At 45.4% G+C, this 71,107-nt stretch overlaps 5 protein-coding genes, 1 long non-coding RNA gene and 1 other non-coding gene across 8 annotated transcripts in view; 2 read left to right on the plus strand and 5 right to left on the minus strand.

Moving 5' to 3' along the window:
* The window catches only part of LOC120653519, a 2,371-nt gene extending 2,332 nt beyond the window's left edge, over nt 1-39 (plus strand). The window contains exon 6 of the mRNA XM_039931247.1: nt 1-39. This exon is cut by the window's left edge and continues 172 nt beyond it. Coding sequence (XP_039787181.1) covers nt 1-39 — 39 coding nt within the window.
* A 365-nt stretch (nt 40-404) lies between these two features.
* LOC120655820 lies at nt 405-1,159 on the minus strand. Its single transcript, XM_039933784.1, has 2 exons — nt 841-1,159; nt 405-749 (listed from the first exon to the last, which is right to left on the minus strand). The coding sequence occupies exons 1-2, from the start codon at nt 1,036-1,038 to the stop codon at nt 477-479; spliced, it is 471 nt and encodes a 156-aa protein (XP_039789718.1). The 5' UTR covers nt 1,039-1,159; the 3' UTR covers nt 405-476.
* Nucleotides 1,160-11,590: 10,431 nt separating this feature from the next.
* Nucleotides 11,591-11,697, minus strand: LOC120657808. Its single transcript, XR_005668344.1, has one exon. It is a non-coding gene; the product is annotated as a small nucleolar RNA R71 (small nucleolar RNA).
* Nucleotides 11,698-15,551: 3,854 nt separating this feature from the next.
* On the plus strand, nt 15,552-21,766 carry LOC120655821. Of its 2 annotated transcripts, none has more exons than XR_005667743.1 (3): nt 15,552-16,279; nt 21,058-21,100; nt 21,510-21,766. XR_005667743.1 is itself a non-coding variant. In XM_039933785.1 (3 exons), exons 1-3 carry the CDS (start codon nt 15,887-15,889, stop codon nt 21,684-21,686), a joined length of 720 nt encoding a protein of 239 aa, XP_039789719.1. In that variant the 5' UTR covers nt 15,552-15,886; the 3' UTR covers nt 21,687-21,739. The 2 variants fall into 2 exon arrangements, 1 of the variants encoding a protein (XP_039789719.1); XM_039933785.1 differs by having other exon boundaries at nt 20,951-21,100; nt 21,510-21,739.
* Nucleotides 21,767-26,893: 5,127 nt separating this feature from the next.
* LOC120653522 lies at nt 26,894-28,337 on the minus strand. Its single transcript, XM_039931248.1, has 4 exons — nt 28,262-28,337; nt 27,863-27,880; nt 27,697-27,774; nt 26,894-27,606 (listed from the first exon to the last, which is right to left on the minus strand). Exons 1-4 carry the CDS (start codon nt 28,335-28,337, stop codon nt 26,894-26,896), a joined length of 885 nt encoding a protein of 294 aa, XP_039787182.1.
* A 397-nt stretch (nt 28,338-28,734) lies between these two features.
* Nucleotides 28,735-30,605, minus strand: LOC120655822. Its single transcript, XR_005667744.1, has 4 exons — nt 29,736-30,605; nt 29,496-29,649; nt 29,239-29,310; nt 28,735-29,149 (listed from the first exon to the last, which is right to left on the minus strand). It is a non-coding gene; the product is annotated as an uncharacterized LOC120655822 (long non-coding RNA).
* Nucleotides 30,606-37,968: 7,363 nt separating this feature from the next.
* On the minus strand, nt 37,969-38,709 carry LOC120653523 (NDR1/HIN1-like protein 6). The gene is made up of 2 exons (XM_039931249.1): nt 38,589-38,709; nt 37,969-38,528 (listed from the first exon to the last, which is right to left on the minus strand). The coding sequence occupies exons 1-2, from the start codon at nt 38,707-38,709 to the stop codon at nt 37,969-37,971; spliced, it is 681 nt and encodes a 226-aa protein (XP_039787183.1).
* Nucleotides 38,710-71,107: the final 32,398 nt, after the last annotated feature.

Consider the following 71,107-nt stretch of genomic DNA (forward strand, 5'->3'; position numbering starts at 1 on the left):
ACAACAGTTAGAAGCCTGAGAGATTGGCTCGGCATGTGATGCATCATCCAGGCTATTGAGATCCAGAATCTTTTGTGAGCTTGTATTGTGAACTTGTAATGCAACATCCAGCCTGAGAGATAGGCTCCTAAGATTGGTGTGAACTTCTTATGTTAAGTGTGAACTTCTTATATTAAGTGTGAACTTGCTGTGATCTTTGTTCTGCTACCTGTGAACCTTGTTATTGGAACAAGTCTGAACCTGTTTGTTATGACAATCTAAACTTGTTATTGTGACTGTGTCAACATTGTTATTGGCCCAATGTCTGGATGCCAACCAGTTATGTGAGCCTTGCTTATATCAGTTATCTGAATTTTTTCATTTTGCAAATTAAACATGGATGCCAACCAGGCAGCAGGAATTCGTTCACCATCACAGCATGGACAATTCATTCATGGAATCAACATTTAGGTTTCACTTGCAACAACATTCAAGTTTCACTTCCAAACCATACCCAAAATTAGGCCAAATACAACACCCACACATACAGATGCTAAGACTGCATTGCTCACTACAAAGGATTTTCCCTGGCACATTTGCTTCAGCTCCTCCATCTCATTCTTCAGTTCACAAAGCTGCTGTCTCATCTCCATCATCTTTTGCTCTCCAGTTTCATGTTCTTTGGCCATTTCAAGATCCTTCATTCTCCTCGTCCGCAAATACTTGACATAGGCACCTTCCCACCAGTAGTAGCCACAAGTGTCATCATCCTGATACAAAATACAGCAAAAGCCTTGTAGAAACTCAATCTGAAATTGAACTCATCCGAAACCGACATTAATTTGAATCAAAACCGCTCACCGGAAAGTTGTTTGGGCACTTGTAGAAGACCATCCCGTAAGATTCCCGTTTCTTGCTTCGCAGCTTGACCACAGGAATCTTGCATTGCGGGCAATCGATCAACGGAAGAGACTCACCTTCGTAGGCCGAAATCCTGCCCCTGCTCCTGCTAGCGGACGAGGCTTCGAACTGCATCGGACTACCATCAGGCCTGAACATGGCCACGCGCACCGGTCCGCCGCCGCCGCCGTCGATCTCGGCCTCACCGCCGGCGGCCGAATCCAGCGACTTGGGGTTCGGGATCTACTAGGGTTCGTGGGGAAGACGAGACGGATAGAGGAAGGACCGGGGCGAATGGCGGGCGCGGCGCGGCGCGGGTGGGGAGCGCTGGCTCAGCCTTGTATGCGACCGACCAGGGGCAGAGAGGGAAATACGGATATACAACGGCCTGCAGGTGGGCCCAGGGGCGTCGGAGGTGTACAAAATGGCAGGAATCGGTGTATTTAGGAGTTGTAATGGTACGATTGCAATTAGTTGAATTGTAATGGTAGAAGTCCAATCTTTGATATTTGCGATGGTTCAGAACCAATTAACCCTTAAAATAATAGTAATGCTCTAAGTTGTAATTTTTTAGAGTGGCCGATCGAAGACATGATTTGCAATGAAAATTAAATTGATCTTAATCGAAGAGGCACGAACCTGTGTGCATAAAGCTATTTCTTCAGCCCCCTGTCCAAAGAACTATATATAAGTATGACCGAAGCCGCATTATAATATGACCGAAGTCTGATCCTGGTTTAATTATGAGAATGCTACAAAGCCTGACTTCGAAGCCTCATTTTGAGAATTCCGAAGCTCAATAAATGCGGAGGCGGTGATATCGTGGGCTTGTGGCACACAGCTGCCGAAGCCTACATAACTGAGGCCTTCTTTGGGAGGGCTCCGGCTCTCCGGCTCCGGCTCCAAGACCGGCTCCTGCCGGAGCCCTCCCAAACGGTATTTTTGGCGACGGCTTCAACTTTAAAGCACCTTGGAGCCCCCGAAATGGCGCTCTCTGGAGCAGATTGGGCAAGGAGGAGCCACGATTTCGTGGCTCCGTCCGGCTCCTGCGGCTCCTCCTTGGTGTTTGCCATCCGTGCCTCCGGGTGGGGCCCGCCGAGGCGCTGTCCACAGGGAGGAGGTGGCCGGCCGCCGACGGTCGCAGGGCCCGCGGCCTGTGGTGGGGGGAGGGGGAGGGGGAGGTGGCCGGCCGCCGGTGTTTGCGGGGCGCGGCGCGGCCTGCGAGGCCCGGGAGGAGGTGGCCGGCCGCCGGTGCTTGGAGTGGCGCGGCGCGGCCTGCGAGGCCCGGGAGGAGGTGGCCGACCGCCGGCGCTCGCATGCAGGGGTGCGCGGCCCGTGGGGAGGAAGAGGGAGCTGCCGGCAGGAGAAGCCGCGGGGGGAGGGCGCAGGCGGCGGGAGCTGCCGGCGGGAGAAGCCGCGGGCACGCAGGCGCAGGAAGAGGAGGCGCCGCTGGCCTGGGAGGGGGCGCAGAGGAAGGCCGCGCTGGCCAGAGGAGGAAGAAAGCTCACGGGAGCACGGAGCAGCAACAGCAGTGTGGAACAAGAGGCTTGATCAGATAAGGAATGGGTGAAGATAAGGAAGAGAGAAGAAAATTAAAAAAAGAAGGGAGAAAAAAGATAAGGGTAGTATGGTCATTTAACCTTTTCTGTGTATATTAAACAATCAGGTGAAGCTGTTTTGCCAAACGTTTTTCAAAACGACTCCAACTCCACCAGAGAAGCCGCTCTACTGGAGGGGCCAGAGCTGGAGCTGTTTTCGGAGGAGCCAAAGCCCTGCCAAACAGACCCCGAAACTGAAGCCCATCTGCCGAAGCTCAATTATTTTTTGATGCTGAAGCTCAGTAAATATATGGGAAACGGAGACTAAATGACAGAGTGTGCAGTCGAAGCCCCATAGAAATAGACCGAAAGTATCTAGCCTGTAGCATTTGAAATCTTAATGAAACTGAGTGCCGAAGTCAACTACAATTTATGTAGACCGAAGACAACTAATAGTCTAATTGTAACCGAAGGTGAAATACTAGTTGCACGGAAGCTAGAAGTTTTGGTATCTCTGCATGGTTAGTCACAGTAATTATTAATAATAAAGATGCTTATATATATATATATATATATAGGAATGGCAAAATACAAGACGCTTCGGTTGGTTAGCTCCGATGGCAGGGACCGAAGCTAATCGAAGGTATCAAAACTACTATAGAATACATTATCGCCAACCATCACCGCCGGTTTGTTTCGAACCGGCGGTGATAGTCTATCACCGCCGGTTCCAAATGGACTCGGCGGTGATGTGTTCTCCATCTATTTTTTTCCATTCTCCCCTCCCTCTCTCTCCGGTATTTTTTTCCTCCTCCCCCTGGCGTCCGCCCACAGCCCTCCCTCCCTCGTGGCGCCGCCCTCCTCCCCATTCCCCTTCCTCCTCCCGAGCCCTCCCATGGCGGCGGCGCCGGCCCTCCGCCCCGTCCTTCTCCCTCGTCCCGTGCCCTCCCATGGCAGCAGCGGCTGGCCCTCCGCCCAATCCTCCCTCCTCCCACGCCCTCCCATGGCGTCAGCGCCCGGCCCTCCGCCCCCTCCTCCTCCCTCCATCCTCCTCCCGCCCCCTCCCATAGCGGTGGCGGTGGAGGAGGCCTGCGTGGCGGCCGGATCCGTGTAGGGCATGGCGGATCTGCCGCGGCCGGCCCTCCGCCCCCTCGTCCTCCCTCCTCCCATGCCCTCCCATGGTGGCAGTGGTGGCGGAGGCCTGCACGGCGGCCATGGCGGCCGGATCCGCGCAGGGCATGGTGGATCTGCAGCGGCCGGCCCTTTGCCCCCTCGTCCTCCCTCTTCCCGCGACCTCCCATGACGGCGGCGCCGGCCCTCCTCCCTCCCTCGCCGTGGCGCTCCGAGATCAGGCCGGCGCACTCCTCCCTCAGCTCAGGCCGGAGCCGCCTAGAAGCCAGGAGCCTTCCCCCGCCCGTTTCCTCCTCCACCATCACATCAGCCAATCTCGCTGCTCCATCCATCTGATTCAGATTCAGCTTCTTCTGCTGCAGGTGGCTCTACCGGATCAAGCCATCAGTGACCCACGAGCCCTTCCAGCCCCGCCCCGCCCACGTCTGCCTCGTCGGGGAGTTCAACCGCTGCACCGCCGCTGCCACACCCACGCAGCTGCGCTGGAGGCCGCTCGAGGTTCCCCTGGACTCGCCCCTCGACTTCATCGACGGCCTCTACACCGTCTACGGCGCCGGGAGCTCCTTCCTCCGACATGGGTACGCCATGCACATGTTTGTTTTGCTTGCGATTGCCCCCTCCCTGGGTTAATTTTACCCTGCTCCTTCATAATCACTGGTTCCTCATATCATGTACTGTACTCTACACTAGGTACCCAGCAAGGAAGTAAGTCGTCCTCTCGTCTGATTACCTTCCTTTAGTATGTAATGTTTTTTTTTGCAACTATTTTTCAGAAAAGGAAGACATTTCCAGATTTGGCTCCACTGATGTGGCACTATTTTGGCACAATGATTGTTCTGCTGTAGGTATGTAGCAAACCTTGTGCTCTTCTATGCATATTTATAGTATGATCAAGCTTAATAGGAGCTTTGAGTGTATTCTGTCATGTTCTGTTTCCATGATCAGTCTGTTATGTTATTCATTCCCGATTCAATCCTCAAGTTCATGGCTATATCAGTTTTCTTAATATATGTTTGTGAAGTTTAAACCAATCTCATAAGTCAGCCTTTTGGTCTTACTTAGTATGTCTGCCTACTTGAAAAAACAGGAAATTTTGTCATTCTACCCTGCACTTTGACCCCCTACGTTATCTGCAAGTGTATCGAATAGAGCCTGCAACGTTTTTGCACTTCATCCTTTGTTATTGCAGTAATAAAGCTTCTCTAAAATATTGGACAGCATACTGTTTGCAGTAATTAACCTACCAATAGATTAAGGTCCTTTGTCCTCTACATGCGTCTACCAGTAGTACAAAGCTTTATTTCAAAAGTGCACGAATTTCTTAAGGCTGGCTTTCTGATCAGGCTTTGCTTATCTCCTTTTTCTTTCTGTTATCTTTGGTGAGGGGCCTTGCCTGGTAATCTGCATGCAACTCTGATGCCCTACTCAATAGTCTATTTGGGTAAGTCCCACAATTCACTAAATATATCTAAGCTGTCCGACAATATTGATGAAACTATTTTAGCCAACATAGATTGTAACCTCCCATCATACTGAAGTGCAACCAATTCTTTATCTCACGCCATAAGGCTACTCATTTTATACGGACTGTATCATATGTAATGGATTATCAGTTCTTGTAGAAATATCTGCTTTCTGCTTTATTAAGATTTCTACAAATTTCTGCTTCAAGTTTTTTTGTTTGAATTTGGACTGCAAACATATATTGTGCTATTGAACCTAGCTAGCTTAGTAGTAGCTGATAGGTTGAATGCATATTTAAGTAATGAGATGAGATTACCTAATATAATTCAGTTAAGCTAATAACTGAATCTGCTTGTTCTTGAGCAAATGAGGTGTTCCACAATCAGATGACATATAGTATCATTGTTGTCATTGTGCCTTGCTTGCTTTTTTTTACTGCTTTGCCACTGATTGAGCTGAGTAGGACCACAGACACACTAAAAATAGGATAATGTTTTTTTACTGCACAAGCAATTAGGTGTCAGCAATACAACAATCTTGCATTGATATGGGTAAACTGGAAATAAGCGGACTGCCAGTGCAAAAGGAGGCCAGGGCATGACATCTTTTTGACTACATAATGGATGGATGGTATTAGGCTGTTTGAATACCTACAACCTGACAAAATGGATGGATGGTCTTAGGCTGATTGTATCAATTTGTGCAATACAGGTGATTGTTGAGAAGGCTGAGAGAAGTGATATTCCTGACATCGACAAGAAAAAGTCAGTTCTCAACTTCTCTACTAGATATCTGAAAATTATTTCTACTTAGGCTGAGAGAAGGCTGAGAGGTGATTGTATAGACTCTTTTGTTTAATCTCGATGTATGAGCTCATATGGTTGAATTTTGCTGCTATAATTATATATTATATATGTTGTACAAATGATGCAATTTTATTATATAAAAATATTTTTTAATGGGAAAAAGGTCTTCACCGCCGGTTCGTGTCTTCAACCAGCGGTGTTGATGTCCCCATCACCGACGGTTCTAAATACGAACCGGCAGTGATGGGTGCACATCACCAATGGTTGGCGCACGCATCACTGCCGGTTTATGAACCGGCGGTGATGAACCCCTGGCCATCACCGCCGGTTCCGCTATCACCATTGACTTAAATCCAACGGTACCCAAAACCCGTTGGTGATGCACTTTTAGAACCGGCGGTAATAGGGTGGCTGTAGTAGTGAAATTTTGCTTGTTACTGAACTTTGGATCACGAGCTAAAAGCGACCGCGCGAATGACCCAAAGGTCGCACAGGCTGATGGTGGTCTTCGGGTGCCACTTTGGTGATGACACTAAGACCATGAATTGGTGACGTGCTTGCCATGCAAGCCGAAGCCTCCATGCAAGGCTGGTGTCGATAATGATACGAAGACCATGAACCTCCCATTTTGGTTAGTAACCAGATATTAGAGACATAGTGAAAAATTAAGTCCGAAGGGGTAGGAGGCCACGAGGGTGTGCATGCGGTATGAAACAGTAGAAACTTTGTAGAAAACAAATGCTACGTGGAACCATAAGCGATATACAACCGAAGCTACTGAAAGCCAATAGGTCACGGCTAGCCAACGGGAAAGTGACCGATGCTTTTTGTACTAGTCTTTGTAAATAAACAAAGCATCATACAGCAAGATGATGATGAAGATGGGCTGCCCATGTATTTTTGCGAAAAGCGGAGATACCTTTGTGTTGCGCTCCCTAGCTGGAGCGGACCGAAGTTGCAGCCGAAGCCCATGCAGCCCATGCAGCCGATGCCTCCCTGGGCCGAAGAACGTGGAGCGAAGCCCATGTAGCCGAAGCCTCTCTGGGCCAAGTTGACCCAAACCCAGGCAGCTGAAGTTTAGCCTGTGGAACCGAAGCCGCTTTAATAAAGCCGCCGAAGCGAAGCCTAGCCGGTGGAGCCGGAGCCGAATACGCCAAAGCGATGCCTAGCCGGTGGAGCGGGAGCGGGAGCCGGAGCCGAAGTCGATCGGACGAAGCCGCCGAAGCGAAGTCTAGCCGGTGGAGCCGGAGCCAAAGCTGCTGGAGCGAAGCCTAGCCGGTGGAGCCGGAGCCGAAGTTGCTTGAACGAAGCCAGGCGTTGTACGACGAAGGGTGACAGAGCAAGAAGACTTCGTGTGGTATAATTATGCTCGAGAGAGAGAGCCACCTTGACCCCAGGGTCAGCTATATATATAGGAGGAGACGGGCTGTCAATTTTCTCCCGGCCTCCTGGCAAGTACAAGATTTACAAATAGACCATTGGGACGCCACATAAGGCCCATTACAACATGGGCTGGGCCATTCCCCCAACAGGTATTTCTCCATCATAATAACTTCAAATTTGATATTTATTCCTATTTTTTTCTAAGATCCGGATCTTTGAGTTAATGATGTTTGTTTGTATGTTAATTACTATTTCTTGGATCTTTTACATATGGCTTATTTTCTTTCACCAAATTGGAGAATAGAAAAATATGTTTTCACATAACAATTGGTAATGTAATTTCATATTTTCTAGTAAATTTGAGGTGTAAATGAGTTCAAAAATATTAGAGTAAAGTCTGTTATAGCCTCCAACCTCAGAAAGAGTTTCAAAGTTTGACTAGAGATATAAGAAACTATGTGAGAAATGTATCCTTTTATGAGCAATGTATGGTCCCAGTTTATTAAAAGCATTTAAAGTTTTTATAGTAAGCTTAAGTGCCAAAAATATGTTACCACATCAATTTGTAAAATTTTCTTACCAAATTTAGATATTATTGTAATTATTATGTGTTAATTTGAATATAGAAGTTTAAGTTGTTCCTAAAAGACAATTGAATTTTTCATCTATCTCCAAGATATGAGCCTAAATATAATATTTCTCCAATTTTGCAAATCTTATTGGAGGTAAACGTAGTTCAACTTGAAATTACTTTTGGTAAGCATGCAGAAATTTATTTAAATAATAGAAAATACCAGATCTGTTCAATAGTTGTTGAAACTCTTACATGGCAACTTAGATGTTAATTATTACATGTAAAAAATATATTGGGATATATAATATAATTACTTTGTGCAAGTTACTTTATAAGGGTTCCTTACTTAGATATTTAAAAATAGAAAACGACTTTTTACATAATAGGCGGCAATATAAATCAACAAATGTTAATAGGAGGGTTAAGTTAAGGCTATGTCCAAATTTCAAGTGTATATGAGCAAGAAAAGAATTTAGGGTGAATAAACTTCAAAGTTTAACTTAGGTTGCCTTCTCAAAATATTAGTTTTATTGTTATATTCTGCTAGCTTGTGCTCATGATCAAGCTGATGTTGCTCTACCTATGGTAGTCATTTTGACTAGAGTCAGCTTACTCTTAGTTAAAATCTAATGCTTCTTGCCAATATGCACATATTTTGTATGGATGGGAATGGGTCGGGTCGACCCATTGGGTAGTTGACCCGACCCACAAAAATAGGGCCAGTGGGTTCTAGGGGCCGACCCTAAATTTCAAAATAGGTCAATAAGGCCGGAACCTATTGACCCGATGGGTATTATGGGTCAACCCACTTGTCATATTAATGGTTTTTTTATTTATTGATTTTCTTCATTCTATTGAATAAATACAACTGGTCATAAGTTGTTAGATTCTATATACTTCAAAATACAGTGAGGAATATCATACGTTAGAAGTGAAAATGGATAAAACTAAAATCATGGATAGCTAGTAAACATATTTAATTTGATGCATTGCTAACAATCTTAATATCTTATTATGATATGTTTTAATATTGAATCTTATCTTTTCTAAAAGTGTTGATAGTATTCATGGTTTAGGATTATAAAAAAATATTTAGGTCGACCCATAATACCCAATGGGCCATCAAGGCTATAACATTTAGGAAAAATGGATCGACTCATGACCCCTAGAATTGGCCTTGAGGCCATGGGGCGGGTCCAAGGCTAGGGCCGGGTCGGCCCATTCCCATCTTGAATATTTTGGTTGTGCATGCTAATATCATTGTTGACGCAAAAATCGGCGAGATGGATCTCTGCACTCCACATATGCTTGGGCCGGAGAGATCTACTTCACTCCGACATACCGAAGCCAAATCGGCGCACATGTGGTGCGCTGGCGTATCAATCAATTTGACTTGCAATTGACAAGAGAGGTAAAAGTTAAATTCGAGGGCTATCGGCTAGCTAGCCGATATTGATGACATCAGCAATCGACTATCATTCGGCGGATTGTTGACGGCCATTATTCCACGTTTTGACCGTCAACTTCTCGGGAATAAATTGAGTTCTTGCACCATGTTTCATGCATACTTTGTTTAATTCTAATAAGTTCCACGAGTTTTGGATGAGTTGTGCTTGCAGAAATCCACTGTCCAAAGATGGTCGAAATCAGAAAAGATTTAGGCCGCTCGGCACATTCCGTGCTGACCGACCTGACACCTCCACATACATGGATCCGATATTTTTACCGGAGCAACGTGACACGTTCATAAGGCTCCATAATAAGGCGAACATCTCATATCCTGTCGGTGGACCTGGAAGGCACAAGGTTCAAGCCAAAGACTCACGTGCCAGTGCCAAGAACGTCAAATGGGGAAACCACCCATCCCAGAGGCAATGTGGAGTTTTGATTTGCAACATCGGCGAAACGATGGGCTGAGAGGCTCTGGAGGCAGGCCGCCCGGCCCAAGATTCCAGCATCCGAGGAAGATACCCGAAGAACCGACGTTCAGGAGAGATCAGGAGCCGTCCACAGAAGGTCGGTGGCCAGGGGGCACATTCCTAGGCCGGCCGGCCTAGGATGGGCCGCCCGGCCCCACCTTTCAGCGTCTCGGCTCCCGACTTCGCGAGGAACTTAAGCACCGCCTCTACAGTTGCGTGCATGGGCGCTACCTGAATTACCGGCCTTCTACCGACCTTGGAAGCCTATAAATAGCACCCTCACCCTCACTTGCAAACACACACTCAAAGGAGCAATTCTCTCTTCTGAAGTCTAGATTAGGTTAGTAGTTGGGAGTTAGAGTTGAGTCGAGCTTGTCTCAGTGATCCGGAGTCGTCGTCGGAGCCCAGTACAAGCTCATGTATCTTTTCCTTTGACTATTTTAATATAAGTAATCTTCTTTATTTACTTGAGTCAGCTTTACTTTTCGCAAGTTATTTATCTTCCCAAGTACCAGTACTTGTCTGTGGGAGTAGTTTACCTCTAGTTCAATTTAAGTTATCTTTCTTGTTTTGTCGGAGCTTGCCTTATGGGTTTTCTCGCCCGTACTAGTGTAACTCAAGTTAGTTCACTAGGTTGTGGGGGATTCCTCATGAAGGTCTCAAGAGAAATCCTAGTATCAAGAGCAGACGTGGTGTCTGACTCAGTACTAGCTAGGAAGTGTGTTCCACCCCACGACACCGCAGTGGTAGGCGGCAAGTGGTGACAGCCTTGTCCGTCCCTCGTAGTCCACCACGTTCGGGTGTTTTCATAAGAGTAGTTGCCGAAGGACGTCGGGCTCCCTTCTCATCCCTGTCTGAGCCCTTCTCTTAGGCCGCAGAAGTAAGCTCCTGGTTCCGACATCAAGATAGAAGCTTAGATTAGTTTTGCTGAGGCTAGCTCAGTAGATTAGAAGTGTTTCAGGAGTCCTTTCTCACTCGTTGTCCTCCCAGCTGCTACCACTCTAAGGTATAGAATCTCCTGTGTGTCAAACGGTCATAGATTGGCCATTTATCCTTACCCGTTATCTGGCTTACCCCTGCTGGATTAGTCGGTCGATAGAATCAGTAAAGGTTGCCACTACAATTTATGATACACTTTACCATAGTGCTTCCCTGAGGATTTCACGATACCCTAGAATACTCCATGGTGAAGTGCTACACCGGTGATTCTGTGCGCTTGCAGAATACCTATTTAGATTGAGCATAAGAGACACCAACAAGCATTTCTAGCGCCGTTGTCGGGGAAGCAATTGGCTAAAGTTATCGTATAATAGAGTGACAAACTTTACTGTTTTATCACCGCTAGTTTTAGCGGGCTTACCATTGCTCTCTCTCTCTCGTTTATTCGATGTAGAGCAATGCATGACCGGTTTTGATCTACCATCCAACTTTGATCCGAATCCTCAGAGAATTGGGTGAATTGTGAGACGCCGCGTCGTCCCACCCTAGAAGAAACCCATTTGGAACCCTCGTTTATCCGTCTCAGCACCACCCATGGCCAAGACTCTCAGGCAGTACTCGGCCCCGTCCAGCAGTCACATCCCTACTGGACTGAACAATGACCAAGGCAATGATGGCTTTGAGCTTAAATCGGGACAGGTGAACATGGTTCAAGCGAGTCCATTCTATGGAAAGGCATTAGAAGATGCCAACGCTCACCTCCAGAATTTCCTGGAAGTGAGCAGCACTATCCACCCCAGAGGTACCACGATGGATAATGTCCGTCTTCAGCTGTTCCCATTCTCCTTGCTAGGCAAGGCGAAGATGTGGTTCTACAGCAACAAAGCAGACTTCACCACATGGGATGCCTGCTCCAATGCATTCCTGACGAAATACTTCCCGGTGGGCAAAACCAATGCCCTCTGGAGCAAAATCTTTGGATTCCAGCAGCTGCCGGATGAAGCCATTCCAGAGGCTCGGGAGAGATTCCAGGAATACATTGCAGCATGCCCCCACCACGGCATGGAAGAATGGCTGATCATTCAGAGTTTCATCCATGGCCTGAACATGCCAGCCCAGAACCACATTGATGCAGCATCAGGGGGGCTCATTCCTTTCGCTCGGCGTCAACACAGCGAAAGCACTGGTAGAGAAGATTGCTTCCAACCAGAGTTGGAAAGGTGAAAGGCAGCAATAGCCCCGCAAGGGAATTCATCATATCGACAGTGTTGATATGCTTGCTGCCAAGATGGACCTTCTCATGAAGAGGCTAGAGTCTCCGCACTAGGAGGCCAACCAGGTTATGGATTCTCGTATGACATGCGAGACTTGTGGAGAAACTGGACATACGGGCAACTCTTGCTCGATCACCAAGGAGGAAGCTCACTTCGTTGGAGCGAACAACTCCAACAACTCAGGCTTCCATCCTCAGCAGGGTTGGAATTCCAAGCCCAACCTCCCCTTCGGTCAACAGCTAGGTATGAATTTTAATAATAATTTTGAGCCTACTCTAAAGGACCTCGTTTATGGCCAGAAGCAGATTAATGATAACATTAGTAAGAAGTTTCTTGCTAATGATAAAATCTTAGAATCTTTGGCCGGACAACTAGAGGGCATAAATTCTGTTATTAAAAACCAGTTCAGCTTCAAGAAAATGATAGAAACCCAAGTAGCTCAACTAGCCTCATCATGTCCTAACAATAACTCGGGAAAACTTCCCGGGCAACCGGAAGTCTCTCCTAAGGAGAATGTTAGTGCGCTGACTACGCGGACAGGTAGGTCCACGCATGAACCACCATATCCTAAAGATGCAGAATCTCGGTGGAAAGCCCGCCAGCAATACCTCTGCTGGAGACGAAGATCAGGAGGAGGCCGAAGAATCCAACACAAGTACTGCCCAGGAGGAAACCGTGGAACCCCCTATAACTTCACGGGAGTTTCATGACACTACTGCCTTACCATTTTCGGAACAGATAAGGAAGCCGGTGGCCAACGAACAATTCGGCAAGTTCGTCGAGGTAATAAAGAAGTTGTATGTCAATATACCACTTCTTGAGGCTATGCAGGTCCCGACCAATGCCAAGTATATCAAGGATATACTTGGGAATAAGAGAAACCTGCCCACCACCGAGGTCGTGCAACTCACGAAGGAGTGTAGCGCAGCTATACTCGATCCTCTCCTGGAGAAGAAGAAAGATCCAGGATGCCCCACAATCACATGTTCAATCAGGAGCCAACACTTTTCGCACGCTCTTTGCAATCTGGGAGCAATTGTCAGTGTCATGCCTAAGGTAGTTTACGATAAACTAAATTATCAAGAGCTGGCCCCTACTGCCATGTGTTTGCGGCTAGCGGACCAAACAGTCTGTTACCCCGCGGGAATTGCAGAGAACATCCTGGTAAAAATCCGGAACTTCTTTATTCCCGTTGATTTCGTCGTCCTCAACATGGAAGTCGACGCTGAAAGGACCGGGATCGGTACTCTAGCCTAAGAGGGGGAGGGGGTGAATTAGGCAACTTAAAACTTAGACCTATGGCTCCAACTAAATTGCACAATATTAAACTAAAACTTACTATCCATATATGCAACTAAAGCTTTGCTAGTGTGAAAACCCCTATCCCAAAAGAGTTTAGCAACATATAGCCTTTCCTATCAAGATTCTACTATATGAAAGTAAAGGCATACAAGAATTGCTAGTATAAAATGTGGAAGCTTAAAGAGCGGGATAGGAGAAGCAAACTCTTGACGCGGGTGTTTATCCCGTGGTTCGGTTAGCCACAAAGGCACATCTACATCCACGTTGTTGAAGCACACACTAAGAGTATTGCTTCTCAGAAATCAAGTCTCTTCCGGGGACACCGAGTCACCACGGTCACCTTGATCCCGGGTTCCACTAAGGAGCTTCTCCACGAAGGAAGGGGGTCTCCACGTCCCCCGCACAAAGATCGTCCACGCCGCTCCACACCAAGTCGGAGGGTCGTTGACGTTGCCGGCGAGCCACAAAGCTCCAAGGGGCCGGCGCTCCAAGATATCTTCTTGGTTCAACAAAGAACTACAGCACAAAGGCACTAAGCCTTGCTCTTACTCACTCAAGAGCTAATCTAGCACTTTACACTGTTGAAGCTAGTGCTAAACCTAAGGATATGATCAATATGCACTTGGGTTGGCTTGGAGGGTTTCCTGGGTGTGTACGAGACTTGTAGGTGCTCCAGCAAACTTCAAATGGCCGGGGGATAGCATATATATAGGACTCCAAGTCCATAGATCCGTTGAGAGCCATTGGCCACTTTTCTGCGAAAGCACCGGTTAGACCGGTGAGGGGGCACCGGTGTAACCGGTCACTCACGGCTCTGACATAGCCGTTGGGCCTCCTGACAGGACACCGGTTAGACCGGTGCGTTGCATTTGTGGAGCACCGGTTCAACCGGTCTTGAAGAATTCTCCTTCAGCTGACTTAGAATTACACCAGTGCATTGGTCCGGTGGGGCACCGGTGTAACCGGTCCTGAGCCATCTGCTTCTTCGCCTTTTGACATCGTTCTGAAGGATATCACGGTGAGTGCACCGAAGCCATCAATTTGGCACCACCGGTTCATCCGGTGCCTCTTGAACTTCCTAGGCAATGCACGGCCCATTGCATTGGTCATAGGGCACCGGTGCATCTGATGCCAACCGGTTAGACCGGCGTGGCATCACCGGTGTATCCAGTCCCACTGATTATGTAGAACTCGTCCAATTTAGAGTTTCTTTGAGTTCTTTCTTCGTGTTTTGCTTTACTTGGCCTTTTTGCTTCATCCCTGGGATCTATAATTGTTCACTTGACAAACTCATTAGTCCCATTGATTGCATTGTTACTCAATCAACAAAATCACAAAACTATGGCCCAATGGGGCCATGTTCCTTACAGACGCCAAGACGCCTCTCATTTTGGGAAGGCCGTTCTTGAGTACCGCAAATGCACACATTGATGTTGGAGCTGGAGAAATCCAACTCAACATCAATGGGCAAACAGAGAAGTTCGCATTCAGACCGAAGGTCAAACAATGTTCCCAGGTCAGAACTTTTACCCGGAAGAAATCCGAGAAGGAGCAGGAGAAGTCATCAACCCCTACAATCGATATCCTTGCCGAGCTCTTGGAACGACTAAGAATCGACAAGGAGATCAGGGTGCACAACTACAAGAACGCCAAATGAAGAATCCTTCGTAGAGAATTTGAGGAATCGGAGGCGAAAGCGATCAAAACGAAACCTGCCACCAAGAAGGAATGGTGGAGAGAAGGGTCTGCGTCAGGAACTCCATCCGGCGAAGACAACAAAACCCAAGGTATGGAGAGTCCTGCCCCGGACTTAAAATCCGAGCTATCGCCATCAGAACCATGGTACGTATCCATTCTTGCATTTGCATATAGGATAGTTTTAAAATTCTTGCATTATTTTCCTTTCGAAATCATGGCATGTTTAATTTACTAAACTAACATTTTTATTTCCTAAATTTTGCATCAATAGAGGATTGCATATAAAAAAAGATGGCCGAATTGTAGGCCGGCCGGCCCCACCTCTCCTCATTTTGTCAGGGGCAGTAGGAATCCGAGACTTTGAGTGCTCAGGGAGCAGAGTAAAGTGACCACACTCATCGTGCAGAGGGGGGGGGGGGCAGGCCGGCCGGCCTCATCATGGCCGCCCGGCGTCTCTCCACCGCTTCCATCATGTCATCAGCAACCAGAGCACTCACACCAGCAGGTCTACGAGCTATGCAACGACGTGGACGACGCACAGCCGCGGGAGGTGCTGCCCGGCGCCATACAGGCTGGCCGGCCCTGCCCCTGCGAGGCTCTATAAAAGGCCACCATGCCGTCGTCGTTCATCGCACCATCGCTCTGAGTACGCAGGTCAGTCTCCGGAGCACACTTTCTCTCTTCCTCCTTCTGAGTTTTCTTGCTTAATGAAGCTCATATGAGTTAATTAAGCTGAGTAACTCAAGTGCCACCCCCACTAAAAAGTAGTCGTAGTGCTGGGATTAGCTCAGCACTAATCAAATGAAATTAGTAGTAACCATCTCCGAAAATGAAAACCACAAAAATATTTCCCGTTGAATAAATCAAAGCTTTGAACGAAGAATAGTTTATGGAGGATTAATCCCCACAAGAACGACTAACCACTGACTGCTCCAATTATTTTTCCTGCATATTCTTGCACTAATCTTTTGCAGGAGTCATGTCGGTCTGGGGGAATATTCGGAACAAGGTGAAGAAGCTCGGCTCGTCATCCCGATTCCGAAGTTCGCGAGTGCCATCGGCCTCTCGGGATGACATGTCGGTGGACTCAGTTCGCCGACCGTCACGGTCCCAGGAAGAAGAGGAGGAAGCCCCTGCCTCTCCAGCAGTCCCGAGGCCCTACCTCAAAATCAGAGTTTTGACTTTGATCGACCAGATCGTAGTCCGGACTGATTACGAGTGGGATGCCCACAAACTGCTGAAGAAGCAGTCGTACGGCCACACCAAGCAGTTCGATACAGAGTTCCTAATGATGACGGGACTCCACCAGGACATGAACTATGCATTTTTACGGCTGCGGGATGGTCGCGCTTCGCCGACATCACTAAACCAGGTTCGCACCTTCTCACCATGGAATTTTTATCAACGCTGCATGTTTAAACCGTTGGAAAAGAAACTAAAATCCACTTCCGTTTTTTCAATGAGTTCTTTGAAATGCCAATCAGAGACTTTAGTAATGCACTGGGTTTTAGTAAGAATTGTATCTTAGAGGCTAATGCGTTAGTAGATGAACTTGATTATGATCGTAGTGCTTGGTGGAACGAAATCTCAGATGAACCAGTGAGTAGTAAGAACAGCATAGTTTCTATCCATAATCCAACTCTAAGAGTTCTAGCCAAGAAGATTCACTACTCACCTGTCATGGGCATGGTCGCACACTGGCAGAAAATGATCATGTGCAAATCTCCTATCGACATAACCTCACTGGTCACCCACATTGCGCGGTATGTTGGTGTTTTGGAGAATGCACAAGTCACATATCTGCCCGCGACGGATGAGTACTGAACCTTCATCGGTCTGGACCACTTTGTTCACGCGCACATGATGCGTGAAGGTCCCGGGAACTCAGTGTTCATGTGCTACCCAGGGTATGAGAAGGAGTTCGAGCTGCCATGCCCGAAACTCTCGCTCTACTACGTGAAACGTTTGACCCTCCAGATGGAAAAGAAGGAGCCAGCACACCACAACACAGCTGGTCCTATGACACGTGGTAGAACTCGGCGTGATGCGCAGTTGGCTGAGGGTGGCACATCACGGCAAGCAGAAGCTTCTCGTCAGGCAGGCACATCCCGCCAGGCAGGAACTTCCCGCCAGCCAGGAGTTTCACGACATGCCCGTGCTTCTCAGGAAGCTGGACCATCACACGGTGCACCCTCACCAGATGCCTCAGCACAGCCTCACCCAGACACGGCACAGATGAGTTTTGAGGAGGCCTACGGGTATTACACCTAGGGAGGCCAGACCTCGTACCAGCCTGAGGGTAGCACGGGGTATGGACACGACTAGGAGTTCTACTATCCCTCGGGCATGGGAGCTTCCCATGGCCCATAGGTTGGCCCGTCCGCGTCAGTACATTTTGAGTACGACAACCCGCTCACACGGGGTCTGTCGGATCTCACTGCCCGAGTCAATGCCATGGAGTTACGATAGGAGGAGATAGGACACAACCTCGATCACAACACCAGCCTCACACAGGAGAGCTGGGGGATGTTATCCTCCATGTCCTACGATTGGCACCACGGTGCATACTACCCCCGCCACATCCAGACCAGTAGCCCTGAGCTTCGTTGAAGCTTGGGGGAGAGATCGTTAGTGCCCAAGTAAGTCGTCATACCCGCTCGTTCAGCTTTGCTATAATATTAGTAGTAGTTAAAAAAAAGGAGAATTGCCATGCTTAGAATAAATGTATGGAAATCCGTGCAAGCTCTTATCTTGGAAATGATGAATAGTTGCTCTGTTTGAGCTTTGCATGTGCCCCGTTTACAGCTTTTTACTAATCTAGTACTAGAGCTAGTTGGCACATAATAGACACATTCTAAATCTGTTTGTGTGGGAGCATTAACATGATTTCTAAGTCTAAGTTGTTGGGGAATTCGAGATGGCCTACATTGAAATTAAAACTATATACCTTAGTTAGGGAAATTCTAGGAATAAAATTTGAAACATGGTAAAAGGTTTCCCTGTTGGGTTACATATCCCGTCCAGAGCCATAATGTTATGTCGTATATGAGCTACCATAGGCTATCTTGATTTACTTTGAGCTTTGTCGAATGGTGAGTTCGCTTGAGGAAAAGGTACTTGTCATCTGCCGGTCTTTCTCCTTTGTGTACCCATTTCTTTGCTAGCCTCAAAATGTCTGGTATGACAATCACCTACTCCGGGTCTTGTCATCCACCTTTGCCAGACAATTTCACCACAACTCCAGCCCAAAATCTCCACTGTGTGCCTATTCATTCCAGAAAAAGGGTCAAAGTTCTTCAAAATTTCCCTATGAAAATATTCAATTCAGGAAGGACATGGAGTAATCTTCTTTAAAAAAAGGGAGATGATGAAAAGAAGTGCCCATGATCCTTAGCAAAAGAGTTCAAAAGAGGAGTTTAATTGAACTCCACTTTTGAACTCATGATCCACCGAGCCTCAGTATTAAGCTTTGCTCGAGGACGAGCAAAAGTTTAAGCTTGGGGGGGGGGAGGGTGTTGACGGCCATTATTCCACATTTTGACCATCAACTTCTCAGGAATAAATTGAGTTCTTGCACCATGTTCCATGCATACTTTGTTTAATTCTAATAAGTTCCACGAGTTTTGGATGAGTTGTGCTTGCAGGAATTCACTGTCCAAAGATGGTCAAAATCAGAGAAGGTTCAGGTCGCCCGGCACATTCCGTGCCGACCAGCCTGACACCTCCACATAGATGGGTCCAATATTTTTACTGGAGCAACGTGACACGTTCATAAGGCTCCAGAATAAGGCGAACATCTCATATCCTGTCGGTGGACCCGGAAGGCACAAGGTTCAAGCCAAAGACCCACATGCCAGTGCCAAGAATGTCAAATGGGGAAACCACCCATCCCAGAGGCAATGTGGAGTGTTGATTTGCAACGTCGGCGAAATAGAGGGTTGAGAGGCTCCGGAGGCAAGCCGCCCGGCCTACCCCAGGCCGCCCGGCCCAAGATTCTAGCATTCGAGGAAGATACCCGAAGAACCGACGTCCAGGAGAGATCAGGAGTCGTCCACGGAAGGTCGGTGGCCAGGTGGCACATTCCTAGGCCGGCCAGCCTAGCATGGGCCGCTCGGCCCCACCTTTCAGTGTCTCGGCTCTCGACTTTGCATGGAAGTTAAGCACCGCCTCTCCAGTTGCGTGCACCGGGCGCTACCTGAATTACCGGCCTTCTACCGAACTTGGAAGCCTATAAATAACACCCTCACTTGTAAACACACACTCAAAGGAGCAATTCTCTCTTCTCAAGTCTAGAGTAGGTTAGTAGTTGGGAGTTAGAGTCGAGTCGAGCTTGTCTCGGGGATCCGGAGTCATCATCGGAGCCCGATATAAGCTCTTGTATCTTTTCCTTTGACTATTTTAATATAAGTAATCTTCTTTATTTACTTGAGTCAGCTTTACTTTCCACAAGTACTAGTACTTGTCTGCGGGAGTAGTTGCCAAGGACGTCGGGCTCCCTTCTCATCCGTGTCTGAGCCCTTCTCTTAGCCCGCTGAAGTAAGCTCCTGGTTCCGACATCAAGATAGAAGCTTAGATTAGTTCTGGTGAGGCTAGCTCAGTAGATTAGAAGTGTTTCAGGAGTCCTTTCTCGCTCGTTGTCCTCCTAGCTGCTACCACTCTAAGGTATAGAATCTCCTGTGTGTCAAACGGTCATAGACTGGCCATTTATCCTTACCCGTTATCTGGCTTACCCCTACTGGATTAGTCGGTCGATAGAATTAGTAAAGGTTGCCACTACAATTTATGATACACTTTTACCATAGTGCTTCCCTGAGGATTTCACGATACCCCGGAATACTCTGTGGTGAAGTGCTACATCGGTGATTCTGTGCACTTGCAGAATACCTATTCAGATTGAGCATAAGAGGCACCAACACGGATCTGGTAAGAGCAAGCTACACTTAAAGCAACGTAGCTTGGGCATAACACCTAGATCTAGATTCAATCGGCTAGCGTGCTTAGATCACAAATAGAAACTGACCGGATCAGATCTAAGCTACATAACTTGTGGTAAAAATTTGAAATATACTAGATTAAATGGATTAACCTAGCAAGATCTAAGCAGATACCGATAACTTATGATAAAAGCAAAAACAAGCTAGACTGAATGGATTAATCTAACGTGTTGATAACTTTTATCTGTATCTTGTGAATAAATTAGATCTAGGTAAAAGCGATGTGCTATAAACCTAAAATCTAACGTATTCGATAACTTGAGCGCTATAGACAGAGGAAGAGGCGATGCGCCGTTAACCTTGATCTATCTACGCAACTCGACTCGAAACTTACCAGCAAACCAGAGTTGAAGCCATTGCAGCCCTGCTTGCTGAGAAGAACTCGTAAAGGTAAAAAACTACTGCAACTAGGGTTTTAGCGAAGCCGCCGACATAAAAAGTAGTTGCAATAAAGTTAGAAGTTTTGTGATGGATGTGGTTGATCAAAGTTTACAAATATCGGATATCTGCTACTTATAGCCTAGACCTAGACCCCTTTGCCGATCATAGCGAGATACGACTTGACTCACAAGTAGACAAACTTTCTAAAACAAACTAAATCTAGGATATCTTGCTGATGTAAAAGCCAGCTCAACTTCAGCTCCTTCGGCTGCGACGCCTTTCTAGCCCATAAGCCCAATATTCTTCAGCTCTTCTTTGCTCCAGCATCGTCCCGTTTTCATCGGCTGCATACTCCACTCCTTCATATTGACACGTGCCAAAAAAACGGTGTCAACAATCTTTCCTTGGTTGACAAGAGGTTAAACAAGGGAAGGAGGCACACATCTTGAAAACACCAGCCCAAAGAAGGCAATATATTTGGTAACATTTATTTTTGCTCTAAGTGAGAACAATGGCTGCTAATGATCTCATATAGAACTGTGATTGCCAAAACAGGAACTTATATAAAAAGATTCACTATATGGTGTTTATATGATTTCTGAAAAAGAACATGAAGATTGCCCTTAATACTAATTAACCATGTGTGACTCTTTTTTCCTTTTCTTCAGCATACATGCATTGTCAAGAGACTGCTTATAAATGTTGTGGATTCTGAATCTCCAAATAATCTTGTATTGGAGGTAGCAGTTCTGATTTCGATCTATCATTTGTGTAGCAAAAAAGCAATGCAGCTGCAGAAGAAAATTATACACATACGTGTAAGTTCAAAGAAACCAAAGGTTTTGTGCTAGTATGTTCATTTGTGTGTTTTGTTTATTACTGCAAATGGAAATTGCTTAGGTGTCTTCTATGGCCATCATGGTTGACATATTTATTTGAATACTATATTCAAAAAGTAAGTTGTTTAGCATATAAACTCAAGGTGAGTATGTTGATAGAATAGTAACTGTTCTATTTGCCCAAAGAATGTCTTCTGCTAAATCAGTTGCTACTCTAATAATTCAACATTGTGTAGTGTGTACCTAAGTGAAAACGCACACTATACCAGATAGCTATTTTTATCATCCAATAATATTAACATTACCTGCATGTTGTGTGGTTGTTTGCCATTCCCTTTTCTGAAACTTTGCTGAAAATTATTACTCACATGTTCAAATTGACTTTCAGGAAGAAGTGTTAAGTGGGATGATTGATGAAGATGGTTGCAAGTTGAGCATAGTTTTCGCTGAAGCTATATGTTTGTTTTGTTATGAACCTCCTAGTGATGAAATCTTTTGCCCACAACCTTATGGTTGTGAGCTTGGTTGTAGTGAACTTTTCTGTCACAATTATTTGACTAGTTGAATGCCCGTGCGTTGCTACGGGAGCAGAAAAAATCAAGCGCCCGACTATTGAACAATGTGCAATCCTACAAACGTGCAACTATATATTACAATAATCTACAAAATCACAAGAAAATGATCATTGTATCAAAGACTCTCTAGGACACTTAAGTATCAATCAAATTGGGAGAAGAGTACCATATAACTTGATAATACAAAAAAGGTTTGACTGAAATGATAACAGAATAGCCAAATCTTATTGTTTGTAAATCAGCTGTCTAGATTTGAAATGTGCGCATTGCTCCTGCGATCATCGCCCGCCGTCCCGCACTAAGCACACCAGCGCATGTGATTCCTTTGATAAGCTTTTATATGGCATAGAACACCTTCGTGGTACGACAGAAAAGGACTTGTATACATCTGCTAATTATAGGAAGCAACATGATAAGATTCTCATACAGTAGAATAATTAAGAAATATTATGTTGTATACATGAATATATTACCTCATCTATAGCGTTAGGACCTCCTTGTACACAATATTTTTTGTGTATGTACCGTTTCTCGTCGGTATCTTCTTTTTTTCATTATCAGGTGTTTTTTTCTTCTCCTTCGCACTAGATTTTTTCTTATCCTTCTTCTTGGATTACTTCTTATCCTTCTTTTCATCTTCCTCATCGCCTTCCTCAGCATTAGGTGGGAGTGCGAGGATCTTGATGTTTGATCTGGCTATTGCTCTAGATAGCGCAACATACAACTGACCATGTGAGAACACGGGTTCGGGCAAGTACACACCCACGTTGGGAATAGTTTGCCCTTGTGCCTTGTTAACTGTCATGGCAAAACTGAGCCTAATCGGGAATTGCTTCCTCTTAAATTGGAGCGGGAACATCTCATCATCAGATGGACATAAGGGTATCCGAGGGAGGAAAACCCGCTTTCCAGCATGCTGCCCCAACACAATTTCTGTGTTGATTGTGTTCCTCTGGAATCCTTGTACCACCAGCCTCGTTCCGTTGCAGAGTTCGTTCGCAGGGTCGATATTCCTAGGTAATATGATTGGACAACCGATCTTGAGCTTTAGCACGTGTGGAGGTAGACCATTCGGGGTCAAGGTGTTAAGAAACTCCGAGGGGTAATAGTTATGGGGATAATCAATTGCAGAGTCGAAGCTATGGTAAACCATCTCGCCCCCTCGGAAACTACTGATCATCTTCATATTAATCATATCCACCCGCTCATTTCGTGTTGATAGAATTGCCCTCGAAGTGATGTAGTCCTTGCTTGCCATGTTCTCATTCAGCCTTGGAAATATGAATTCAATGAAACTATCAAGATCTTTACCATCTCCAGTATAAGGCACGCAGATATCATCCGGGAGATGCACATCTCCATCACCGTTTACCTCCTCTGTTCCACCACCGATGCGCAAGAGATAATCTGCAAACCATGGGTCGCTCTGTGCCCACATGTTGTGCACCAGCTTTAGGTGCCGCATCGAATCCCAAAGATACGATCTCCGCAGCGAAGCATCGACTATTTGAGCCCTCGACCCCTTCCGGACAACAGGGAGGACCTGCCTAAAATCTCCACCGAAAACAACAGTCTTCCCACCAAAGGGTAGCTCCGGCCTATCCATTATATCCCTCAAGCTTTTGTCAAGAGCCTCCACCGCTTGCCTCCTTGTCATAGTAGCCTCATCCCAAATTATAAGAGATGTTCTCCGTAGCAGCTTGGCAGTACCACTTTGTTTCGTGAAGCTACAACATCCACCATCCTCAATAGTAAGCGGTATTTTGAAGCGTGAGTGGGCGGTTCTTCCACCAGGCATGATGGAGGCGGCAACACCAGATGTAGCTGTCGCCACAACAAGCTTGTTCTCGCCGCGTACTCTAGCGAGCAGGGCCCTGTAAAGAAAAGTCTTCCTAGTACTGCCAGGTCCATCCACAAAGAACAAGCCACCTTCGTCTGTGTCAATTGTGGACATGATCTCATCATATGCAGCCCTCTGCTCATTCGCCCTGTTCACCGGTTCCGCAAAACCGGTTGCCAGCCCGCACCCAACCCAAATAGACCCGTCCTGTTGGAGCTATCGACGGGCTGGGCCGGTTTTAGCTCTAAAACCGGATAAGCAAATAATTGGGTGGCTGGGTAACGGGTTGAATCATGATACCCGCCGAACCCGTCTTCCTGCACGGCGGCGGCGAAGAGGCAAGTAGCGTTGCATCGTTTGCGAGGCGAGAAAAATCAAGCAAGATGCATCGACAGCTTCTTATTCCCATCGCCCATGAATCAGAAAAATCAAGCAAGAGAAAGGAAATTCTGAATAAGCTGGTGAAGAGACCGTGGCCACGAAATCCTTCTATCCTCTTGGTCAAGCGGTCCTGGTAGAAGCCTGGCTGAGCAAGCAGCAGGAGCCGCACGCGCGGCGGACGAGCTCCACCTGGCAGCGCGGAGCCTCCCGTCGTCCCGCGCGATGGCCATCGGGGATTCGGGGGAGCTCCGCCCGGCGAAGAGGGCCGTAACGACGCGCGCGAGCAGCCGCGGGGGAGCTTCAACGAGCGGCGCCGGCATGGAGCCTCGCGCGCGAGCAGCCGCACGGCGGCGAGCTCCACCCGACGATGCTCGCGAGCGGCCGCTGGCGACCTTCAGCGGGCGGCGCAGCAGGAGCTCCGCCTCCTCTTTGCGGCGGCGGCGCCCGCTCGTGAGTCGTGACCCTGTGGAAATGTGCCAGGAGGCCCAAAGGCTAGAGGCAAACACCTAGCTGGCCCATTGACGGCCTTCTTGTTTGTAGCAAAATTAACCCGTGCCAAACCCGTCGAACCACACCGGACCAGTTTAACCCAGTGCATAATTAAACCCTTTCTAAACCGTACGGAACCAACCCAACCTGGACCAAGTAGTAAACACGCGGGCTGGGTTACGGACCCAGCTTAACCCGGGAAAACCGGACCATGAACAGGGCGACTGCTCATCGTTTAAGGACTCGGACAGCGCCACATCATCCGCACTGGGTACTATGCTTGACTCCTCAAATATCTCACGGGGAATACCGCTTGCTGTGTCATAGGTGTCGTCAATATTTGGTAGTGGGAATGATTTTATATCCTTCCCCATCGATTGCAACATATTTCTAAGGTCAATCAGCACCATTTGTTCCACGGCCGTTGTGGAAGGAAAATTACGCCTGTAGCCCTCTGACATTGCTTCTAGATGTTTCTGCCACAGCCCGAACACGTCACTTGGCTCGCAGAACACCAAAATTGTTGCAAATAGCCTTCGTAGCGAGGACAACATCTGGTACAGTGTGGCTTCTGCGAGGCAATCATCAAGTGTGATGTCTTCTTCAATCAAACCCCTTTTTTCTGCGGCTTCTCGGAATGTTGGCTGCAACACATCGTCCACCGTCCTCAGATGCTGATATGAGGTAGCACTAGTGACATGGTTTAAGAGAACACGGAGATAGTAGTGTTCACCTTCGGCCGAATGAGCCGAGACAATTCTACCAATTTGGCTACGATTTTCATGTTTTCTCCATTGCCAGAATTTTTCATTAGATTCCCAAGCAAAATATTGGGGGAAATCACGGTAGAGGATTCCACGAGCCTTCTCGTGCATCCTATTTGCCTCAAAGTACGCCGTCAGCATTGATCGTTCGACCCCTAGACGGTTAACCACGTCTTTAATCTTCTTGCGTTGATGGAATGAAACCATGTGCATGTCAGGTAGATGAAGCTGCAGCTGCTTTACGGGCGGATGGACCTTACTCAACTCAAAGTCGTATATCCTCCACAACATTTCTAGAGGAGTAACCCACCTGGCATCCCTATACTGCTTGATCTCATCGATGTTACCATTCTCATCCTCCTTGGCAGATTCTCTCATGGCCACGGACGCTCGGTCATGCCCCTTGTATATATATTTGAACAAATATTTCATGGACTTAATGCTCCTGCATGCCTCAACATTGATGTGACAGTTGAACAACTGCAGCAGATAAGGGTTGTAAGGGACGACCCATTGATTGTCCAGCTCATGACCCCGGATTTTTTCCTTGCGCCGTCATCACGTCGCCTATAAACAGGATAAGAATCCTTGCCCTGTGAGGTGGCCTCGCAGAAAGGGCGCGGGTAATGGTTCTTGCATGAACCACGACCCTTCGTACATGGGCAATTCATATTCAGCAAACCGCACGGCCCATGCATCATATGCTTGGTGACCATCTTGTACAGCTCCGGGTACTTCTTCTTATTCGGTAGCTCGGCTGATATAAGAAGATCATACTGTTCGGGGCACGTGAGTTTGAACTTGTTGCGCATTATAAGCAACCAATGGGCATGTGGCAATCCCCTCTTTTGGAACTCAACGACATATACGTAGGCTTGTACCTCTCCAAGGATGTGATCTTCGAGCAAACTTCTTTTCAACTCCTCAAGTTTTGCCCTGAAGACCCGGGTAACGAGATCCGGACGATCCTGTGGTGTCTGGCCGGGGTAAAGTTCCCTCCTGATCTCATCCCAATTAGGATTGTAGGTCATCGTGAGAAATATATCAGGTCTACCATACTTTGGCACCAATGCCATAGCATCCATGTACCGCCGCCTCATGTCCCGAGGCCCTCCGATGAATGACGTACCCAGCACAGTACGCTTGCCAATTGCATCTGCTCGTCCCTTGACGGCATGAAGACTGTCAACAAGACCTTGGTAAAGATCAGCCCTTATCTGATCCTGGTTATTACGGAAGTAGTCTAAACGAGCGCTCTCGATCTTGACATAAGTGTCCACAACAAACTGCTGGAAAAGACGCTTGCCATGCAATATTGTGTTAAATATTCCTGGCCGCATCTGAAATTTGTAGCAGTAGTAATCACGTACAGACACGCATAGATTTCCGGCAGACCCTGTACATATAAGAATATTATATTAGTGCCTATGATTGCGCATACTACAAGGTACAATGCATGAGTTATGTCAAAACAAATTACCTAGATCATCATCACCATTGCCCTGCCCACATTGCCTGCATATCTCGCGAGCAGCATTCACTTCTTCCATAGTAACACCTGCCTTTGGAATCATGTTGTGCCACCCAAGTTCACCTCTTGGAAAAAATACAGGGTACGAGAGTTCGTCGTAGCACCCATGATATGACCGGATGCCATGTATAGACCTATCCTTCCCATGCAGGACAACACTATTCTCGAATTGACCTTGACGCTCGCTCCCTTCTATCCATATAGCAGCCACTTTGTCAGCGACGGGTTATATGTTCTCTGGTCTAACCGGTGATCAAGGTTCAACTCCACGTGATAGTCATCAAGATTCTCATTCTGCCCAAAACTCCTGAGATGTTCAGAGTACGGGTTATCACGCATGATGTCGACCAACTTTCGAATCACCTCCTTGTCCATCTCTTTGCACTTCTGCCGGCACTTGTGGAACCGATACTCAAGGCTGGGGTCGTCGTCGTAGAAGTAAAGTTCCAAGTGTCTAGGTTCCGTACCATCTTCTCTACCAAACGATCTAAGGTTATGGTATATTTTGCCATGCGCACGAAACGTGTATACCCCAGCGGTCCTCATATTGGTGGCGATACAATCGAGCTGACAATATAGTGAAGTGAATGAGAAATGCCCATTGAAATATCTGCTGTTTGCACGAAAGTGCCTAGCATAAGCATATGAACTTGACCACAGCCTCATGAGCTCGGGTGGTGTATCAGGTGTGGATAGCTTAATCTCCCCGCCGCGGCAGCAGAATCCGGGGGTCTCGGACTCAAACTTCTTTGCGTTGCAGTGTGGGCAGTTCACAACAGGCTCCATCATGTGGGTATCCTCAGGCATATTTGCATACACTGCGTCATACGAATCTAATACATCTGGGATAGAACCAGAGTCATCATCTGCATCGTTGAGTACAACTTCCTCTTCGGTGTCATCATCTAAAATGGAGTATTTAGATAGTATCGTGTTAGACATATTTAGCGATGGTATTAAAGCATCTTGAAATTTATCTTCATGCATATACGTACCTTGGCCTGCGAAGAGGTATCCTTCAAACTCTTCATCGTCCTCTTCAAATATCATGTCCTCATCGCAATCATCCTCGACTGTGAGGTAGGCACACACGTTAATGAAATGGATGGTGTCATGTGCGAAAAAATAATAATTTTAATCTAAGGAAAAAAAAGAAATTACCATCATCTGTAACATTTTCTATAAAGCATATAACACGATTTCCGGTTAAGACAGATTTTAAGTTACAAAATAGATGTAACAGCATAAAAATGTAGTAATTGTAACTACCATTCATAGTAGCAGCTGATTGAGTAGGGGGTTGCGATAAACTGACTTCTTCCTCATTATCTTCGTAAATGCCTTGATCCTCATGTACTGTCCGACAAACTTTTCTTGGCATGTTTGACGCAAACTCTCGATTCCGACGTGTCAATAATGAATGTCTTTCTCCGTGTGTAACATGATGCACATGATGCCTATGGTTTAAGCGTCCAGCAAGCATTTCTAGAGCCTCAAGATCTGGTTGCTGTTCTTCTCTTGATTGTACATAGATCGGCGACCAGTCGAACTGGGGTATACTCACATCGGCGGCACTTACTTTTGCACCATCGTTAGCTGGATCCAAAATTTTAGGTACATAATGTGGATTCTCCATGGCGATGGAGTGAGGGTGCCGTCTATTCTTTTTCAACTCATTTCGTCTTCTTTTGCATGCTCTCTTCCCTTCCAACCGTGCTGACGTCGAATCATGCATTTTCTGGCGTTCATTCCGAGCTTTCTTCTGCTCTGGTTTTAGTTTTTTGTACCACTCCCTTTGGTATGTGCTCTTTGACTTTCTTGACTTGGATACCAAATCATGGATGTTTATGGCCGTGTCAGAGACTTCAGGAGCACCCTTGACACATAACTCTGGACTCTTGTCACATAACTCTAATGATTGGAACGATCATTCATGATTATCAGCATTGTTGAGCTGATAGGAATTGTTGATAGGGCGCTCATCATTAATTTTATCAAGACCAACATTTTCATCATTCAATGCACCAGCCTCCTCTGCAAATAGTTTGTACTAATATAAGAATATACAGTAGCAAAACTTGAACTCAATTCTAGTTGCTTAAGTGGAATGCGAGGAACTCTACTGGGCATCGTACTCCATTCATGTTGTAGAGATATTATGACAACCATACATACTCCAATACCAGAGTAGAAATATATGAGAAAATATTACAAAGCAGGTAGAAGTGTGTAAAGGTCCAACTAATTTGTAACACGTAATGTATTTGTAACACCAAAAATATGTAACACGTCTATCACCATTCTTTTTTTGACGCACTTCACGCTTCCTCAGACATATTGCATCCTTCTCTTCTTGAGACATTGCTGCATACCTTGCTCTATCCCTTTCCCGCTTACGGTTCTTTGCATTATTGTCCGTTGACTGTGAATTGGATGCACTGTCAGCTCCTGCGATGTAAATAGCAGAACATATATAGTCAGTGCATATATTTTTCTAATTCAAGTAATCCCTCCCATGATGTTTATTCATCAGTTACCTTTATTAGTGTAGTTTGTCAAATCACCAAATGGAGCACGAGAACATTTTGTTTCCATGGAATTCTGACATTCTAAAACCACACACCATAAAAATCAAAAGTTAGTCAAATTCTATAATATAATAAATATGATTGGGCATCACATGACACATAGCAGATAGAAGTATTAATATATGCAACTAATTGATGAAATGTTGACCCATGCAGGTTACAGGGTAATATATATGTAGAGCAACAAATATGGAATTCACCAGCACCTTTCTTTTTTTTTACGTGCTTCACGCTGCCTCAGGTTTCTTGCATTCTTCTGTTCTTGAGACATTGAAGCATACCTTGCTCTATCCCTTTCCCGCTTACGTTGCTTTTTATCATTGTTTGCTGACCGTGAATTGAGTGCACTCTCAGCCTCTACTGTACAATTAGCATAACATATATAATCAGTGCGTCTATTTTTGTAATGCAAGTAATCCCTACTGTCATGTTTATTCATTAGTTACCTGCATTAGAGAGGTTCGTCAAATCGCCAAATGGAGCACGAGAACAGTTTGTTTCCATAGATTCCTTTAACAGTCGTTGTCGATAGCTGCAAATGTCATAGCCAGCATTTCATGCTTTGGTCTAAAATCATGTAGGCGTGTCTTACCATAGAAGCTCTGGAAGAAATAGTAGAATCGTGTTTAGCCCTGTGAGCCTGTAAACCGAAGTGAGATCGTTCTCCCCAGCATTGTCCTACATTGAGTAATCAACCATGAGAGTTCTGCATGAATTTTGGTAAACAAAAGACACTGACTATTATAACAGGACAAGCCTAGATTCTAGGTAATATTAACATGATGCTGAAAAGGCTTTTTTTCCCCTTCCAAAACCCTCCTTCTGAAATCAAGTTTTCTCAGACATACCGCCCCTAATTAGGAATGCTGAAGGCCAAAAATCTTTCCACTGTTACAGCATTATTAAACTTCTATGGTTTTCTAAGAATAAAATAAAGCTATTGCTGCAAAATAAATACTACTGAAATCCTAGGGCTCCAAATAAAATAGAAGATAAATATGATTACAAAACACTAAATTCACAGTACAGTTACTGCATCAAATCAAAGGGAATCCATAAAGTTCATAACAATGGAATTTGAATTGTAAAGTCCTTTTGCACTGATTTTTTGTGGATAACTAAGGCAGCAGTGACTATTACAATGTACTTTCAGACTGCACAAAAGAACCATTTTGTTAAGACCAAATTAGACAGCAGCAGGAAAAGTGACTACTATCAAATATCCAATGACTGCAATGACAATATCTCAGGACAGATGTTAAACAGAGCAATCAATTATTCTGAGCAGAAAACACCGAAAATACGTATCAAGGTGAATAACAATAAAAGTTTGGCAAACAATACTGCTGCTATATACAGTGGTTTGGGCCTTGACATTTCCCCATCTTCATCCACGGAAGACAACCTAGATGGGACTGCTGGGGCTCCGGTGCCTGAAGTTTTGGCTGATGAATCTCCACGTACCATTTTTGAGGTTAAGTTTTGCCCTACTTGTGTTCATCATGGTGAAGGATGATTCTTTTGAGAGTTAAGTAGCTAACGCATTGTGTTCCTTGAACAGATAATGACATGCCATTTTATTCCTGGAGGTCACTTGCTCTCACCCCTCACAGGAAATGTTCTGGAACTGAGACAAAAGCCTAAAGCTATGATAAAACATGAAGCACCTGAATTTCATGATGGCAAAGCAGAATTGCACAGAGGTCGGGGCCAAACAGCCTCTGCTACGCTGGATATCAAAGATAAGAATGCCAAGAAGTCAAGTATGATGAAAAGGAAGATAGGGTTCCCAAATTCAAGAGTTCAAAATGCAGAGTTAACAAACCATCTACTGTGAATAAGGGAACCATGCCTCATGTACATGATGTTTCAGATGATACTGGTTCAGATTTCTTACCTACAATCATAAAGACAGAACATTCAGTTGAGGCGTCTGAAAAATTTACTGGTGGGATTTCAGATCAAATGCAGGGATCAAAGAAGGGTCCATAAAAAAGACACGTTAGTGACAAAAACAAAGACAGTAAGAAAGAAACTTCACTTGATCATGGATTTTCATATAAAATCAGTTATGATTCTGAAGAGTACAACAATCAAACATTCTATCAGTTCTAGTCACCTTGAAAGCATTCCTAGCAAAACTTTGTTGCTGGAGAGGGACAAGGAAAAAGTAGTGCATGCAAAACAGGAAGTATCTCAGTACAAAAGTAAGGAAATGAGAAGCCTGTTTGGTGCAGAATCCGTGGATATCATGGAAAGAAATGTTGATAGAAATTATTCAGGACTGATAAAAGGGAAGAACAGCCTAAGGTTGTTAGCTCAGTCGGTCTGGGCGCAACCGGCGGCACCCGTAGGTGGGGGGTTCGAACCCCCACCGGGGCGGATTTCCCCCGCCTGCGGAAAAAAATCCCCCTCGCTGTGCTCTTGATGGCTTGGGCTGTGTAGTCAGCCTGGACCCGGCCCGGTGGGTAACGGTCCCAAGAACGTGGCGCCAGACCCAGTGGGCTGAGTGGTCAGCTTGGTCCCGGCCCGTTGGGTAACGGTCCCAGGAACGTGGCACCAGACCCAAGATCAAGAGCCGGGGTTCGGGGGTTTTCTCGGCCGGGGTCAACTTGGCCTCTTCTTAATATAATGCCGCGGGGGCGGTCTTTCCCCCGCCCGGTCGAGTTTTTATAAAAGGGAAGAACAAGAAAGTTTCCTCTTCGCAAGCTGCCCTGTCTGGGAAGAAGCTCAATTTCCAGGCACAGAAACAATTGAATGAAGACAGAGACAGAAAATCTTATGGTGAAGATCAAGATTATGCTTTAGACCATACAATTGATTTGGCTAATTCATATCCAAAAGATAAGAGTGTGAAGCTTGATAAAAAAAACCATTTTATTTGGGGAGACTGGTACCAAATCAGGAGTTGGAAATGATGGTGAGTTCAAGATCTCTACCTTGTTTGATAACAAATCAGATCCTTTGAGTATATAGGAATGGGACTGGATAATCATCCACATCCCTGACTGCGCCAGCACCTATTGTAATAAATGAACAATGGGTGTGCTGCGACAAGTGTGAGAACTGGCGCCTTCTACCCTATGGGATGAATCCAGAATTCCAGATATACTTCCCAAAAAATGGCGGTGTAGCATGCAGAGTTGGCTGTAAGTGCATCCACTTTATTCATTTCTTGCAAGTACTCATGTGTTGTTTGGTATAAGCATGTTTATTTTGATATTTGCTACATATTGTAGTCCTGGAATGAATAGTTGCAAAATAACTGAAGATGAGACCACAAGAGCCCTTCATGCTCTTTATATAGTTCCTGCACCTGAAAATAGTATTAAGGATGGTGGTCATGATGCTACGGCAGGCATAGTCGCAGCTATTTCTCCAACTTTTAAGGGAAATATACAGTACATCAGTATATCGGGGAAAGTGAAAGGTTCCCATGGTGGAGCCAATGTAGGAAATGCTTTTGACTTGGCTGATATGTCAAAGCCCTCAAAGGAGCCACATGTTCCTTCTAGTAGTAAAACTGATGGTGTTGATTGCTCCCCTACTCAAGGAAAAACGGAAGATAGCAGAATCATCAGATAAAGGTGAATCACCTAAAGTATTGTGAGGTTTACTAATACCTTTCTCTTATTTTGATTCTAATGGTTTACATTTCTGCAGGAGAAATTGTTGAGAAAGATCACTCAAATCCAATGAGTAGTGTAGGAGTTGATCGTGATAACCTGAGAGCATCAAAGAATATGAAGAAAGAATCCAATGGCCCTGTGATGAAACATCAGCCCTTGGAGTTTGAAATAAGCAAAAGTAGTCCTGCCAATTTGACTCTGAAAGGCATGCAGAAGCGTAGTGGTATTTCACCTGGCATGGCAAATTTTCAGGAACATGGGCATGCTGGAGAAATATGGTGACTGACTACATCCTGTCCTTGTTGATATCAACTATCAAAATCTTCACACTAAGTAAAACAAGTGGCACGTTTTTGTTCCTTGGCCAAGTTGTTTATGCTAATTAATTTCATGTTATTATATTAGCTGCTGTTTCATTTTCTCAAAGAACTTCTTTTCATCCATGTATATGTTCATGAAAAATGTAAATGAGTTACTTAGCATAGATACTTGCATTCACATTTTGTGCACACTGAACTCACAATTCATCTGGCAAAAAATATTATTATCCTTCACTTATTAAGGGGATTCTCTGTTTATAGGAAATTATGATTCATTCCATTTTCCTCGCCGCGCCCCGCCACTGTCATGCCGCCTCGAGGTGCCCTGGTTGCCGCCGCGAGGGGTCCGCATCCGCTTGCGCAAAGAGGAGGCTGGTCGCCATCAGCTCGTCTCCTTCCTGCGCGCCCCTCCTGCAGCTCGCGGCGCGCCAGCTCGTCACCTCCCCGACGATCTGCTCCAGCCCGAGGCCCTCACCGTCGGCGACACGTTCCCCGGTCTCCCGCATACCGTGCAGAATCGTCAGGTTAGTACCTCTTGCAGTTTTGATTTCAGGCCTGAACCGTACGGAGAACCTTCCCAATTGCAGATTTGATTTCAGGCCTGAACCTATATGCTCTACTTAGCAAAACTGATTCACCTCGGCTACTTTGAGTGGAAAGTAGAGTTCCAATTTGCGAGAATTGTATGTCAGAGATTCAATTATACACAGGCCTTATAGTTAATTGTTTTGCAATGATGTTGTACAACAATAATACACAGGCCAATCACTAGATCATGCAAAGTGGAATTCTGCTTTTCCCTCAAAGTAGCCAAGCTGAATCAGTTTTGTTAGGTCAGAGAGTAGACATAATAATTGATTAATCACTGGATCTTGCTTGTAACCATTAAAGTTTCAGTACCTTTGATCTATGTTTCTCATTCTGCAGTTGAACATGTATAAGAACTAGAAGGTATGGCATCCCATTTAGTGTGCAGAATAGTAGATTAATCAGCTAGCAAGTAATGCCTTATCTGATCCATTATTCAAGACACACTGTCCTGCTTGTGGTTTTGAATTTGATCATAATATCCTACTTATGCTCCTGAATTTTAGTAGAGAAAATGCAGATGGAACTTCTGTTAAACAGCTAGGTAGCAATTATTGGGATGTCATGGTGCCTAGCTTAGTGCTTAGCAAAGAAGGAAAAAAAATCGCTGTTGTTGATGCTTACTAAATATCAAGTAAATGTCGTTGCCCCCCTTGATGCTTAGTTCTTATTAAGGAAAAATATATGGAATAGTTCAGAGTTTGCATATCTTTAGTGCACTGCATGAAGGGTTCTATCTTAATGGGTATTAAACTATAGTTGATCATCTGCATGTAAAGATCCATTGCTTCGTAAGCTTCCTAATAAGAGAATTAGAAGATTTTCTAGCTGTACGGAGTAGTACCTAATAAGAGATTAATACAGCAGTAAAGAACATTACAAAACGGAATATATTATACAGTAGGCTCACGGTAAGCATCATGTAACTGAATTCAAGACATTCATGCTCCAATTCATTCAGGACTCACGGTAAGCATCATGTAACTGAATTCACGGTAAGCATCATGTAACTGAATTCAAAACATTCATGCTCCAATTTTCAAGACAGATGTGCATAGATCCCCAGTTTCAACACATTAATGCTCCAATTGATTCGGGAATTAAATGGCAAAAGTCCAAGCACAATTCTTTTTTACCATAGATCCCCAATTTCATACCTCAGCAAAAGAACGGCTGATTCCCGCCGCAGTGGAACGCCTGCGCCCGCGCGGCACTCGACGGAGGCTACGTCGACGTCGCCTACGGCCGCCAAGCGCAGGGTTTGCTGTTCCGGCTCGGTGAGGACGCGCGACCTAGGGCGAGGCAGCCGGCCACCGCAGCGTGTCGACGGCGCCGAGTTGGCGGAGGAGGAACTGCGAGCGGCTTGGCGGAGCGCGGGACGGCAGAGAGGCCCGTGGCTCGGCGCCGCGCGTGCCGGACCGGGCAAGGAGGGGCGCGCCCGGCAAGGCGAGAGCGGCGACAGGAGGGAGCAGGCGGCGCCGCCGGATCGGCTCGCGGGCGGACCCACCGCGGCGGAGCGACGGGAAGGCGGGTCTGCGCCGCCGAGCTGGCGGAGCGCGACCGGCGGAGCGGCGCGGCGGCGCCAAGCCGGCCGAGGAGGAGGGTCAGCTGCGGCGCAAAGCGGAGGGAGGCGCGACGGCGCGACGGGAAGGCGGGTCAGCGGCGCCGAGGTGGCGGAGCGCGGGCCGGCGGAGCGAGGCGACGGCGGTGCCGAGCCGGCGGAGGAGGAGGGCCGCGCGGGTCGGCGGAGGAGGAGGGCCGCGCGCGTGCCAGACCGGTGAAGGAGGAGGCGCGGCGGAGCGACGGCCCGGCGGAGCGCGGGGCGGCGAGGGAGTGGCGCTCGTGGGTGGAGTAACCGGCAAGAGGCGTGGGGGCGGACGGGGAAGGAGGGAAGGGAGGCACGTTCTTGTTAGCAGCGAGCGGACTCAGGGTGGGACCGTGGGAGCGAACCCACCGAGGGGTAAACGTCTACTTGGGTCCTAGAGACTAGAGACTAGAGACTAGAGATAGCTTGCTCAGAGTGATAGATGTAGAAATGTGGATTCTTTGACCATATTCAAACTTTATGGCTGTGAGCTAGGTTAGTTTGTTTTAATGATCTATGTGACATTACTAGGAGTTATTATTTATCTCCTCACAAATTTGATGCATGCTTTTCATCTTGCCGTTTTGGACAGTAGATCAAGTAGCTTTCTTGCCGTTTTGGACAATTGATCCCTTTGAACCATGAGTTGGAAAGGCTCCTAGTACCATCAAATAATCAGTCAGTAAAACTAGTGACAAACAATGAGTCGTTATAGATGTGTTGCCCGGTAAAACTCTTGAGTGTGTCAAATTGTTGGTCAGTAAAATTTTATACAAACGCCACCGACAGCGATAGATAGTTGGAGTGGGCAAAGCAATACTGATTGATGGTTGGTACAACCAGTTTGTACCGACTCCTACGTAGTCGGTGATGCGGGGCTGTGGTACAGTGTCTGTGCGTGCTGCTTATCGCCATGCGGTTGTGGTACTCATCAGCGCCTTGCCTCCGGGTGGCTGTGTGCCTGCGTCGCCTCACTTGTTCCTGCAGGTGCTCATTACTGATACTTTTTTGTCCACGGATTTGTGTTTATTTGCACATATTTGTGCCTGTCCAAGGTGACTAATGCTGACTAGTAACTAAACATTATTCATCCTGATGACCGAGCATCTTTTTTTATTCCGACTGAGCATGGTTGAAATAACTAGAAACATGGTTTATTGTAAAATCATAGCGGTCAATGCTGAGTTTGACATCTGCTTTTGTTTTATTCTCCGGCTGACAGATAGCTAGGGAGAGTTTGAATTTGAAGGAAGTCGGCACTTTCTTATTCCTCTTCTCAGGCTTCATCTACCGGCTTTTGAAGTTGGGCATCGTATACAACTTCTGAAAGTTTTCTTCTTTCATATCTTCTACTATTGTTGGAGATTCGTGCAACAATGGAGATTGTTGGTACTAAGCTTGTTTGCGGGCATGTGGGTGGCCAACTGATGGACAGGTGTCAACACTAGATTGGAGCTTGCGAATGTGATCTCATTTCAGTTTCAAACTTACGATTTTCTCTCAAACCACTATTATATTTTGAAATCCATTTGAACCACTGTGTTGTTTGGAATTAATGCAATAAAATAAGATCCAATATGTATATATTTTTATTTACTATATTTTTTTTAAAAAAATCAACATTTAGATTATACAATTTCAATAGGTTGAACATACTAATCAACATTTTTCAAAAAAAAAAATGTTGATCTAGTCTATCAATTTGTTGGACTAAGTAAAATGCACATCCTCATCCTCAAACTTACTAATATATCATGTGAAGTCTAAATCACTATTTGTTAAAAAATTGAAGTGGAAATATTTCTGCTCATGTGGGGCTTACATATTTAAAGTGGAAGAATTTTTATGCTCAACTCTTATATATATTTTCTAATATTCCCCAAAATTTATTTCAAAAATGTATCCCCAATACTTTTTTCAATATTTCCTCCAAAACTTGTTCCTTTTTCGTTTTTTGACTTTTTTTATAAATTTTGTCATATGCGTTCTGTTTTCTTAAAAAAAATGTATGCACATCTTTTGTATTTGTACATAGTTGTACAAGTATTCTTATAAATTTTATTTGCATTTATATGTTTTCTATATATTTTTATATTTGAACAAATTATATAACCTTCAATTTAGCTTAAGCAATTGTGATTTGGACACCATATTATACAATTAGCAAGTTTAAGGATTTAAAAATGTATTTTGAATGACACCCGATCCAAGTTTGAAGACCGGCGGTGCAATTTACTGTAAAGTTAACTTAAACTACTCTAATCTGTGCCGTTTATGTGGATGTGGTATCGTCATCTCTACCAGTCATTTTTGCAAAATGGGAAAACGAAAATAGGAGATGTTTGAGCAATTGATCATGACGGCAAAATCAGTTCAACAAGCCACAAAGCGTTTTGACAACTCAAGCATCATATGCCCGCTAGAGCGAACGCTATGTTGTGGGACACTAGCTATGTGGATCGTATTGTCCTAGGAAAAAAAAACTAAATATATCACTAATCGGTACAAATGTAATCACCTGCTGTTTGTGTGTACATATTACCGTGCTACTAAAGCATCACCAGAGCTTCAAGCTGAACTTGCAGTCCATGTTCTTGACCCTGACGCTGCCCTCGGTGGCGAGCCTGTCCAGCACGAGGTCGCACCGCACCCTGGGCGTCACCCTGGCCGTGGTGACGGGGCCGACCCTGACCCGCACGGGCACCTCGCCGCGGAACACGAGGGGCAGCTCCCCGCCGCCGGCCCCGTTGACGTGGCGCATCGCCTCCACGACGCCCGTGCCCCGCAGCCGCGCCTCGCCCATGTCCACGCGCACCGTCGCCGCGCCGGCGCGGGGGCCCTGGTAGAAGGCCGGGAGCGCGCCCTCCGAGAGGCGGTACCCGCGGAACCACACCGAGAGGCTGGACCCGTCCTCGTAGCGGATCCCGATGGCGCGGTTCGGGTTCTCGAACCGCACCGAGGCGTCGAACCGGGCTCGCGCCGTCAGGTCGTCGTCCATGCCGAAGGCCGTGACGGTGAGCGCGTCCACCGTGTACCGGGGCAGCTTCGGGTCCAGCGCCAGGTACAGCGCGCCGAGGAGCGCGGCGGCGACCGCCGCGACGAGGAGGAAACAGCAGGCTAGCCGCCGGCAGCAGCAGCCGCAGCCCGTCCGCGTCTTCTTCTTCTTCCTAGTGTTGCGTGATGAGAGTTCGTTCGCCGCAGCGGTGGGAGGTGTCGCCGGCAGCGGCGGCGGGGAGTGGCGGCCGGCCTCGAGGTCCACGCACACCTCGTCCTCACCGATCGTCTCCAGGCGTGCCATGGCTCGTTCTGCTGCTACCTCGTCGGACGGCCAGTCAAACTTTGCATGCAGCGTGGGTGCGGCACGTACGGTAAACAGTAGTATCTCGGTGAGCCGTGGGTAAATAATAATAATCGCAGGGCTTTCTCTAATACTTATATGGAGGGTCTGTCATGGTTGAATCCGAAAGGGAAGGGGTTCGATCGATCAACGAACTCGTGTGTTCGGACTTCGGAGTCGGAGCAGGCCCAACGTCACGTGCCCGCCTGAGGAAAGGAACCTGCTTGCAGGTTTGATCTCTTTTGTGTATGGATAAGCAAACACATTACCCATATGTGATGTGATAGAAGGCCAAAAGGGCAATTTTGGCTAAGGGTTGGTGTTCCTAAAATGTTTCTTAATTAGAAATCTGGATCCAGCTAGGGTTTATATATGCAAAGGAGCAAGGCGCGATAGCGGTCGCGAGCTTGGCGTGGGAATTCTCTTCCCTCCCGTTTTATTTTAGAAGCTGCAAGCTTGGCGGGAGCACGTCGAGACGGCCGGGATCCTCATGCAGTCATGCTCCTCCTAGGCAAGCTACGTTCGCGAGCTGGTAGTTAGAACCGTGGGGAATCAGCTCAATAGAGCTGTCATTGTGAGGCTAATAGCCAATTACATTACAAGAGAATTGAATATCAGCGATGATCAATAGTTATCGTAGAAAACAAGAAAAAATTCTTCACTAAAGCAAAATAGTGACGTGTTTGCTGCGTCACTGGGATCATCATAGTCATAGAACCGAAGTCATAGAACCGCTGGCACTTTGCGCCCGGCCGTCACTAATTTTTGTGATGAAAATTCGTATTCATTACAAAGATACTCGTCTACCTAAACTTAGTGACGGATTTGCTTGAATCGTCACAGAATGGCCACAGTTCTGTGAGTTTTTCAACTTCCGTCCCAACGATTTTCGTCACTAATACTCATATTTCTTGCAGCATCCTTTCCTTGCAAAGGATGATGAGAGGTTAAAGGTAGGCCTGCTAGTGAGGTGGATTGAAATGGATTTTATGGGGTTGGTTTTGATGTGAAGTGTGTTTGGATAAATCAAAATGGGTTGTGTTAGGTAATGGTACGAGGCGGAGCGAGTTCTATGTAAATGCTAGTCTGGCCAAAGTAATATGGGTCCCACATTGAGATTGGTTGAAATTTATTGGAGATAACTCAGTATAACTGGCAACTACCACTAGTAGAAAACAAGCCAAAAGTCCACCCTAAAAGTACCAGTATGCTAGGCACCGGTTCATCTTCGTACCGGTACTTTTGGGGTTGATAGAATCTAAGGATGAGCTTTAGATACCGGTTGGTAACACCAATCAGTACCTTAAGAGCCTTAGGTACCGGTTGATGTTACCAACCGGTACCTAAGGCTCATCCAAGGGTTACTTCAAAAGGAAAATATCTCTCTTTCCATCACAAGTGATGTGTAGGTGAGATGGTAAGAAAGGTGCACGTGACGCTAGAGGTCCCAAGTTCGAATCCCAGCCACCACCACATGCATATTTTTGACAAAAATGAGTGTCATTGGTACCGGTTGTTTTACCCGGTGTTAAAGGCAACAACCTTTAGTCTCGGTTTCGGGGTACCGGTTGGAAAAACCGGTACATTAGGGCCTTCTCAACCGGTGCCTAAGGGCATTTTTCTAGTAGTGTACTTTGTCCAAAGTGGTTTGGCTAGACCTAATGTGGGCTCCATGTTAATCCACTCTTGTACCTCTGTACGGCAAACTACTCTATGGATGAACTTTTGAAAGGCCCTTGTTTGGTTTTGGTAATTGAGTGACAACTTAGGTGGACTAATAAGTATTTATGTTGAGATACACAGGTGATTAGTCCACACAAAGACACTGATATGAGCAATATGTGCCATGGAGGAGAAAATGCTAAGTGTTGATGCTATGCATATATAGTGTGATGAAGAAACTCATTGCATATGAGACATAACATGGAGTCATGTGACCAAAGTGGAGAAGATCAATACAAGGCTTGGCTCAATGGACCGGTTGCAATGGTGAAGAGCAAGTTAAGGCTTTCAAGCGACGGACCACGAGGCGGTGAAGCTTGGGCAAGACTTGGTGCCGATGGACCGAGGCAACGGTGAAGAGCGGACAAGGTCAAGATCGATGGACCAAAGTGGTCATGTGATGATATGTATTGGATCATATCATTCATGATGGTGTTGGTGCATTGGTTGCATCGACACTTGGCGGATGGAGTTGATGAATGGAGATAAAATATAAATGCGCAAGGCAAAGGTATGACTTGTAGGGCATTTCATTTCACTAGTCTAAGGTTGAGTAGAGAAGTGCTTGACCGGATTTAGGATAGATGGATGTACTATCAAGAGGGGCAAACTTGTTTGCATATCGGTCATCTAGTGCCACTTGAGCGATCTAACATTGCGATGTTGCTAGGATCGAGTGGCGTGGTGAGATCAAGTGAAAATCCTTTGAAAATGATTGTGAAAATGCTAACACACATGCATATGGTGTTGTTCACTTGGTGTTGTTGGCACATTTGCAAAGGAGAAGGTGTTGGATGTTGATCAACTTCGGGAAGCATTAAAGGCTTTTCGGTGTTCTCCGGAGACTAGGTTGGCCCTTGGAGTGGAATAATGCTTTGATCCATTATGTTTTGGATCAAATATTCAGTTGAGTTGTGTAGCACTCTGAATAAGCTTTCCATAGAGTCCAAGATCACCTAATTTGGACATCGAAGCTAAGAGTTATGGCCATTTTACCGAGATTCATTTCTGCTGGAAATAGACTTGAGGACGGTCCGCTTCTGGGGGGCGGACGGTCCGCCGTTGCCTCGTTTGAGCTCGAACAGAACCATTTTTGGCTCTGAATGGTGGTCAAAAGTGAACTGCGGACCATCCGGTCCATGGGGGCGGACGGTCCGCCGTTAAAAACTGAAACGGGCGTAGAAACTTGGTCTTTCTGTATGGGGTGTCCAAATGAACTGCAGACCGTCCACTATTTGTGAGGCGGACCATTTGCCCGGGCTGTAACAGTCGACTCTGAGAAGCATTTATTGAGAATATAGCCGTTGGATTTGAAATGGCAGACCGTCCGGTCCCTGTGGGTCGGACTGTCCGTGAAAACTCTATTTTCACGTGATTTGAGTGTAACGGCTAGTTTGGGACTTCTCTCTATAAATAGAGGTGGTGGCAAGCCATTTGAGATATTGAGCACCTTGGGGACTTGGTGTCCTTGTGTGAGAGTGTTTGAGAGCCCTCTAACTCACTTGTGCTTGCAAAGAGTGTAATCTGATTTTGAGAGAGCAATTCTAGTGTGTTGCATTGAGAGATTGCAAGAGTTTGGCACTAGGTGATCGTGTTGCAAGCCGGTGGTGCTTGTTACTCTTGGAGGTTGCCACCTCCTAGATGGCTTGGTGCTGTGTCTCCGTTGTGAAGCCCGCAAGAAGATTGTGCGGTGCTCCGGAGAAGTGATTGTGAGGGGTATTGTACTCACCCCGCGGGAGCCGCGAAGAGCAACTCTAGTTGAGCGAGACGTGAAGAGCAACAAGTGGTCCGGCCGGATCATGTGCTAGATCTCGGTGTGAGCACTCCACGTGGGAGAGTGTTACTTGAGAGTCACCACTAGCAAGAGGATCGGCGGCAACCTTGGAGCTTGTCTCAACGGGGACTAGCTTGGTGGCAACTAAATGAACCTCGGGATAAAAATTATCGTGTCAACTTTGTCGACTCTTATCGGTGGTTTGTTTTCTTCAAATGACAATTCTTGTATTTATATTCATATATATCTTGTGCTTGTGTAGTCGCTCTAGTGATTAGTTAGCTTGTGTAGCTTGCTAATCATTTTCTTGCTTGTGTGGCATAGAAGTAGGACTCTTGCATGACTAATTGGCTTGAGTAGCCTTGTTAGTCACTTTGCTTAGTTTGTGTAGCTAATTAATTTTGAGCTCTCTAGTTTGGCTTGTGTAGCCTTGCTTTCGAGAACTACTAGTTGTGCTTAGATTTTGTAAACTTTGCATACTAGTATGTGTAGGAGCTCCTCGGTTGTTTGAGTTTGCATAGGCTTGTGTGACCTTGCAAATTAGTTTTGTGTAGGTGAGATTTACCTAGCCCGACATCTTAGTTGCTCAATTAGAATCTTTTTGTAAAGTGCAAATTATAGATAGAAGGGTGTAGTCTTGACTAGATCGATTAATTTAATTCCGCACTTATTTCGGTTAGTGTAAGGAACATGGCACCATTTATGCCATTTCAAGTGATTTTGGTGATCGAGTGACAACACAACACTTGGACTAATATGATTGTTAAGATGACTATTCTCAAGCTTTTAGGTTCAAGTGATGACAAAGAGAAAGAAAAGATAGGCATAGCAAGGCCCGAAGGGCTGCCCCTACGGGGGTTCCGCTATGAAGTTTGGTGCAGAAGGGAATCAAAGCCAAGTCAGCCTATAGCCACCGGTTGAACCGACGGGTCAAAAAGGGGGCATCGGTGCATTGGGCATCCTATGTTCCAGAGACGATGTCAAGACCCCAGGAGAAGATTCTTCAGCACCGGTTGAACCGGTGAAGCATCGGTGCATACCATCGGTGTAATGACGTCAGCTGTCAGGAGAAGATTCTTAAGCACCGGATGAACCGGTGATACATCGGAACAAAGCATCGGTTCAGCCGGTGGTCACTGCATCAGCTGTCTGGACTTCAACGGCTACTTTGGTTTATGAGTGACCGGAAGAACCGACGCTACCCCTGCCAGAGGCATCGGTTCTTCCAGTGATACACAGAATTTCAGCTGACCGTTGGAGCAACGGCTACAAGACTTGGTGGCCTATATATACGCCTCACCCCGGCCATTTGAAGTGTGCTGGAGTTGCTGGACATCCCACACACACCCAAGAACATCTCCAACCACCATAGAGCTTTATTGTACATCATATAGGCTTAAGCACACTTGTGAGAGTGCTTAGTGCTTGTAATAGGGATTAGTTCTTGCGAGAGCTCCCTTGAGAGAAGTCTTGCTGCGGCAAGCAACTTGTGATCTGTCGTGTGACCCTCCGTCTTGGTGTGGAGTGGCAACGACACTTTGTGCGGGGGAAGAGGAGGACCCCTCCTTGGTGGAGAAGCTCCGTAGTGGATTACGGCCGGGTGACCGAGAGAGACGGTGGCGGTGCACGAGACTCGGTGTCTTAGGGGCACTTGCCTTTGCTTGCCGGCATCGCCTTGGTGGCGAAGTGCAAGACGGTGATCGAAAGAGCCTCGGTGTCCCGTGGACGTAGGCGTTTGTGCCGAACCACGTTACATGACCGTGTCTACTCGGGAGTTTGCATCCCTCTTGCACTTACCTCTTTACTTACCGCTTTACGTTTCCGCATTTACTCTATCTTGCGTACCTTTACTTTCCTAGTTAGTTTGATTAGGATTGGCTAGGTGGCAAGTCTTTTAGGGGTAAGTAGAGAGTAGCATAGATAAACCTTAGTCATAACTAGCATGTATAGGACGTGTTAGGTTTATCTTATGCAAGTAGTTTGAGCCCTAGGTTAAAAAGCGATTAGCGACCCTATTCACCCCCTCCCCCTCTAGGGTCGAACACCCCGGTGATCCTTACAATTAGCTGACAACGTTTTAAGTTTTAGAAAAGACTATTCACCCCCTCTAGTCCGTCATCTCGACCCTGCAAGTGGTATCAGAGCTGTGGTCTCTCATTTGTGGTCCTTACCGACCCGAGAGGATGACAACTTATGGGCTAGATGTTGAGTGTCTACATATTTTTGCACACACTTTGCACGGTGGAAAAATATGATGATATGCAATTTTAAGTTTATTTGCCCTCAAATATGGTGGATGGTAGATGTATGTTTTTCTCATGTGTTAGATGAAGGAAATCTAACTCAAACACAAGAGAAATGCCTAGATCTAGACATCCAAGCTATTAACATCGTGTTTAGATCTTTGCATGATTGCATACCTTGTGAGGTCATGGACATGAAAACCGCCCACGAGATTTGAAGTTATCTCAATGAGAAATATGGGGCGGCCTCCGTTGATGGTAATGATGATGATGATGAGAAGCCTAAGAAGGGAGTGCATGAGGATGATGAGCACATCCACGACATGGTGGTTATGAAAGATTGCTCCCCCTCATGGTCAAATGATGATGATGATGATCAATCTACAACAATCTCACTTGACAAGATTGATGGTGATGATTCAAGTGTTGCAAATGATGATTCTACTCCAAGAACACTTGATGATCAAGTTAGTTCATGCATGGATGATATTGCTACTTCAAGTTCACCTCCATCACCACATTGATTCATGTCAAAAGGTGACACAAAGGTATTAAATTGCAATGTGATTGATCTTGATTCATATGAGGAGCTATTGAGTAGATATGCTAGCATGACCAAACTATTTGAGAAAGAGTTAGCTAAAACAACCAAATTGGAAAAAGAGAACTCCCTTCTCAAAGACACATGTGAACAACAAAAGCATCTACTTTATATCATGAGTTGTTCACATGAGAAGCTAAAATTGACTCATGAGGAGCTTAGTATTGCACATGAGAATTTGGTACAAGATCATGCTTTACTCACTAACAAGCTTTTCAATGAAGAAATTAAAACTAGTGAGAGCTCATCACATAGGTCAAATGATCAATTGTAAAATATTGCTAACTCTTGTGATGTAGGCAAGAAGCATGTATCCACCTCATATGATGATTTATTATCTAGGGAAAATTGTTATCTATGCCATGTTCTTCACATTTAGATGCTTGTTCTACTTCTATTTCTTATGAGACTAATTTTTTGAAGGAGAACAATGAGCTTAAAAATGAAGTGAAGTATTTGAGCAACAAAATAGAGAGGTGGACAAAATCACAAGTCATCCTTGAAAGAATAATAAAAAATCAAATAAGCTCCGGTGACATGAGTGGCATTGGTTCCAACAAGAGTAAAGTCAAAGGTAAGAAATGAGGCAAAAATAAATATAATAGAAAGATGAAGAAGCAAGAAGAAATGAAGCTCTCTCATTTCATGTGCTTTCAATGCCATGAGATGGGACATCTTGCAAATGGTTGCCCCAACAAAGAAAAGCTCAAGTTGAAGAAGGAAGAAGAGAAGCTTAACCATGTCAAATGCTTCAAGTGCGCACTTGGGGTCACCTCACCTCAATATGCCCAACCAAGCAATTGGTGAAACAACAAGAACCTCAACCAAAGCCACAAGTTGAGCAAAAGAAGACACTCCAAGATCAAGTCAAGATCAATCATGAAGATCAAGTTGATGACTTGAAGATGAAGAAAGAGAGAACAAGGAGGGGTGGAAAAGGAGCAAAGCATTCAATGCATATCTAGGATGTCAAGATGATGAGCAAGATCAAGATTCAAGAGAAGATGAAGGAGGTTGCTCACATCAAGTGCCATAGTTGTGCAACATTGGGCCACTTAGCTTCGGGTTGCCCAAACAAGCTTGAGAAGAAGGCTCAAGCAAACAACGAGACGCAAGGCAATGGGAAGCATCAAATGAGCAAGGAAGAAAAGGCTCAACAAAAGAGAAGATGCTACTTATGCCGGGAAAAAGGACACATGGCTTATTCATGTCCTTAGGTTAGACTTCTAAGCTTATTTCAATTGATGATGATTATATGCTTAGAAAGGACGACAATGGTATCTTTATGGTTGGTATTTCAAAACATCCCGCTATTCATGCTAAGTCATTGCCTAGATATGTGGCTCCTAACTTGAGAGGACCCAACCTAGTTTGGGTACCATCAAAACGTGGATGAATGTGTGTAGGTACTAAATGCATTGGAGGCTTTATTTAAATGAAATTCACATTGTTGATCTTATAGTTGAATCAAGAAATTGAAACTTATTGCATCCATGAAATCCCAATGCCATGACAAGTAAAGAATATGTGAAGTCCAAGTGCTACAACATACAAGTGCAAATTCAAGTTGTGATAGTTCATATTGGTTATCTTCGGTGGCTTGCATACATTTGAGTTGAAAGCTTTCTTTGGATAGTCATGCAATCAAGGTATATCTCTTGTTGATTACATTCTTTTGGATACATATGAGTGGATTGAATTGGATATATATGCAAATGTTGCTTGCTATGAGTTGTTTAGATGGATTCAACGCTTAGTAGTCAAGTTTGGATTGATTTGGTTGGATAAGTTCATGAGACTACCTTTTATGAGTGGATTGAATGGATTTATGTCTTTTGAGAGTGTTCAACCAAGTTTGGTCAAGTTTGATTCAATTGATTGAAGTATTGCTCTATTGCTTGAAATCTGTCTATATTGCAAAACCTGAGCAGTCTGTCATCTAGTCTGAGTTTGAGTGACCAAATCTTATTGGATTGGCTTGATAAATATTTTCCATGCTCTACACTTATTTACCAAGAAGCTGTGCAAGTTTCATGAGTTTTGGATAAGGTTTGCTTTGTTTTGGAGTGAATTTTGTCAGCTATAGTGCAGCAGTTTTCAGCACAGAGCAGTGTGGAAAGATTTGAAAACTGGTAGCAATCTACAAATCCAATGAAGCTAAATTTTTTGTGGCTGCTAGTAAACTTATTGAAGATCATCTCCACAAAATTTCGTGGTATTTGGACATGTACATTGTCAGTTATGGTCTATTCTTTGAAGTGTACAGAATCTGTGTACAAGAGAAAAATATTGAGATTATTTGGTAGCTCTTGCATTGAAAGGCTCTCATGTTGGAAACATGTTTGCAAGTGATTGAGAGTCATAAGTTTGGTTTTAGTTTGAGGTTTAAGTCCATAAGATGATTGAATTGGAAGAAAGAAAAAGGCTTAAACAAGTAAAAGAAAAGGACTTAAGGAATTCAAGGTTTTCATACTGGCTTGGAATTAAATTATGAGCTATGATCCCAACTTCAAAATTCAAATTGAGGATTTTCACTAGTTTTCTAGAGAGTCTGGACAGTTTAGAGTGGACAGTCCGCGGGTATGAGGCGGACGGTCCGCAGGAGGTTTGAAATTTCCGTCAGAGGCTCTGCAGAGAATGTTCATGTAAAGCGGACGGTCTGCCAAGAAGCAGCGGATAGTCTGCTCGGGCATCGGATAAACCGGTACACAGTCATCGGTGCAATGGTTGAAACGGGGGCAGGGCATCAGCGGACAGTCCAAAAAGGGCATGCCGATGGTCTGCCTGTGATAAGTTGAATATGTCCAGAGACAAACCCTGCTCTGTTCAAATCAGAATATAAACGGCGGACAATCCGCCCAGTGGACGCGGACAGTCCGCATGGCGTCGGTTAAACCGATCGGTCTCGGTTACACCGATGTGGAACAAAAGGTGCCAGTAGGGCACCCGCGGACGGTCCGCTACGAGATCACGGACGATCCGCATGAGTGGGATTTTAGTGGATCCAGGCAGCCAAAGGTTTTTATGAGTGTGTTCATTTCTCTTTCTTCACACAACGAAAGTGGTTATCTAAAGGACATCAAGGGGTATCTAAGTTGAAGCTAATCAAAAGGATGGATGAAAATAGAGCAAGCAACGATTCAAAACAGAGGCAAGCATTGGAGAAGAGTTTCATATTGGCATCTTAGTTGTTCTCTCAAGCAAGCAAAGATCAAAGATGAAGCAAACCAACCACAACCAGAAAAGTGCACTTGATCATAAGTGATTCTCATTTCATATGGGTGAAGCATGGAATTTATATTGGTATTCCTTGGTCTTCACCAAGCTATTAATTTGGTATTGGACTTCACATTACTATTGGAGTAATGAGTTGGAATCAAATGACTATCCTCTACTCCAAGATAACAATGGTGAAATTGATTGAAATATGCATACATACATTGCTAAGGACATGATTAGTACATATAGTCATATATAGTGATCATTCATGAAAAATAAAATGATTTAAATGTTTATATGGTGCCACTATTGCTTCTATGCTTGATATGATCTAGTGGTAACATATGACATGTTCATGAGCTAGTAAACCCAAGTAGTTGATCTAGAAAATGAGCTTTCAAGTCTTTAACTCAACATTGTCAAGATAACCCTTAGAACGAGGCGTGAAGAAGCTTGTCATTGGTTCAAATCGAGTTATATTACTTAGGCAAGTAATCTTGATCAAGTTAAAAAGAAATAAACTCATGGAAACAATCTGGTTCAAGAATTGAATATCAATGGTAAAATCAACAAGCGACATCAACTTTGCAAGACATGGCTAGATTATCATTCTCTTTCACGTGGTGTCATTCCTACACATAGTATTTCATTCAAGTGGTATCTAGTCTATCAAATGGTGGTTCCACAAGTGATCCTCAACTTTAATTGATCAATTCAAATCAAGAAAGCTACCCTCACCAATAAAAACTCAAGTTTCAAGTGGATTGATATATGCTTTGACATAGGGGGAGGAGCCCCACTACAAGGATCCTACAAGTGACCTACATGTGGCATTTCAAGGTGGTCTTCATGCTTCCACATGTGGTAGTTACAAGTGGTGTCAATTCCAATCAATTGGTAGTGTCCATCAAAAATGAAAATTCAAAATTCAACCATCTACCCTAGTCCAACTCTTTGCATCAAGCCACAAGAGATTCTCATGATACAATCTTCAAGTGGTATTCATTGATCTTCACATGGCACAAATTTCATATGGTGTCGGGCCTTTTATGGTCATTGATGACAAAGAGGGAGAAATTTGGACAAAGATATAAAATGTTTGGACAAAGATATAACGGAGATGAGAGTGCAAGCATGGACATGACATGGATCAAGAGGGAGCAATATTGAGGAGGATCAATATTCTTGGACAAGAGGAGCACACAAGTAGGGGGTGCAAGCTCATGAACTTAGTTGTTTGCATTTGATATGTGCATATTCATGTGCTTGCTTGCATTTGCATAAGTTTTAAAATTTATATATGCAATGCTTGTGTGTGATGTATGCTAGTCATAGAACTTAATTGATGATTTGATAACTAACATGCATAATTTGTAGCTAGACATGTTATTTTACAAGTGAATCAAGAGCCTTGCTAATAATGTTGATCTCTTGAGGTATCTTGAGTTTTTTATGCTTGTCTAATTACTCATTGATGCTAAGGTATGAACTTTAAGGATGCAACTCCAATTGGTATCACGCTTCAAAGGTTTATCCTATATACCAAAGTGGAAAAGATAAAGACAAGGCTTGGCTCAATGGACCGGTTGCAATGGTGAAGGGCAAGTTAAGGCTTTCAAGCGACGGACCGCGAGGCGGTGAAGCTTGGGCAAGACTTGGCGCCGATGGACCGAGGCAACTGTGAAGAGCGGGCAAGGTCAAGATTGATGGACCAAAGAGGTGATGTGATGATATGTATTGGATCATATCATTCATGATGGTGTTGGTGCATTGGTTGCATCGACACTTGGCGGATGGAGTTGATGAATGGAGATAAAATGGAAATGCGCAAGGCAAAGGTGTGACATGTAGGGCATTTCATTTCACCCGTCTAAGGTTGAGTAGAGAAGTGCTTGACCGGATTTAGGATAGATGGCCGTACTATCAAGAGGGGCAAACTTGTTTACATATCGGTCATCTAGTGCCACTTGAGCGATCTAACATTGTGATGTTGCTAGGATCGAGTGGCGTGGTGAGATCAAGTGAAAATCCTTTGAAAATGATTGTGAAAATGCTAACACACATGCACTTGGTGTTGTTCACTTGGTCTTGTTGGCACATTTGCAAAGGAGAATGTGTTGGAGTTGATGTTGATCAACTTCGGGAAGCATTAAAGGCTTTTCGGTGTACTCCGGAGACTAGGTTGGCTCTTAGAGTGAAATACTGCTTTGATCCATTGTGTTTTGGATCAAATATTTAGTTGGGTTGTGTAGCCCTCTGAATAATATTTCCATAGAGTCCAAGATCATCTAATTTGGACATCGGAGCTAAGAGTTATGGTCGTTTTACCGAGGTTCGTTTCTGCTGGAAATAGATCTGCGGATGGTCCGCTTCTGGGGGGCGGACGGTCCGCTGTTGCCTCGTCTGAGCTCGAACAGGACTGTTCTTGGCTCTGGATGGTGGTCCAAAATGAACTGCAGACTGTTCGGTCCATGGGGGCGGACGGTCCGTCTTTAAAAACTTAAACGGGCGCAGAAACTTGGTCTTCCTGTATGGGGTGTCCAAATGAACTGCGGACCGTCCGCCATTTGTGAGGTGGACCGTCCACCCAGGCTTTAACGGTTGACTCCAACAAGCATTTATTGAGAATATAGCCATTGGATTTGAAATGGCGAACCGTCCGGTCCCTGGGGGGCGGACTGTCCGCGAAAACTCTGTTTTCACGGGATTTGAGTGTAACGGCTAGTTTAGGACTTCCCTCTATAAATAGAGGTGGTGGCCAGCCATTTGAGATGTTGAGCATCTTGGGGACTTGATGTCCTTGTGTGAGAGTGCTTGAGAGCCCTCTAACTCACTTGTGCTTGCAAAGAGTGTGATCCAATTGTGAGAGAGCAATTCTAGTGTGTTGCATTGCGAGATTGCAAGAGTTTGGCAATAGGTGATCGTGTTGCAAGCCGGTGGTGCTTGTTACTCTTGGAGGTTGCCACCTCCTAGATGGCTTGGTGTTGTGTCTCCGTTGTGAAGCCTGCAAAAAGATTGTGCGGTGCTCCGGAGAAGTGATTGTGAGGGGTATTGTGCTCACCCCGCGGGAGCCGCGAAGAGCAACTCTAGTTGAGCGAGACGCGAAGAGCAACAAGTGGTCCGGCCGGATCATGTGCTAGAGCTCGGTGTGAGCACTCCACATGGGAGAGTGTGACATGAGATTCACCATTAGCAAGAGGATCTGCGGCAACCTTGGAGCTTGTCTCAACGGGGACTAGCTTGGTGGCAACTAAGTGAACCTCGGGATAAAAATCATCGTGTCAACTTTGTTGACTCTTATCGGTGGTTTGCTTTCTCCAAATCACAAGCTATATATTTATATTCATATATATCTTGTGCCTGTGTAGTCGCTCTAGTGATTAGTTAGCTTGTGTAGCTTGCTAATCATTTCCTTGCTTGTGTGGCATAGAAGTAGGACTCTTGCATGACTAATTGGCTTGAGTAGCCTTGTTAGTCACTTTGCTTAGTTTGTGTAGGTAAGTAATTTTGAGCTCTCTAGTTTGGCTTGTGTAGCCTTGCTTTCGAGAACTACTTGTTGTGCTTAGATTTTGTAAACTTTACATACTAGTATGTGTAGGAGCTCCTCGGTTGTTTGAGTACTAGTTGCATAGGCTTGTGTGACCTTGCAAATTAGTTTTGTGTAGGTGAGATTTACCTAGCCCGGCACCTTAGTTGCTCAATTAGGATCTTTTTGTAAGGTGCAAATTATAGATAGAGGGGTGTAGTCTTGGCTAGATCGATTAGTTTAATTTCACACTTGTTTCGATTAGCCGGCAACGTTTTAAGTTTTTAAAAGAACTATTCACCCCACCTCTAGTCCACCATCTTGACCCTGCAACTGTTCAACTAGCTTAAGATGGCATAGGCCCTGTTTGGATACTCTAACTGAGTTAGTGGTTAGAGTTAGTTTCTAGCTCGTGACTAACTCTAACCAAAGTGGTGTTTGGATGCAAGAGTTAGGTTGACAATAAAGACACTTTTCCAATCATTTGGCCTCTTTTCAGCAGGATTTCGCGTGGCGAGCGCTTGTGTGACCTCCCTGGCTCTACTCTCCATCTCTCCCTCCCACGCCGCCCCATCTCTCTCCCGAATTTCCCTCTCTCCCTCCACCTCCACCGCCACCTCTCTCTGTCATGCCAGAGCAGAGCACAGCGGCATAGGGCGGCACCCTTCAGCGTCGGCGTGCGGCGGCCTGCGGTGGGATGGCACGGGGGCGGGCCTGGCCCTGAAGCGGTGGCGCACGGTGGCACGCGGCGGCGCGTGGCCCGGCAGCTTGTCCCGTCGCGCCGCCACCAGCCGCCTCCTGCGTGTGCGCGGTGGTCGCAGACACGAGCTCCTTGAGGCGGTGTAGGATCAAGAATACTGACTAGAGGGGGGTGAATAGGTGGTTTAAAAACTAAAGCCACAAACACTAGAGAACTTTAATTAGTAACAAAAGAAAGCCATATGTCATGACACTACTAGCTCTAGTTTGGGTTTGCAACCTAGGGTGACAAGAAGCAATTCAAGCTCTAGTAAAGTAACTTGCTCAAAAGTAAATACAAGAATTAAAATGAGCAAAGGAATAACCGAGCTTGACACAAGATTTTATCCCGTGGTGTCGATGATTTGCCGGTCACCCCTAATCCACGTTGAGGTGGATTCCAAGAATCAACCGCTCCTCTATCAAGAACCTCTTAATCTTGAGCTGGCTTGAATCAAGGAACCGCTCCACACCTCGATTCTACTGGAGTTGCTCTTCACCACTCCAGTGAGGTGAGCACAAGACCTCTCACAACCGAAATCGGGGCTCCTCAACAATCTCCTTGGAGGAGCTCCACGAAATCCTCTTCTCCAAGCCGTCTAGAGAGTGGCAACTCCCAAGAGTAACAAGTCAATGACGCTTACTTGAAGTTTCCCTAGTGCCACAAAGCTCAAACTCTTGATGCAATGCACTAGGATGCTCTCACACTCTCAAAAATACAATCTCTAAGCATGTGTGTGTGAGAGAGGGGTGGCTTAGCTCTATAGTGTCAAGAATGCAGTCCAAATGGCCAAGAGAACCTCCCAATGGCCGGGCATTGGGTATATATAACCATCCCCTCAAAAACTAGCCGTTACACTCTTTTCTGCGAAATCACGGACCGTCCGCGGTTCAAAAACCAGACCGTCCGCCGTTATAAACCAGTGAGTCAGAGTGCAAACATTGTGTGTCAGAACTAGCCGTTGGAGCCCTGGCGGACCATCCGCGCCCCAGGGGCGGACTGTCCGCAGTTCAAAGTTCTGAACAACCAGAGATAAACATCGTCTCTGGTACAAACTGAAATTAGACGGCGGACCGTTCGCGCCCCAAGGGCGGACCGTCCGCCGTTTTACCCTAAAAACCAACAGAGACCAAAACTTCTCTCGTACAATTTGTCAAATAGCTGGCGCACCGTCCGCACCCCAGGTGCAGATCGTCCGCCGCTCAGATCAGTAGCCCAACCAGAGAAACACCCTCTCTGGTACAAATTGAGTTAGAGTGGCGGACCGTCCTCCCACTTGGGTTGGACTGTCTGCCAGCCAGTTTAATTTCCACCAGAGCCGAACAGGCTCTCTGATGCAAGTGCGGACCGTCCGCACCACAGGGGTGGATTGTCCGCGCATGTGCAGTCAGCTCTCAACCTTGATCTTTTTCACACCTTTCAAAACGTCGTTAGCCCTCATGCATGCATCTAGACATTTTGAGCAAAATGACACTAAAGACCCATCAAGCACGAGTACACGACCCGTCTTGATAGTACGACTATCTATCCAACAAATCCGGTCACTTTTCATCCACTAAACACCTTGTGATCAGTAAAATGCAAAAGCCCTATTTTATACCTTTGCCTTGAGCCCAAGCTTTGCACACCATCTCCAAAACTCCATGCGTTCACAATCAAATTCCTTTCATTCGTGGATCAACCTATGCTCATTATTTCAAATGAAATCGTTAATCCACAAGCTGTTGTCATTAATTACCAAAATTCGAATTAGGGGCCTAGATGCTTTCAATCTCCCCCTTTTTGGTAATTGATGACAACACTAAATTTTGGAGTGATAAAAGTATACAAGTCAACTTTATACACAAGGCATAAGGTGGACTTGGAATTGAACTTTGGAAGAACTTACTCATTTTTCTAGAAAATTTCAGATTATGATATGAATAAATTCACCTAAGTTCGATGAGTAGAGAGAACTCCCCCTTGATATGTGCTTATAAAACTTGAATGAATACCAAGAGCACATATATATGAATTTTGAAAAATTTGACAGAGTTTCCCCTACAAGTAGAAATCGAGGCATACAATACACTATATATATATATGAACTTTAGCTTGGTTAGCACAGCCTCAACAAACCACAAGATGAACATAAATAGATAAAAACGTCACAAGCCAACATAGTTCATCACACGTTACAAACTAAAGTTCAAGTTCAAAACCACAAATCCATGCAAGACAATAAGCATAAACATGTAATGCAACATAGATCGATATGAATAAAGTTCAACACAAATAGAACCAAGGTAACAAGCGGAAGCAAAAGCGAATAATCTCCAATGAAGTCCATGAGCTCCCCCTAGATCCAAGCACTCCAAAGTCTCTTCTCCCCCTTTGGCACCAATTGTCAAGAAGGTCAGTCCATCGGCGGTGGAGGAGGTGGTGGTGGGTAGAATGGCTAGTGCGGGTAGAACTCCGGAGGCGGCACTTGAGCCGGGAACACCGAGTAGAAGTGGTCAGAAAACCTGGTGAAGGCTGTGCTGAAAGTGTCAAAGCGCTGCTCAAGCTGCTGCTGCCTCTGCTCAAACTGCTCAAACTGCTCGGATGACGGCAAATCCTCAAAGCGTGAGTCCAGGGCTGCAATGTCAGAGTGTAGACTCTCCTGGACCCCCTACATCTGAGCCATCATGGGCTAGAAGAACTGCTGATGCATGTTCTCAAAGCCAAGGTTCATCTGATTCTGCATTTGGCTAGCCAAACCCGTTATCTGAGAAGACATGCTCTGCTGCATGGATGAAAAATATGTGTCGAAATACCCAGCTGGAGGAGCCCACTGCTGCTGCACTGGAGGCTGTGGAGGTGGCATGGGATGCTATGCTGCAGATCCTCCCATGTGAGTGTCATCATCACTATCATCACCAACTTTATCATCCCCATGAGCTACCTCATCCATGTCACCACCGCGGAAAGGAGTCAAAGGCCTCAAGATAAAGCCAATGTCATTCTTGAAAGGACTGAAAGGTAGATGCCTGCACTCACAAATGCATCTGAAACTGGTCTTGGTCTTGATGATAAACATAATATATGGTGCAAAATACAAGTTCATCTCAAGGTTCAGCCTCAGATCTGCCAACTGATCCATGATAAGAGCAATGACATTGATCATGTTTCCATTCATCACATGAGAGATGACATTCCAATAATGACGTCTGTTCTTGTCTTTGTTGCCACTCTTATGCATGAATGTGACTCTAGCAATTTTATTGATCACTGTAGGATGATGCCTCAGACCCTGGATACCCCCAAAGCTTCTAGGAATACCAACATGTGCAGGCTCATAGTACATGGGATAGTCATTCTCATCTAGAGGGTTTTCTAACACAACATTCACATTTTGCTCACTAGTGTTAGAATCATAATCCAATTCATTTGCAGCTGCAAACTGAGCAAAGGTAGTATAGTATGTTCTCTTTCCAGTTTTCCACCAAAACTTTTCCTCTACCATGTTTATCTCAAGGGTGGCATAGAACTGATGAATGACAGTTTCATAATCACACCTATGCTGCAAAAAGTTTGCTAACCCCATAGCCTCAAATCTATCAACTAATGTAGATATAACAGGCTGTGACCTCATGTACCCTAGGTCTATGGTTTGGTGCTTGAAAACTTTCTTCTTAACCAAATGACCAAAATAGGCATCTTGTTAGACCATGGTACTGAAATAAAGAATGTTGGTGTCACTTGGCTCATGGAGCTGATTTACTGACCTTGCATGTGCATATGACTCAGTAGTCCACTGCCTGCTCTCAAGATCAAGCCCCATCATATCAGTAACATCATCCTCAACACCCTCAATGTCTTCGTCTGAAGAATCATCGCCAACATTTCCAACTGAAGATGCAGCAGCCAATTCACCAAGGTTAGGATCATAATCTACATCATCTAAGTCATCACTGTCCCTGTGCCTCTTTGATGCACCAGCTTTCTTGATTTTGGATGTGGTTGCTTTGAGAACCTTCCGGGGTGGCCTGAGATCAATAATCAACCATAAGAAACAATTGTTCAAGTAGAAGAATATTGTCACATCAAATCAACACAAGATAACAAAATTCAGCAATTCTGTGTACTGGCGGACCGTCCGCAAGAATATCGCGGATTGTCCGCGTCCTTTGTGCTGAATCTGCATAACCGTGGACCGTCCACCGGCATAGCGCGGACTATCCGCAATGGATCTGTTCATGCGCAGAAGGCACAAAATTGCCCCAAAACTTGATTCATTCATAATTTGAGTTACAGAGCAAATCGACCAGCCAAAATTTAACCACTATAACTCCTCAACACTAGCAACAAGATCCCCCAATTGATTTCACAAATCTATGGTCCAAAATTAGATCAGAGCACCCCAAACCCTAGCCTCTTTCGTGATGAAATCCAAGAATATACGAAGAGGAATCAATGAAATACCGAGAGGACATAGTGTAGGATGTCGCGGAGTGTCCGGGGATGTGCTCGGACCGTCCGGGAATCGCGCCAAAAGTCCTCCCCCTTGAGAGCTTCTTCCACGTGCTTGAGAGAGGAAGCGGTGGCTTTTGGATGGGGTGTGTGTGGTTTGGTGGGGGAGAGAAAGGGATAGTCCATTATAAGTCAAGTCTGGCCGACCCCACCATTCTGTCCATGCGCGGACCGTCCGCGACCCTTGGGCGGACCGTCCACCTCTTTAATTTCTGCCGCAATACTCAACTGGAACCGCCTGTGTTCAATTTTTCTCAACACTGGCGGACCGTCCGCGGACCCATGACGGACCGTCTGCGATTTGCTCAGTAGACACATCACCGGTGTATCCGAGGCTGACCGGATGCACCGAAGACACGCAGACCGTCCGCGGTCCTATGGCGGACCGTCCGCCACTGTAACTTTGCTACTGAAAACCTCTCTGCAGAGCCTCTGGTGACAAATCCAATGAACGGCGGACCGTCCGACTCTTATCCGCGGACCGTCCGCGCTTCCAAAAATCTGACAAGTCTGAATTCTGCCAATTTTCACCATTTCAACTTCAAATTGGGATCATTGCTCAGATAAAAATCCAAAAATCTCAAAACTTGCATGAAAACCTTCCAAAGACTCATAAGAGCAAGTTTCAACAAGAAATAAAAAATAAGTCTTGTAAAATCATGAAAACTCATAAATGGCTCAAAAAAGGTCCAAATATTCAGAAAATTGAAACAAAGGATGCATGAAAGAACCATATGCCACATGTGCTAGTTTTTCAAGCCACATTTGAGAAGTCAATGATATTAAGCTCATTTCTCAACTTGCAAAACCGAAATTCATCCAATGACTTGGTAAATATATCGGCTAATTGATCATATGTGCCAATTCCATCAATCTTGATATCACCCTTGTTCACATCATCTCTAAGAAAATGATGACGGATATCAATATGCTTGGTTCTTGAATGTTGCACCGGATTAGTTGCAATTTTCACGGCGCTTTCATTATCACATAATAATAGAATCTCATCGAACTTCACACCAAAATCAAGAAGAGTTTGCTTCATCAATAATAGTTGTGCACAACAACTTTCGGCCGAAATATATTCCGCTTCTGCGGTTGAAAGAGCCACGGAATTTTGCTTCTTTGAAGACTAAGAAACAAGAGATATTCCAAGAAATTGACAACCACCGGAAGTGCTCTTCCTATCAACCTTGCACCCGGCATAATCCGAATCCGAAAATCCAACCAAGTCAAAATGAGCACCCTTGGGATACCATAAGCCAATATTAGGAGTATATTTCAAGTATCTCAAGATCCTTTTGACGGCGGTCAAATGACATTCTCTAGGTGCGGCTTGAAATCGTGCACACATTCAAACACTAAACATGATGTCGGGCCTAGATGCGGTCAAATAAAGCAAACTACCAATCGTAGAACGGTAAAGCTTTTGGTCAACCGGGTTACCTCCTTCATCTAGGTCGAGATGCCCATTTGTGGCCATAGGAGTCTTGATTGGTTTTGCATCTTCCATACCAAATTTCTTCAAGATATCCTTCACATATTTAGATTGACACACAAAGGTGCCTTCCTTGAGTTGCTTGATTTGAAGTCCAAGAAAGAAACTCAATTCACCAATCATAGACATCTCAAACTCCCTAGACATTATTTCACCAAATTCCTCACAAAAGATTGGGTTAGTTGAACCAAAGATAATATCATCAACATAAATTTGACAAACAAACAAATCCTTACCAATTGCTTTAGTGAATAAAGTGGTGTCAACTTTACCAATTTTGAAGCCTTTAGAAATAAGAAAGTCCCTCAACCTTTCATACCAAGCTCGTGGAGCTTGCTTAAGACTATAAAGAGCTTTAGAGAGCTTGTATACAAGATTTAGCTTCTTGTGATCTTCAAAACCGGGAGGTTGCTCAACAAAAACAAGTTCACTAATCTTGCCATTCAAGAAAGCACTTTTCACATCCATTTGAAAAAGTTTTATGTTGTGAGAGCAAGCATAAGCTAACAAATTTCTAATAGCTTCTAATCTAGCAAGGGGAGCAAAAGTTTCACCGAAATCCAAACCTTCGACTTGAGTGAAGCCTTGAGCTACCAATCTTGCCTTGTTTCTCACAACCATTCCATCTTCATTTTGCTTGTTTCTAAAGACCCATTTAGTACCAATAACATTATAGTTCTTGGGCCTCTCCACTAAATCCCAAACTTGATTCCGGGTGAAATTATTCAATTCTTCATGCATAGCATTCACCCAATCCGAATCTCTCAATGCTTCACCTACACGGTTAGGTTCAAGAAAATATACAAAAGAATAATATTCACAAAATAAAGCAATACAAGATCGAGTTTGGACACCCTTACTAATATCACCCATGATTTGATCCGCGGGGTAATCCTTTGCAAGAACATGATGAATTCTTTGAGGAACAATGGGCTCTTGAGTTGATGGAGAAGGTGCACTGGATGAACCCACTTGATCTTGTACTTGAGAATCTTCGTTGCTTGAATCTTGTACAATTGGCTGTGATTGATCATTTGAGATAGAAGTTGAAGGATTAACTCTAATAGAGATAGAATTACCATCTTCATCTTCATCTTCTTCTCTTGGTCTAACATCACCAATTGACATATTTTTCATTGCATTTCTCAAACCATCAATTCTCACATCATCAAGATTTTCTTGTTCATTATGAGACCCATTGGCTTCATCAAATTCCACATCATATGCTTTTCAACAATACCATGAGTTTTGTTGTAGACTCGATAAGCCTTGCTACAAGATGAATACCCAAGAAGAAAACCTTCATCACATTTGCTTTGTAACTTTGATAACCAAGTTCCCTTCATGAGAATATAGCACTTGCAACCAAACACTCTAAAATATGAGATATTTGGCTTCCTTCCAATGAGTAATTCATATATGGTCTTGTTGTCAAATCTATGACAATACAATCTATTAGAAGCATGACAAGCCATGTTGATTGCTTCGGCCAAAAAACTATCCGAAACATTGTACTCGGAGAGCATTGATTTTGCCATATCAATTAAGGTTCTATTTTTCCTCTCAACAAGACCATTTTGTTCTGAAGTGTACTTGGTTGAGAATTCATGCTTGATTCCTTTCTCATCACACCATTCCTCAACTCTTGTGTTTCTAAATTCACTTCCATTGTCACTCCTCACTTTCTTCACCTTGATCTCAAATTCATTTTTGGCCCTTGTCATGAATTTCTTGAATATGTCATATGTATCGGCCTTGTTATGAAGAAAGAAAACCCATGTATATCTTCACGGTGCTTAAGTGCCATTTTCACCCGTCAACTATACTCAATAATAAAGGAAAACTATATGCCTTACTCACATATTTGTATCACTAACCTCACTCTACAGTTGTTTTCGAGTTTTGTACATTTCAGATGAGCAAGAGCGGAATAAGACAAAAACACGCAGCAGACGCCACATAACTACGGAGAATACCGCATCTGGCATCACACCCTTGCAAAGAGGGCCCACATGTCAGAGGAAACGGGGCCTCCATGCAAGATGGACTAGAGGATAAGGATAAGATCCAACGAATCAACCACCTAGCAAAGGATCAGCACGAACGGCTGACAGGTGGGGTTGGCAGACCCCTAGGGTCGGCCGAACCTGGCCTGCAACACGTCTAGGTGCATCTCGAGGAGGAGTCACGGCCAAGGCACCTGATCACCTTCCATATATGCGTTGGCGGGAAACCGACCTCTAGAGCTATAAATAGGGCCTCTCTCCCACCCTCTCAACACACACACACACACACACACACACACTTCATTCCATTCTCTCCAAGAAGGCTCTTCTCTCTCTTGCTCTCTTAGCTAGGTAGTGGAGCTAGGCTAGTTCTCTTTAGCGAGCAAGTCGTCCTCGGGGTCGTTGAGCAATATTCGGCTCTTGGTATGGCTTTGTATTCAACTTGTCAGACTTCTATTCATAATATAGAGTTCTGCCATGGTTGCTTTACTATCTTGATAGTTTATCAATCCATGCTTAGATCATTCATAAGTTATGCTACGATCTTGGTTAGGCCAGATGATCCGGGTACGGATAGAGGTTCGTTGTGCTTTCGGGCTTGCTCTAGTGTTTTACTCGTCCATCCGAAGGGTGGGAGACCTGGGGGCACTAGAGTAGTGACTTCATACACAAGCGTGGTGCTCGGGTATGCGGGATCCTTCGGATATGACCATGCTATACGGTGTGACTGGGGTAGACGGCAGGTGGTGACAGCCCTGTCCGTCCGGCGTAACAGCAGTGTTGCGTTTAGCGTACTCCCCGACGTTTGGGTTCGGTGTAGGAGTTCATGCAAAGAGGTAACGGGACTGGATGTACTCCGGTACGGGGCCTTCTGCCCGCTATCCCATTTTCTTGGCACCTGCAGTCCTAACCATGATCTAACATGACCCCAGCTTTGGATATAAGCACTAGGACACCTAACCTAGCCTAAGCTCCAACTGACTTGACGTAGGATAGAGTAGTTCCTTGTTTTATAGTTTCTCTCCTTTATTCCTTCTTCTTGGAGTGTGGATGTGTGCTGTGTCGCATTACCCTTGCTTATTCTTTATTTGTACTTACCCTTGTTAGAGCAATGCCTATTACTTGAGGCACAATGTCATGGTTAATGTTGAGTACAATACCTTTGCCACTGTCGTCCTTTGGGACACAAATAAATGACGATACCCTTACTCTCCGGGTGAAATGCTACAATGGTATATCCGTGCGCTTGCGGATCCATCTGTAATCATATTGATTATACCACAAGAGTGGCACCCCTTGGGTGCAGTTGCTAGGATGGGTTTGGCGCCCTCATTTCTAGTGATTGCACTAAGGACTGCCAATAGGTATTTTGGCGCTGTTGCTAAGGATTAACCATTCCTCGTGATTGCGCTAAGAAATGTCAACAAGCATTTCTGGCGCCGTTGCCGGGGACGGCATGTGAACAAAGATATTGTGCTGATATTAACTTAGACCTTGTACTCAGGATATAGTCTTTACTCTTTCAGGCTAATGTCACTTTATGTCTTCTTTTATTTTTGATTTGAAAGAAGACAGGGTGGTGTATGATCGGTTTCTTCTTGCCGGAAAACTACACAGACAATCCAGAGAGGCTCGTGAGAAGGGCACGACCTCGCGTCATTCCTCCTCTCGCTATCCTCCCGGCACAGGAAGCCATTTCGGAAGCATCACTCGTTCTTGAGGCTATGGCTGAAAAGACTCTCCGCGAGTTCTCCGTCCCCTCCACCGACAATGTGGCCACTGGCCCCAACATCAATGTCGGGGATGTGAACTTCGAGCTCAAATCTAGCCTCATCAACATGGTGCAGGCTAGCCCATTCTGTGGCAAGCCAAATGAGGACGCAAATACACATTTGCAGAATTTTCTGGAGCTCTGCGACACTGTTGTCATACGGGGTGTCACCACCGACGTTGTCAAGCTTCGTCTGTTTCCCTTTTCCCTCCTGGGGAAGGCGAAATAGTGGTTTTATAAAGAAAAGGACATCAACACCTGGGCCAAATGCTCCAAGGCGTTCCTCGCAAAATTCTTCCCGCTGGGCAAAACAAATGCCCTGCGCGGGAGAATTTCAAGTTTCCAGTAGACAAGGATGGAATCCATCCCAAAAGCTTGGGAGAGGCTGCAGGAATACATCCTGGCCTGTCCTCATCATGGCATGGATGAGTGGCTTGTCCTGCAAAGCTTCTACAACGGGCTCACAACGACATCTTGAGCTAATATTGATGTCGTTGCTGGAGGAGCCTTCCTCGACCTAACCATCGCCAAAGCAAAAGAATTGGTCGAGAAGATGGTCTCCAATCAGGGGTGGAGTGATGAACAACTCCAACCCCGCACCAAAGGCATGCATACCGTCAAAGAGACGGATATGATTGCTGCGAAGCTGGACCTCCTAATAAAGAAGATGGAGGAAGGGAGCAAACAACCGATCCATGCTCCCCGTTTACACCATGGGTTCGCACTTCACGTACGAAGTCTGTGGTAATGATGGACACTCGGGGAACGACTGCCCTGAAGCCCGTGAAGACTGCGCCTACCTCAACAACAACAACAACAACAACAACAACAACAACAACAACAACAACAACAACAACAACGGGTTTCAGGGGTGGAACCAGCCACGTCCACCTTTTCAGGGAGGTAATAACTACAATCCTTCTTATAATTCGAATTTCAATTCAAACCAACCTCCCTTGGGAGAACTTGTTCTTGGCCAAGTTAAAATCAACGAAAATATAAATAAAAAGCTTTTGGCAAATGACAAATCCCTGGAAAGTTTAAATGTCAAACTTGAAACTTTGTCTTCAACTCTTAAAAACCAGTTAAGTTTCAACAAAATGATCGAAACCGAGCTTGCACAATTTGCTGCTGCTTTACCTGTTGTTGAGAGCAGGAAGATCCCGTGGCAACCCGAGTCTCCTATTGAAAATGTCAGCATGGTGTCTACCGGACGAGGTAACTCATCCCGGAGGCCACCACGCAATAACCGTGCAGGTAGGTACTATCCCCCAAGGAATGACGTTTGGGATGGCATGGTGGCAGCGGTGCAAGAGGATCCAGGGGTCCCCATGATTAGCTGCTCGATCTACATCAAAAACTTCGAGCGATGCCTATGCGATCTGGGGGCAAGCGTGAATATAATGCCCAAGGTGATATATGAAGCACTTGAATATCCTACTCTTTCCCCCAACAACTATGCTCGTACAGCTTGTAGATTCAACCATTCGGTATCCGAAGGGATAGCCGAACACGTTTTCGTACGCGTACGGGACTCCTTCGTCCTTGCCGACTTTGTGGTAATGGATATGGAGGGCGACCTCGGAGTCGACCTCGTACTTGGGCGTCCTTTTCTAAGGTCTGCCAAGGCAAGGATCGATGTCGGAAATGGAGAGATCCATTTCAGTGTTGGGCGGGAGGACATGTTTTTCAGGTTTAAGAAGAGGGAAGAGCAGCGCTTCGTGATCCAACAAGACAGTGAAGGGCAAGCACTCTGGGGTGCACCAGAACCACAGCCAGAACAATGACCCTCCGCACCTAAAAGAAAGAAGAAGGAAAAGAAGGTGTGGCGAGAGTTTGGCCTCGTCCAGTTCTCCAGGACGAGCTGACGAATGGTAAGAACGATGGAGAAAAGTCGTGCATGTCGAACTTTAAATGACGCGCCCTTGCCAAAGGTAAATTGGTATTTATCTCATATTTGTTTTCTCTGCTTTTCAACATTTTCTTTGCACCTTATTTTTTTTTCTCCACTGCATGTTTGAAATTTTCAAAATTGTTTTCTGCACGCTGGAATTTTTCTAGCACTTTTTCCTTTTTACAAAAAGACCAAAAATATTTTTTGAATTTTAAAATCCTTTGGAAAAAATAATTTAGACATATTTTCGAGCAAACTTTTGGCCGTGCATTATATTTTCGAAGTTTATGACCGTTGAGGAATCACCTGGCCAATGGGGGGGCACCAGGGGGCCCACCCTGGGGCCGGCCGACCCCACAAGTCAGCCGACCTAGGGCCAACGGCTCCTGGGCCCTACCTTCTCCAACGGCTTCCTGACTGTTGTGCCTGGCTCCTCCTCGGATGCACTCGCCCAGTTTCCTTCAAATAGAGGCCGAGATAGGGGTGATGAGCTCTCATGCTCATTCTCTCCACTCTCACTCCCTCTCACACATTCTTGCTCGGGTTTCCTTTGGATTTTGGCTCAAGTTTGATTGCAAGAACACACACTCTCTCTCAATTCTTTGCTGCAAGATTGATCTCATAATTGGAGGAACAACTTCTGGGTAAGAGTTTCATTTTCATTTCACTAACGTAACCCGAATCGAGTTGTTCTCGTTCGTTCTTGTTCGTTATTTTTGCAAGCATGAAGGGTGTAGGTCGGAAACTTTTCAGAGCTGTCAAGAAGATGACAGGGTCAAGCTCATCTCGTTCACGGGGTGGGTGGAGCTCCCGTCATTCCCCCGAACCTACACTAACACCGACCACGATGGACTATGAGCAAGACGAACACGAGGAACAAATAGAGGAGCAAGCTGAAGAACCGCAAGTCGAGGACATGGAAATAGATGAAGATGATGCACCGTACCTCGACTTGCAAGACGACCGCGAGCGTCAAGCCTACGCCATGATCAAGAATCGAAGCTTTGGTCATACCAGAGCCTTCGATCTGGACCTTCTCGAAAAAACATGTATGGACGTTGACTTCGCTCGTGTTTGGCATGCGGTTGGATGGGATGGTTTTGTGCCTGTTGAGGAGAATGGTTCTCGTCTCCTCACCATCCAGTTTATTTGCACTCTTTGGGAGGTGGACGATGGTGTTTCTTTCCGACTTTTTGGAGTTGAATGCTATTTTAATTGGAGAAATTTCAGTCACCTCCTTGGTTTTAGAGTGCGCTTGTCAGTTCCCGTTGCAAAAGCTTGCCGCGGTTTTGATCGACATGAGTTTTGGGGTTTGATTTCAGGTCAAGTTGTTCATGGAAAATTTGCACCTCGGTGCAATGACATTCAAAACCCGACTCTTCGTTTGATGCACAAGTGGGTGGCTATCACTCTTTTTCCAAGAGGTGATCCACGACCAGTGCGCAACGATGAGTTGATGATATTATATTCCATGGTCAACAAGATCTGAAATCCCCCGCACAAGCAATGGTTAAGCAATGGCTCACAAATTTTCGAATGACGGGTCCTATTGAATGCACTTCTTTGGTTACCCGCATCGCATCAAACATGGGAATCTTAGACGGGAACCCCGTTCCTTTCATTGAGGAGCCCCGTGTTATGATCGATGAGTGTTGGTATTTTGCAACGTCACGAATAAAATCCGCAAGCGCACGGATACCGCTGGAGCTTTCACCCAAGAGTATTCCAAGGTATCATATCTACTAGGGAAAGTGAGTACGCTATCTACAGGTTCAGGTTCATCCAAGGACACACACGCCGGTGTGGAGAAGACAGAAGAGAGGACTTTCTATATCTAGAATCTTTGCCTAGAAGAAGAGATCACGTCGCCGTTATACTTCGAGCTAAAGTTGTCAACCGGCTTATACAAGCCGATAGCTCCTAAATGATGCTTTATCCAATATCCGAACGTGGAGGATTACTAGAAGGCTCGAACAGGGCTGTCACGACCTGCCGGCCACCTCTACAAACCATGGGACTATCAGACAACTGAGTGGTATAGTCCAGCCTAGACACCACGTCTACGCCTTTCCCTACTAACCTTAGCCCTGGCCAAGACTACCCTTTTCTATCCGGGGTCTTAAGCTAAGATCAAATGCTACTCGCTAGCATACACATCAACTAATATAAGGCAGATATGATAACTTGCGATCTAAACTCTAATTCCAAATAAACAAATAAAGAAAGTCTCGAACACTTACAACCGAATAAGCATCCGTCGAGGTACAAGCGGAGAAGAGTGCTGACAAACCCGGCACTTCCCCCGACTCCTCCTCACTCTAGGATGAAGGCCTCAAGCTCCAAGGGAGGTAGGGTGAGATGTGTGTGTGTGTCCATTCCTCTACCCCTCCCCTTGTATTTATAGGAGGGGACCACGGGGTGAGCTGCAGCCGAGCCTCATCAAACCGCCATCACCAACCAGTAAGAGACCTCCACGTGGAACCTGAAGGTGGTGGGGCCCACGGGTAGGTCGGCCGGCCTCCTAGTGGGCCCACCGACCTTGCATTTTGGCCTGTGGGTCGCTTCCTGGGCCCACTTGTCAATGGAATGAGCTTTATCTTTTATCATGTCGGTTCCTTGCTCTGGTGGGCCCTATACTCCATATTCTGACACGTGTCACATCCTGATTCGTCGGAACATTGTGTCTTGGATTAAACCACACCATTATGCTGCAAAATTAGCTCAAAATCACCGGCACACATTCTAGAACATCATCTGTGGAATCTGTTAGTAAATAAATCTATCCTAGCATTTATTCCACATTTTTGTTCCTTTTTGTGCAGGAGTTGATGGTCAAAATTGGTCGTTAGTGACCGTCAACAATGAGGCATACTTGGTTCAAGGCCATACGCTCAAGAAAGGCCCGGATGAATCCTTGATTTTCTTTTCGCTTGGTTAAGCAAATGAAATCCCGTTGCCAAATGCGGGGTATCATTTGTATAACTGCCGTTCGCTAACCATCCCTCTTGTTCCACAAGAGGAGAGCCGCCGCCACAGTGTTTCTGGTCTTCCTGGCAGGGTTACAAGAAGCAGGGCCAGAAGGGAGGAATTCATGCAGCAGCAACCTCAGCCGCAACCACAGCAATATGAGGCTGGAGGTTCGTCATGGCAGAGTGCCAGCTCCACCGAGTGGGCACGGCAGGCCTCAAGTCACCGGTCCACCAGTTCCAGATCCAGTGGACCCCCACAACGTACAGCTTCGTCCAGAGGCTTCCCCACTCTGACTCGGCAGATAGGCAAGCTGAACGTGCGCACCACCAACATCGATGAGTCGCTGGGCCAACACATCGAGTCAACACCGAACTGGCAGTGATACACAGGCGAGAGGATCCGCAACCTGGAGCAGCAATAGCATCAATCCTAGGAGGAGTGGAGGGCCTACTACCGTTGGGCTGGGTTTAATCCCAACCAGCAGCAGTGAGCCTGAAGCTAGCTTGGGCGAGGACCCCCATGAGAGGTACCTTGTATCAAACTCTATCTTTACCGCTTTTCAAAATCTTGCATGAAATCAAACAATAATTTGTAAAATTCTGAAAATCCAAATTATTTTTGCATAACTAAAATCAAATAAAAATTGACAAAACCTTTAAAAACCCAAAAATATTTACTTGCTTTCCAGTATGTGTAGTAAGCACGTGTAGTTTTTCCTTGTTGAGATGATGAATAGTTGCTCTGTTAGTTCCTTTCATATGCCTAGTAACAACCTTGCGCTCTCCCTAAGTTCTGAGTTTGGTGGCTAGATGTTCAAACATTAAGCTTAAAACTTGTGGGTTGCGAAAAGTAGAATTCAAATCTAGGTTGTTATGGGTTATGATATGGCTGAAAAGAGTTGCTATGATCTTCTCCTACGTGATGCTTGGTATCTGGAGTATTTCTTTTCAAAAATATAAAAATAGAATAAAGTTCCTTGGTGATATGCAATTCCTATCCAGAGCCATATGAGTTACAAGTTTGAAAAGCCTTTCCACATATGCAACTTGCCTTCTCATTGAGCTTTGTCAAATTGTTGTGACCCTTTGTGAGAATCACTTCATACGCCCATGATCAAGATCACGTACACGTCCACTCACATGCTATACTTCTATACCTGGAAGATAGCAAGCACATCCCCCATTCATCCACAAATAAAACTCCATGTTGTACCATGCTTATCTCTCTCCAAAGTTATCATCATGATGTATGGGCTATACAAAAAGAAATAAAAGATGCATACCCAAAGAAGGTATGCCACATGCGCACAAGGCATGTCAAAAAAAAAGAGAGAAAAGATGCATACCCAAAGAAGGTGTGCCACACACCCACAAGGTGTGTCAAAAAAAAGGATAAAAAGAAAATATAGCCCATACCAAAAAATATTACAAGGGAGAGAGAACTCATATAAATGAGTTTCATCCACTATCCACCAAAAATATCCACACACTTGCACATCTTGATCAAGGCTTATGACTTGTTTCTCCTTTGGATCTGGTCTTTGACTTAGCGAAATATGAGAAGCAAGTTTGCCATTATATCCTCCATCTCCATACCTACAGATCCACCAAAAAGAGCCATTAAAAGTAGGATGGAAAAACAAAGGCACATAAAAAGGCCTTGGTGAGGAATGAAACACATTTGAGCGATCCGAGAGATCACCCGAGGAACTACAATATTTCTTTTCAAAAATTTATAAAAACCTCCGGATTGACGGTTGAACAAACGAGTGGTAAGTGGTACTCTACAAGACGTTCTGACCATCAACCGCCAAAGATGAGGATGATGCTATAAGCCCCACAGGAGTAAGGTAAAAGGTGTGAACAAGGCCAACTTATTCAGAATAAAGGTAAGAACACTCAGTTGTGCTTTGGGCATAAGTCAGGAATGCGACATTGTAGCAACTCCTAATCAACAACCTAAGTCTAAAACTTTGCTCGGGACGAGCAAAGGGCTAGCTTGGGGGAGTTGTTGACGGTGCTTAAGTGGCATTTTCACCCATCAGCTATACTCAATAATAAAGGAAAACTACATGCCTTACTCACATATTTGTATCACTAACCTCGCTCCATAGTTGTTTTCGAGTTTTGTACATTTCAGATGAGCAAGAGCGGAATAAGACGAAAATACGCAGCAGACGCCACATAACTACACAGAATACCGCATCCGGCGTCACACCCTTACAAAGAGGGCCTACATGTCAGAGGAAATAGGGCCTCCACGCAAGATGCACTAGAGGATAAGGATAAGATTCAACGAATCAATCACCCAGCAAAGGATCAGCACGAACAGCTGACAGGTGGGGTCGGCCGACCCCTAGGGTCGGCCGAACCTAGCCTGCAACGCGTCCAGGTGCATCTCGAGGAGGAGTCACGGACAAGGCACCTGATCACCTTCCATATATGCGTTGGCGGGAAACCGACCTCTAGATCTATAAATAGGGCCTCTCTCCCTTCCTCTCAACACACACACACACACTTCATTCCATTCTCTCCAAGAAGGCTCTCCTCTCTCTTGCTCTCTTAGCTAGGTAGTGGAGCTAGGCTAGTTCTCTTTAGCGAGCAAGTCATCCTCGGGATCGTTAAGCAATTCTCGGCTCTTGGTATGGCTTTGTATCCAACTTGTCAGACTTCTATTCATAATATAGAGTTATGCCATGGTTGCTTTACTATCTTGATAGTTTATCAATCCATGCTTAGATCATTCATAAATTATGCTACGGTCTTGGTTAGGCCAGATGACCCGGGTACGAATAGAGGTTCGTTGTGCTTTCGGGCTTGCTCTAGTGTTTTACTCGTCCATCCGAAGGGTGGGAGACCTGGGGGCACTAGAGTAGTGACTTCATACACGAGCGTGGTGCTCGGGTATGCGGGATCCTTCGGATATGATCGTTCTTCACGGTGTGACTGGGGTAGACAGCAGGTGGTGACAGCCCTATCCGTCTAGCGTAACAGCGGTGTTGCATTTAGCGTACTCCCCGATGTTCGGGTTCGGTGTAGGAGTTCATGCAAAGAGGTAACGGGACTGTATGTACTCCGATACGGGACCTTCTCCCCGCTATCCCATTTTCCTGGCACCTGCAGTCCTAACCATGATCTAACATGACCCCAGCTTTGGATAGAAGCACTAGGACACCTAACCTAGCCTAAGCACCAGCTGATTTGACGTAGGATAGTGTATTTCCTTGTTTTATAGTTTCTCTCCTTTATTCCTTCCTCTTGGAGTGTGGATGTGTGATGTGTCACATTACCCTTGCTTATTCTTTATTTGTACTTACCCCTGTTAGAGCATTGCCTATTACTTGAGGCACAATGTCATGGTTAATGTTGAGTACAATACCTTTGTCGCTGCCGTCCTTTGGGACACAAATAAATGACGATACCCTTACTCTCTGGGTGAAATGCTACAACGGTATATCCGTGCGCTTTCGGATCCATCTGTAATCGTATTGATTATACCACGAGAGTGGCACCCCTTGGGTGCAGTTGCTAGGATGGGTTCAGCGCCCTCATTTCTAGTGATTGCGCTAAGGACTGCCAACAGGCATTTCTGGCACTGTTGCTAAGGATTAACCATTCCTAGTAATTGCGCTAAGAAATGTCAACACGGACTCCACATGGCAGTGGATCAAGCTGAGTTTTGGCGGGAACTTCATTCTTATCCTCCAGAAGGCAGTTGTCCATGTTCCCATATTTGTTGATGGCGGAATCGACCTTTGGAGCTATAAAAGGAGCCCCACACACCCTCTCAAGGATAATCCATCATTCATTCATCACTCCACTTATGGGAGAAGTAGTAGTAGGTCTCCACTTGTATTAGTAGAGTAGAGGGAGTGTGCGGGAGAAGGATCGGAGAAGAGTCGGATG

Source organism: Panicum virgatum, chromosome 1N, assembly GCF_016808335.1.
Source record: "Panicum virgatum strain AP13 chromosome 1N, P.virgatum_v5, whole genome shotgun sequence".
NCBI lineage: Eukaryota > Viridiplantae > Streptophyta > Magnoliopsida > Poales > Poaceae > Panicum > Panicum virgatum.

Coding starts and splice junctions, on each gene's coding strand:
- LOC120653522 (XM_039931248.1), bottom strand. CDS start 28,337: ATGGAGAATCCACATTATGTACCTAAAATTTTGGATCCAGCTAACGAT. Junction 27,607..27,696: donor ATACCTCTTCGCAGGCCAAG/GTACGTATATGC, acceptor ACTCCATTTTAG/ATGATGACACCGAAGAGGAA.
- LOC120655820 (XM_039933784.1), bottom strand. CDS start 1,038: ATGTTCAGGCCTGATGGTAGTCCGATGCAGTTCGAAGCCTCGTCCGCT. Junction 750..840: donor AGTGCCCAAACAACTTTCCG/GTGAGCGGTTTT, acceptor ATTTTGTATCAG/GATGATGACACTTGTGGCTA.
- LOC120653523 (XM_039931249.1), bottom strand. CDS start 38,709: ATGGCACGCCTGGAGACGATCGGTGAGGACGAGGTGTGCGTGGACCTC. Junction 38,529..38,588: donor GGCGAACGAACTCTCATCAC/GCAACACTAGGA, acceptor GCCGGCGGCTAG/CCTGCTGTTTCCTCCTCGTC.
- LOC120655821 (XM_039933785.1), top strand. CDS start 15,887: ATGTCGGTCTGGGGGAATATTCGGAACAAGGTGAAGAAGCTCGGCTCG. Junction 16,280..20,950: donor CGCCGACATCACTAAACCAG/GTTCGCACCTTC, acceptor CCTTTTCTTCAG/CATACATGCATTGTCAAGAG. Junction 21,101..21,509: donor AGAAAATTATACACATACGT/GTAAGTTCAAAG, acceptor ATTGACTTTCAG/GAAGAAGTGTTAAGTGGGAT.